This window comes from Triticum aestivum, chromosome 2B, assembly GCF_018294505.1.
Source record: "Triticum aestivum cultivar Chinese Spring chromosome 2B, IWGSC CS RefSeq v2.1, whole genome shotgun sequence".
NCBI classification, from domain to species: Eukaryota; Viridiplantae; Streptophyta; class Magnoliopsida; order Poales; family Poaceae; genus Triticum; species Triticum aestivum.
Genome location: NC_057798.1, coordinates 799508975 through 799581063, shown reverse-complemented (window position 1 = coordinate 799581063; position 72089 = coordinate 799508975). Strand labels below are relative to the sequence as shown.

Genomic DNA, 72089 nt, shown 5'->3' with positions numbered 1-72089 from the left:
GATATAGGCTCTAGGCACTTGTAGGAGTAGTTGCTATCAATCTTGTTTAGTTTCCTTCACTTTTGTTTTGAAGTTACTAAAATTTCAGAAATTTTCAGAAAATGTTAAGGAGGCTCTTTAAAGGCTCTTCTAGCCAAAGCCCTAAGGAAAAACAAGACAAAGAGAAGGAAAAACCCAAGTATAATCTTCCTCGCTTAGCGGAAGTACGGTCGTGTGAATGGCCATGCGAGGATTTCTTGAAAGAAGCCCGAATTCATGAAGATTTTTATGCTTTAATCAAGACTGCAGGCCTCACCGATTTCATCAACGACCGAATCGATCAGTATCTCTTAGTCACCAATACTTTCGTGCAAAACTTTTATTATTATCCTAAGAAATCACCGCCTGCAGTATCATTTCATTTATATGATGAATTCAAAGAAATGTCTTTACGTCATTTTTGCGTGGTATGTAGGATACCTTATGAGGGAGAATTAGATGAACCCCATCGTGAAGATGTGGACGGCTTTGTTAAAACTATTGCTGTAGAAGAACCAAAGAAGGGCTCTGAGGCAAAAGTCTCTAGTATACACTTTCCTGTTTTACTATACTTTCCATATTTGCTAGTAAATGCTTGATTGGTCGTGGAAATAGTGGAAATTTGAGCGTTCCAGATATTATTATTCTTCAACATGCTTTGCTGGGAGACAACACTTTTAGTATGGGTGCCGTCGTCGCTAAACGGCTAGCCCTGAATCATACAAAAGGCCCCATATTTGGAGGTATCTATGCTGCACGTCTTGCTAAACATTTTCAGATACCTATTAGGCATCATGAGGAGGAGGAGACAAAATTACCTCCTCACATTTTAGATTACAAGAGCATGGTAGCACACAAGTTTATTGTTGACAATGAAGAGAAGATGCTCTTGTATAGACTTATATTCAATAAGAAACACTTTGAGTTTATTATTTTGCCTGCACCTTTGTTGTTTGATTTGACTGCAAATAATTTCCTTGTCACACCGCAAGCAGTGAACAATCATCAAGCTCAAGCTTTTACTCCAGAACCTGAACCTGAGCCGGAACCTGAACTGGACCCTTATCGTGCATCATCTGTCCAGTGGGATCCGGAGATGACCAGCCAGTGGTATCCTGATTACACCTCCCACTACACCGGGGAGAGTAGCGGCGGTCCTTGGTACTAGACCAACTTAGGCCAAAAGCCTAAGCTTGGGGGAGTACGTATTTCTCACCGAATTTACATTCATGTTCACACACTAGCCGTCGGTGCTCATACTCTTTCATTGTATTATCCATGCCAGTTTAATTTTCTTTCTCTAGTTTTCTTCTTGTGTGTTTCATAAACCTTAAGAAAAACCAAAAAAAATTAGTTAGTTTAATTTCCATGCTTGTAGTAGAAATTAAAATGAAAATCCAAAAAGATTTCTCGTTCTTCTTTTACTTGTTGGGAGCTTTCCCGTGTAAATAGTTTTTTTTCTTTTTTTTTTCTTTCGGGGGTCGAGAAGACCATATTGAAAATGCTTAGTGGCTCTTATATGCATGATTGTTTATTTAGTTTAGATCCCATATCACTTGTCTTCTCTCTTGAGTTGAATGCTTGCAGATTCCAACTTAGTCTAATGCACGTGCACTCTTACTATTATACACATCATTCGGCCGTGCGAGTGAAAGGCAATAATGACGATATATGATGAACTTATTGGGATGAGAAAAGCTGGTATGAACTCGACCTCTCTTGTTTTTGTAAATATGATGAGTTCATCGTTTGTGAGTCAGCTTATTATGAAGTAAACATATTTGCAATGACATTTAGAGATTATAGTTGCTTGTGCCATGCTTGATTAGCTATGAGTTATAATGGTTTATCTTGCGTGCCAACATGCTATTACAATGATTATGACGTGGTATGATGGGATGGTATCCCCCTTTGAATAAATTGAGTGACTCGACTTGGCACATGTTCACGCATGTAGTTGAATCAAATCAACATAGCCTTCATAATATTTATGTTCATGGTAGATTATATCCTACTCATGCTTGTACTCGGTGTGAATTAATTTTAATGCATGTTTACGACTGTTGTCGCTCTCTCAGTTGGTCGCTTCCCAGTCTTTTGCTAGTCTTCACTTGTACTAAGCGGGAATACTGCTTGTGCATCCAAACTCCTTAAACCCCAAAGTTGTTCCATATGAGTGCACTATACCTTCCTATATGCGGTATTTACCTGCCGTTCCAACTAAATTTGTATGTGCCAAACTCCAAACCTTCAAATGAAATTCTGTTTTGTATGCTCGAGTAGCTCATGTTTCAACTAGGGCTGCCTATATCTTCCATGCTAGGTGGGTTATTCTCAAGAGGAGTGGACTCCGCTCCTCATTCACAAGAAAGGGCCGGTAACCGGGATGCCCAGTCCCATGATCCAAAAAGATCAAAGCAAATCAAAATAATTAAACAAAACTCCCCCAGGGCTGTTGTATGTTGGAGGCACTCGTTGTTTCGAGCAAGCCATGGATTGATGCTTGTTGGTGGTTGGGGGAGTATAAACCTTTACCATTCTGTTTGGGAACTGCCTACAATGCATGTAGTATGGAAGATACAGCCATCTCATAGTTGTTGCGTTGACAACGAAAGTATGCCGCTCAAAATGTTATTCGATCTCTATTTTAAAATCGAGCTCTGGCACATCTACAAATCCCTCCTTCCCTCTGCGAAGGGCCTATCTATTTACTTTTATGTTGAGTCATCATCCCTTCTTATTAAAAAGCACCTGCCGGAGAGCACACTGTCATTTGCATTCATTATTATTGGTTTATATTGGTTTATATTGGGTATGACAATAAATTTCAGCACGTAGTAATAATGTTTCCATACCAATTTTCACTTACCAAGAGCGCGTCACTCCCCGGCAATGGCGCTAGAAAATAGCCTTGATGACTGATACGTCTCCAACGTATCTACTTCTCCAAACACTTTTGCCCTTGTTTTGGACTCTAACTTGCATGATTTGAATGAAACTAACCCGGACTGACGCTGTTTTCAGCAGAACTACCATGATGTTGTTTTATGCGTAGAAAATAAAAGTTCTCGGAATGTCCTGGAAATCCACAGAGGCACTTTTTGGAATTTATAAGAATTATTGGGCGAAAGAAATACACCAGGGGGCCCAGGGCCTGTCCACGAGACAGGGGGGCGCGCCCCCCTATCTCGTGGGCCCCCTGGACCTCCTCCGACCTCAACTCCAACTCCATATATTCCGTCTCGGGGAGAAAAAAATCAGGGAGAAAGTTTCATCACGTTTCACGACACGGAGCCGCCGCCAAGCCCTAATCTCTCTCGGGAGGGCTGATCTGGAGTCCGTTCGGGGCTCCGGAGAGGGGGATTCGTCGCCGTCGTCATCATCAACCATCCTCCATCACCAATTTCATGATGCTCACTGCCGTGCGTGAGTAATTCCATCGTAGGCTTGCTGGACGGTGCTACGTCTTGAGCTTGCGTTGGTTTTCCCCAAAGAGGAGAGGATGATGCAGCACAATAGCGTAAGTATTTCCCTCAGTTTTTGAGAACCAAGGTATCAATCCAGTAGGAGGCCACGCGCAACTCCCTCGTACCTGCACAAAACGATAGCTACTCGCAACCAACACGATTAGGGGTTGTCAATCCCTTCACGGTCACTTACGAGAGTGAGATCTGATAGAGATAATATTTTTGGTATTTTTGGTATAAAGATGCAAATGAAAAGTAAAAGCAAAGTAAAAACAAAGCAAGTAAATAAAGTGATGCAGATTGATATGATGAGAATAGACCCGGGGGCCATAGGTTTCACTAGTGGCTTCTCTCAAGAGCATAGATATTCTACGGTGGGTGAACAAATTACTGTTGAGCAATTGACAGAATTGAGCATAGTTATGAGTATATCTAGGCAATGATCATGTATATAGGCATCACGTCCAAAACAAGTAGATCGAAACGATTCTGCATCTACTACTATTACTCCACTCATCGACCGCTATCCAGCATGCATCTAGAGTATTAAGTTAAAACAGAGTAACGCATTAAGCAAGATGACATGATGTAGAGGGATAAATTCATGCAATATGATAAAAAAACCCATCTTGTTATCCTCGATGGCAACAAGACAATACGTGCCTTGCAACCCTTTCTGTCACCGGGTAAGGACACCACAAGATTGAACCCAAAGCTAAGCACTTCTCCCATTGCAAGAACTACCAATCTAGTTGGCCAAACCAAACGGATAATTCGAAGAGACTTGCGAAGATAACTCAATCATTCATAAAAGGATTCAGAGAAGAATCAAATATTTTCCATAGATAAGCTGGATCATAAACCCACAGTTCATCGGTCTCAACAAACACACCGCAAAAAGAAGATTACATCGAATAGATCTCCACGAGAGAGGGGGAGAACATTGTATTGAGATCCAAAAAAGATAGAAGAAGCCATCTAGCTACTAGCTATGGACCCGAAGGTCTGAAGTAAACTACTCACACTTCATCGGAGGGGCTATGGTGTTGATGTAGAAGCCCTCCGTGGTGGATGCCCCCTCCGGCGGAGCTCCGGAACAGGCCCCAAGATGGGATCTCGTGGATACAGGAAGGTACGGCGGTGGAATTAGGTTTTTGGCTCCGTCCCTGATCTGTTGGGGGTACATAGGTATATATAGGAGGAAGGAGTACGTCGGTGGAGCGTCAGGGGGCCCACGAGGCAGGGGGCGCGCCCAGGGGGGCGCGCCCTCCACCCTCGTGACCGCTTTTGGCACTTCTTGGAGTAGGGTCTAAGTCTCCCGGATCACGTTCGGTGAGAAGATCACGTTCCCGAAGGTTTCATTCTGTTTGGACTCCGTTTGATATTCCGTTTCTTCGAAACACTGAAATAGGCAAAAAACAGCAATTCTGGGCTGGGCCTCCGGTTAATAGGTTAGTCCCAAAAGTAATATAAAAGTGTAAAATAAAGCCCAATATAGTCTAAAACAATAGATAAAGTAGCATGGAGCAATCAAAAATTATAGATACGTTGGAGAGGGCAAGAGAGGGCTGCCGTCGCGTCGCGTCCCCTCCCATGCACCGTACGCGTCACGCTCACTCACTAGACCTTGTGATTGGATATTTCGATTCTTCGTTTCGTTTTCTACTGTCCCTGCACGAGCACTAGTGTCATATGAAACCTTTTTGTAAACTTACATGAACATTGTTTTACATTGTGGTATAAATATGTTATTAAATGTCACAAGCATTTTTTTCAAAACATGTGACCATTTTTTTAAATGAAAGATTTTTTATAAATTAGTGAATATTTTTTATAATGTATTAATATTTTTAAAATGTGACAAAATATTTTTTTTAAATGCACGGACATTTTTGAAATGTAACTAACATTTTCTTTGAATGCTATCAGCATTTTCTAAAGTTGCGCGAGCATTTTTTACAAAGCATGAGCGTTCTTTAACACCCAATGAACATTTGTTAAAAATTAAGTAAAATATTTTTCCATTTCAAAAATATAAATAAAATTAATTCAACAAAAAAAACCCCAGCAAAACAACACGTGGACAGACCCAGGTATTAAGCAGAAGAGGCGAACCTTTGTTTTGTCTACCACATGCAAAACAAAGGACGGGGTTTAGTTCCAGGTGGGTTTCTCGTGCCACTACCGTTGCCGCCATATGAGAAATTTAGGTCCCCTCGCCTCCGGCTGCCATCTTGGCTTTGAGAGGTGGTGGGACCTCATATCTTCAAGACCTCTATGTTCTTCGTCAATGCGTCTAGTGATCATCATAGTTTTGTGAGAATAAATTTCTCTCGTTCTTTTGACGCTGCCATGAGGTTAGAGAGTTTTCTGTCCTTGCAGATCCGATTATTTGGATTTGATGAGTTTATATGACTGTATCAAGCTTTTTTGGTTGGTCTGATTCTTTATGGAGGTGAAATCTCTCATCAATAATGGTGAAGATATAGTGATTCGATGACTTGCACTTCAAGGGAATCATCCACAACCCAAGTACGTTCATCGATCAAGACTTCCCATCTTTATAGATGGATGACTTAAGGCGCTTTCAAAAACCATATTGGTAATGTTCGTGCGGGTGAAAGAGTGACAACATCGTTGCTCTAGTCCAATTGTCGTCTCTTTACTGAAGTCTATAGACTATTTTTTCGAGCAGAGTTTGATACCACGAAGAAGGTGTTTTCAAGGGATTTCACTGTAATTCTTAGTCATAGGACTTACTTCATATTTTCTTGAATCTCAGGTCCAAATCGGTATATCTGTAATTGTTATGAGTATGAATAAAGTTAGAGGTGTCTCTAAAAAAACAGTCGAGACAAAGCACTGCGTAATCTTCTACCCCATCAGGATTTCAGGAGTGTGTGCTTGTCTCGCAACAAACCAGACCAAATGACTATTGCGGTCTTTAAAGTCTGGTATAGTAAGGCCGTTTGCAGAATTCTTTCTTTTACTATTTGTTTCGTGCCCTTTGGATGTCTCTATTTGGTGTATAATCAAAGGAAGAAGAATGCTAATCTAAGATGCCCTTTCGGTGTTTTTATTTAGTTGGGAGGGGGTTGGGGTTCAGGAGTGCAATTAACGGTCCACGATTTGGTTCGTGTTTGGGGCTAGACCAAAAGCTCGTAGCTTGCGAGCTTAGTGAAAGCTTGATAGCTCGTAGCTCGCTTCTTAATGCATAGAGATAATCATAGATTTTCACTAATCAAACTTAGCGAGCTTAACAAATAAGCTAACAAGTTTCATTAGTAACTCGTTAAGTTCATTAGTGCAAGACAATATGTAATCTTCTCATACATGACAACATTTCATAGCAGATTAACCTATCTACCCAACTTAATTGATTCATCCCGGCCCATAAGAAGAAGCAAATTGGTGCACCTTTTGATTTAGTCACCATATTCCTTCATTAAAATTACACCCACACTCTCGTCTCATAGGCCTTAACACATAGTAATTTGTTAACGAACGCTCGCGAGTGCTCACGAACTTCACGAGTTTTAATTGAACAGAGTTGTACATAGTTTTTTGCTTGTTAAGCCTAACGAGCCGAGCCTTAACGAGCACGAGCTTAATGAGCCAAGACTTAACAAGCGGAGCCGCTTGTTAATCCGAACTCGCATGTCCTTTTTCTGTTTAATTGGCACGTATGGAGTCTCACTCTCCTGTGTTGTGCTTTGATTAAGATAGTCATTGTTGTAGCCAAAGCCAAGTCGGGCAGTTCTTCACTTTGTTTTTCCGTCTGTTAGACAGTGGACTTCGTCAAGGCTGCATGCCCACGATCACCGCACGGTCCAGCCCACGTTCTAGTCACAGCCGTGCTCGGCAAACTATATGTACTCCCCTTTGTACCTCTGTAATGCAATGAGAAAACAATTCCAACAGTTTTACATGGTATCAGATACTCGATCCGCTTCCGCACTCCCACGATCGCCATGACGAACCCCGGCGACCAACTACCCTGCAGCGGCGGCCAGCCAACTCCATCTCTCCCCACCTCCGGCGGCCAGCCAACTCCACCTCTCCCACTCCCCGGCGGTCCTCCACCGGCGCCTCCTCCTATCCTTTCCTTTAGTGACACCATTACAGACATTACTCCCTTCATCCCCATCATCCTAGACCTCTAGAGCCATAACTACTATCACTGGCGACATCTCTTTGAGATCCATCTCGGCCGCTGCGCGCTTCTCCACCATATCTCCGGCGACGTCCCGCCGGCCCCTCATGATCCACGCTGGCTCAAGGATGACCTTGCTATCATCCAGTGGCTCTACACCTGCATCTCCACGGAGCTTTTTAACCTCGTGGTCACCGACGGCGCCTCTGCCCGCGACATTTGGATCGAGCTTCGCCGGCTGTTCCAGGACAACCGCGACGCTCGCGTCTCCGCCCTCAACACGGAGCTGCGCACCATCACGCACGGTGATCGCCTTGTTGGTGCCTTCTGTCAGCGCATCAAGGGCATCGGTGACGAGCTGCGCGAGCTTGGCGAGGTCGTTGACGACCGCTCTCTCCTTCACGCGCTGATGGGCAGTCTCGACGATCGCTTCGCCCAACAGGCGACGCTCATCCCGCTTCTCCGCCCTCTGCCAACGCTGGCGGAGGCCCGCTCCATGTTGCAGATGGAGGAGCAAAATCAGCAGTGCAAGGCCAACACACCACGTCTGTTCCATGCGGCGCCTCGTCCCGCACCCACTCCGCCCGCTCCGGCTGCTGCTCCACCGACGCCGCACCCGTCTCAGCCGCCACCGGGGTGGCGTCCTAGTCCAAACTACAAGGGCAAGAACCCGATCTACCGGCCGCCCAAGCACGGCGGTGCGTCTTCCTCATCTGCTCCAGCGCCGGCCTCACCATCGCCGGCTCCTGCACCTCGGGTGGCGCCTCCCACCCCGGATCGTTCTGCATGGCGCCCCTCCCATGATCCATGGACGGGCTTGGTGCAGCCTGGCCCATGCCTTGGTCCGCGCCCTCACCATACGGCGCCCCACCGGCTTACAGCGGCGCATGGGCGCCCGGTCTTCGCCCTGCCGTTGGTGCACCCGGTCTCCTGGGTTCACGCCCTCCACCAGCTGCCTACACCGCCTACACGCCGCTGTATCAAGCTGCCGCTGCTCCCACGGCCTACTCCATGTACCCCTACGGCGCTCCACCACCGGGCTGGGATCACGCTGCATCGTCGGCGTCCACTTCTGCCCCGCCACCATCATCTGCTCCACCTGCAACGACTGCCACCACTCCGGCTTGGGACCAGGCTGCCTTCATCGCCGCCATGAACTCACTCACCACTCAGGACGCAGGTAATGAATGGATTTTCGATTCCGGTGCTTCCTCGCATATGTCTGCATCTGCTAGTACGCTCACCTCTCTCCATCCCTCCATCTTATTTCCATCCATAACTATAGGCGATGGTTCTTCTGTTCCAGTCACTTGTGTAGGCACCACTACTCTTTCTTCTTCACGAAAACCTCTCTTGCTTAGTGAAATTCTTGTTGCACCGGCTCTAATCAAAAACCTCATTTCTGTTCATCGTTTTACCATCGATAATCAAGTTTCTGTTGAATTTGATCCATTTGGGTTATCTGTGAAGGACCTTCAAACCAAGACGGAGATCGCTCGGTTCAATAGTTCTGGTGACTTGTACATGGTCGACGGCGCGTCATCCTCATCATCTCATGCCATGCTTGCTTCTGTCGGCTTGTGGCACCGTCGCCTCGGTCACCCTCATAGCCGCACGACGACCACTCTTCTTCGCGAATTCCAGCTTCCGTATGATCGTGATAGCCATGATCCCTCTTTGTGTCATGCGTGTCAGATGGGCAAACATGTGCGCCTGCCCTTTGGCATGTCTTCTACTCGTAGCTCTTTTCCCTTTGAGTTGTTACATTGTGATTTGTGGACATCACCTACTCCTAGTGTGTCTGGTTTTAAGTACTATCTTGTACTCCTAGATGATTATTCTCACTATATATGGACCTTTCCCATTCGTGCAAAATCTGATGTTCACGCATTATTTGTCAACTTTCAACGCTATGTCTCTACTCATTTCTCCCTTCCTATTCGCTTTTTACAGTGTGATAATGGCCGGGAGTTTGATAACTCTCGCAATCGCGCCTTCTTCCTCACCCACGCTGTTCTTCTTCGCTTTTCTTGCCCTTACACATCACCTCATAATGGCAAGGCCGAGCGCTCCCTACGTACCATCAACTACATCATACGCACCCTCCTCATACAGTCGTCCATGCCCTCCTCCTATTGGGTCGAAGCCCTACGACACGCCACTTTCCTCCTCAACATCCGCCCTACCAAGCTATGCCCTCGCTTCTCTCCCTACGACTCCCTCTACCTAGCTCCGCCCGCATATCATGATCTCAGGGTTTTTGGCTGCCTTTGTTTTCCCAACATGGCTGCTACGTCCGCAAACAAACTGTCACCACGCTCATTGCCATGTGTTTTTCTTGGGTTTTCTGATTCTCATAAGGGATATCGATGCCTACACCTTCCCACCAGTCGTATCATTCTCTCCCGTCATGTCACTTTTGATGAAACATCGTTTCCCTTCGCCAGCCATAACCAGCCAGACCATAGTGCTCCAATTTCCGGTGCCTGCGCTACACCTCCGCGTCTTCCCGCGATCGACGTGCATGGGATGCATGGTCCTGTTCACCGGGACCCCACTCCTCCAACCAATCCCACCGCCCCGCTGCATGCTGGTCATGTTCACCCGGACCCCACTCCTCCACCCAATCCCACTGACTCGCTGCATGCCACTACTCCGGCTGCAAACCGCCCACCCACGCCAGCCAACCACGACGCTGCTGCTGTCTTGGATCGCCCGCCGACCAGCTCCTGTGCTGATTCTCCCGGTCCCACCACTGCTCCTGACGCCACCTTTTCCTCAGATTCGCTGGGGCCCTCCTCTCCACCACTCCGCTCGCCCTCTTCAGATTCCCATGCACCATCACCCGACCGCTCGTCTCTTTCTCCCGCGCCTCCTTCTTCCTCTGCACCACCTCCTCCCTCACGCCATCTGACTCGTACTGCCGTCCCCGTTTCGATCCCACATAATGATCACACCATGCGCACACGTAGCAAATCCGGGTTTCGCCTACCCGTTGATCGTCTCAACCTCACCGCCTCACCAGAGCCTCTCTCTCCCATTCCGCGTTCTTACAAAGCTACTCTCCTCGATCCTCACGGGTTTCGCGCCATGAAAGAAGAATATGACACGCTTCTTCTTAACAACACATGGTCGCTTGTCGCTCGCCCCCCCCCCCCCCCCCCCGTACCAATGTCGTCTCTGGAAAGTGGGTTTTTCGCCACAAGTTTAACTCTGGCGGCACTCTTTCTCGCTACAAGGCCCGTTGGGTGTGTCGTGGCGACTCTCAGCAGCCTGGGGTCGATTTCGATGAAACATTTTCTCCTGTCGTCAAGCCTAGTACCATTCGCGTTGTTTTGAGCCTCGTTGTCTCCTCCTCATGGCCTATTCACCAGCTCGATGTCAAAAACGCTTTTCTCCATGGTTCACTTTCTGAAACTGTGTATTGTCGCCAACCTCTCGGGTTCTCTCACCCCTCTTTCCCCGATCATGTTTGCCATCTGCAGAAGTCTCTGTACGGTCTCAAACAAGCGCCCCGGGCCTGGTTTCAACGCGTTGCCGCCTTCATTCAGCGCATTGGTTTTATTCCATCGCGCTCGGACTCCTCCTTATTTCTTTTTCACTCAGCTGAGCACGTCGCCTATCTTCTTCTTTATGTTGACGACATCGTTCTCACTGCCTCCTCCGACTCCTTTCTCTCCCATATAATCTCCTCCCTCCGCCAAGAATTCTGTATGACAGATCTCGGTCCTCTTCATCATTTTCTGGGCATTGCAGTGTCTCGATCTTCTTCTGGGCTTCTTCTCTCTCAGCGTCAGTACATCCTTGACCTCCTATCCAAGGCTGGCATGCTTGACTGCCACCCTTGTCGCACACCAGCAGAAACAGGACCGAAACTTTCCTTTGACGGCGAACCACTACCCGACCCCACTCTCTATCGTAGCATCACTGGAGCCTTTCAATATCTCACCCTCACACACCCGGAGATCACATACGTTGTCCAGCAAGCTTGCTTGTACATGCATGATCCACGCCTTCCGCATATGAGCCATGTCCGTCGTATTTTGCGCTACCTCAAAGGGACCCTTGATCATGGCCTCTCTATCACTCCTTCCTCTCCAACCACTCTCACCGCGTACTCAGATGCAGACTGGGCAGGTTGTCCGGATACTCGTCGATCCACTTCGGGATACTGCGTGTACTTGGGTGATAACTTGATTTCATGGTCGTCCAAACAGCAGCTTACTGTTTCCAGGTCGTCGGCGGAGGCCGAATACCACTCGGTTGCTCATATTGTCGCTGAAACAGTGTGGCTTCGGCAGCTACTACACGAGCTTCACCGCCCTATTCATCGAGCAACAATTGTCTACTGTGACAATATATCTGCCGTGTACCTCTCATGTAATCCTGTGCAGCACCGTAGGACTAAGCATATCGAGATAGACATCCACTTTGTACGAGAGAAAGTAGCGTTAGGTGATGTTCGTGTTTTGCATGTTCCTACCAGCGCTCAATTTGCTGACATCTTCACCAAAGGCCTGCCGGCGGCACCCTTCATCGAGATTCGTGCCAGTCTCAACGTCGTCGAGCCCGCCGCTGACACTGCCGGGGGGTGTTAAACAGTGGACTTCGTCAAGGCTGCATGCCCACGATCACCGCACGGTCCAGCCCACGTTCTAGTCACAGCCGTGCTCGGCAAACTATATGTACTCCCCTTTGTACCTCTGTAATGCAATGAGAAAACGATTCCGACAGTTTTACACCGTCGAAGCAAAAGAGAAAAAGTACTCTACTACTCCAGCAGCATGAGCGTGGTGCTGGATTCCATTGGGTGACGCCAGCCAGCATTTCTCGTGCATTGGTGCGGACCGAGTCGCCATGGGAGGGGCCTCGAGATCGGAGAAGATTAGCTCCAAGCCTGGCAGTTTGTCTTGTAGGACTGTTGATTAAGATTGTCTCGCCATAATCTACGTGCGATGTGCCCTTAAGCCGGGAGGAAGGTAGTAAGAAACAAGCAGGCACATGGCGAATCAGTCAAACATGCAGCATTGACTGGTTGATAGAACTATGCTTGATTCATTGGTTTGGGCCGACATATACTCCCAGAGACAGAGTGAGAGAGCGAGATACTGACCGGGACGATGATAACGATGGGGGTATAATATTCTGGCTCATTTGCAGAGAGAGAGGCTACCTTTACGTCAATTTGCATGCATGATTGCATCAATCGTTTTCCTTTCTCATCTCACCGATGATAATGATAATGCCGGCCGGGACCGGAAAGGAATATGAATGCAACACTTGATGGATGGGTGGACGCAGCCAGGTGCCTCGATCCGTTTATGTGTCACCAAATATGTGCTGATGTGCAGTGCAGAGTCATCTTGTTTCTCTTGTGTACGCAAAAGTTAACTCGACAGCAAGTTTGAGATAATTATCTTGTTCTATTGTTGTATAGTAGGCTAGCATCGTGAGAATACATGCATGCATGAAGTATGCTGGAGGTCAGTATTTTGGCACGTACTCCGTCCGTAGCCGTAGGTGCACCCAATCCATACTCTGATCTGCTACTAGTCTAGTGTCGTACACCTCCGGCCATGCATGCATCTGACCGTCTTCATCGCAAGACGACATGGACTTACAGTAAGTACTCCCTCCATTCCATAATACAAGGTATATAGGTTTTCGTGCAAGTCAAACTTATGTAGTATGTTTGACCAAGATTACAAAATAAAATATCAACATCTACAATACAAAATAAATATAATATGAAAACAGTTTTCATGATGGATCTAACGATAATAATTTGGTACTATGTATGTTAATACTTTTTTTTCTAAAAACTTGATCAAACAAGCACATATTTGACTTTTGTAAAAACTAATACAAATTATATTTTAGAATGGAGGGAGTATATTATACTCTCCATGGCAAAATAAATGTCTTAACTTTATACTAAGTTTTTTTTGAAATAACCACATATATTCCATTAGTAGAAAAACTTATTACCGAGAGTACATATGCGGTCAGTACATGAGACATACATAGGTGTCTTACATTTTTGCACTAAAGATCCTCCTACCGGTAAAACTAGAATTTCACAAGTGGAGAACCTTGTGCCTCGTTGAATCGTTGCCCACCATTGTCCTCCACCATCACCAAGGCAATACCGGAGAAAAAGAAGAACAACCACCATACCAAGATCTAAGGGAGCACCTTTGCATATATATAAGGATGCTTTTCGAGCGATGAACCGGACCGCCGCAAACAACGAGACGGAGGCTTTGTGGCATGTCGGCCGGGGTTCTTCCCCGTGTCCATTAGATCCCGGCGCCATCAACTTCATCCAACACGGTTGAAGAAGCGGAACGTTGCCGTCTGCCGCCATCCATGTATCCCACTGCAAGACACCAAACACAACTACAACAACCGATGCCGATGCCACCCAGAAGAGTGCCAAGCACCGACCACTAGACACAAATCTCACCAGATCCAAAGTCCGGCAAGAACACCAAGCCATCTGCTCCCCGACAACGCTGGTTAGAGCATCACCGAGATGGAGGAAAAACATAGGCAAATTATTCGGATGATGTGTCATCCCCTCCATTGATGCAACGCCTCTGAAAGAATCTAGCATACCCTATCTTCTTGCCGGAGAGAATCGCCGGGGTCCCCGTCCAATCCAACCACCGGAGTGGCAGACAGGAGGGACGAGAACCCCCAACAACGACAGCGGAGGGAGGCAGGCAAAAAATTGCCTTGGAGCGGTTCCTGATGGCAGTTAGCGAGACGTACGCTGTTAGTTGTGATAAAACATGTGTAACTCTAAGTTAGTGTAAAGTTGAGTTACTTATTTTGAGGCGGAGGGAGTACTAACTTATTAGTGGTGGTCGGTTGGTCACTGCAATAAACTTCTATGCATTTGCACGCGCCTGATGGTGCATTGCGCGCACGGGACCGGCCGGAGACATGGAGCCGTGCCAGACACATCTGTCTTTGCATTTGGTTAACCACAGAGAAAATACAGCACCTCTCCATGATCTTGTTGTTGTTTTTCGACATTCTCTTTGTGATCATGCTTTGTTACGAGGACTGGCATGGCATGCCATCCGCGGCCCCGGGTGCATATACGACGTGTTGTACGACCACTTGTCACGGTCAACGCTGGGTGCCATGCACGTCGTAAGGTGTCGGTGCTGCTCTGAGACTAGCCACAATGATGAGTAACATACATTAGTAATATAAATATATCCTTATACTATGTTACTACCTTAATAATATAAGTGCGGTACTTTATTTATTAGGTTATAGACCCATATTGCATTGGGACATGTGATGTTACAGTAACTAGCTAAGTTACTATAATTATCTCTTTCCTTATTAACTTATTGTCACATAAACAAATTTACTGAGTTGGACTCGATGTTACTGCTGAAATTACTCCTATTGTGCTAGTCTGACCGGCAGCGCTTGACTTTGACCTACACGGCCGTGCATCAGACGCACCTGCATTTGCACCGGGAAAAGACAACCAACCAACACCACCCCGCGAATTGTAGAAGGCTGTGGTCGCGTCGCGTCCAGTGCATGCATGTGCATCACCGCCGTGGATGCTTCCTCCGGCCACCTAGCCAGTCTATTCTTCCTTTCTTTCTACTGCACGTGTTCAACAGTGTGCAACACTTCGATACCCTCAGATGGACCGAGCAAGCTGAACTTCGTACTCCCTCCATTTTTATTTACTATGCATATAAGATTTTACCGAATCCAAACTTCATAAAGTTTGACCAATTTATTGAAAACAATATATGCATTTACTCAAGATGGGAATGGGCCGGCCTGGACCTAGCCCCATGGCCTCAAGGCCAATTTCAGGGGCCACGGGTCGACCCATTCTGACAAAATCATGTGGCCTTGCTGGCCCATTGGGTACCCGACGGCCGACCCGAAATTCAGCTAGAATTCTACAGTTTTCTGGCTATGTATACACAGAGAACAGAACATTTTCTAAATGATATTGTAACAAGAAAACAAATAATTACCTGAGAGACAATCAGAAGTTAAGATACACGCCATGATGCAACCATCGCGGATACATAACGCAGGATCAGAGCATCATGAAGATGTCACATTTACGCCCTGTTCGGAATCGCGTCGCTCCACAACTATGCTCCTGGAGCAGGCAGAGATACAGTTGAAAATCATGGAGTTGCAGTTTCCTCGCTCCGTGGATTCCGGGGTGGGTGGGTTGCCGAACAAGGCCTTAGTAGTAGAAATGCATTATTGCAAATTCAGATCGACTTCTATATGTTCAAAAAAACTCGGATCAACTTATTTTACAATACGGTTCTTCCATGCAGCAAAGTTAGCACTCTAAATTAAAAGGCCTGGCCATCCCATTTCGTTTAATTTTACAAGTAGAATGTGAAAAGGGGACACTGAGGTCAGTGACGAGGATGATGAGTGCTCTACTAATTCCAGAGATTATGAAACTAATAGAGTGGTGTACTATATGAACAGAAATTGAGTTTTTAGGTCGGGATCATTAGAGATGGACGGGGTGTCGGGGGCGGCGATTGCCTTGGGTCGACCCTGCCGATTCAATGGGTCAACTAGTGTCGGCTCTACTGGACCTATTCCTATACGCGGCCGACCCGACAGACCCAATGGCCTTGATTTTTTGGGTCGGGCCAATGGCCCGATGGGTTGATCCAGCCTGTTCCCATCTTGAACATTTACCATAACAAATTTACATGATGTGAAAATACATTCAATAATAAATCTAATGGTATTGATTAATTATTGTAGTCCCTCCGACCAAAAAAGTTTGTCCCTCAAATGGATGTGTCTAGCATCAAGTTAGTGCTAGATACATCCATTTGAGAAACAAGCTAGGGAGAAGTTTTCACGGACAGAGGGAGTATATGTTAATATTTTAGTTTATAAAATCTCTCAAAGTTTACAAAGCCCAACTTTGACCAAAGCTAATATGCAGACTAAATAAAAATAGAGGGAGTAGCACTACCAGGCAGTTGATCTCTGAACTAAGCATGCGGCTTGGCCTATGGTCACACGTGGTCGTGGAGGGGGAACCAGAGAACCGAGAAAGCGAGATAAACTAGTGTAGTATCAAAAATGCTCTTATATTTAGATATGATGGGAGTACTATTTAAAGAAGACTAGTGTCACGCTGGAAATCATCATGATTCATCTCACCGTACGTACGTACCACCGGCGCCGGACAAATTGAAAGAAAAGGTGTGACCACTCCTTGATATATGCGCGTGTGCGAGGCGATGCGACGCAAACAAACGTACTACTTGTTGATTATGTACTCCCTTCATTTAGAAATACTTGTTACTAAAATAAATAAAAAAAGATGTATCTAGATGTATTTTAGTTCTAGATACATTCATTTTTGTTCATTTTAATGACAAGTATTTTCGAACGGAATAAGTACTATTTTGAGTACGCCAACGAACATAGTTAAGCAAAGTTACAGCTAGTACAATTGTACAAACACGCTTGATGGGTCTGCACTAGCTAGCTGATTGCCTATCTTCAGCCTAACAAAATGGTGTCTCGTCATCATGCGCGCACGTAGCTAAGCTAGCTACAAACGACGCGCGCACGCACGAGAAAATCGAAGCATTCTAGTTTCCCACTACTTGACCCCAAGTCCAATAGGTTATAGACGGTGGCGTAACCGATTGTACCCTACAACCAGAGATAGTTGCGGACCGCCGGTATGTAATGGGGTGGCTTAGCGCATCTACAGCCGCAACCTGTAAATCTGGACCCGCAAACGTCCGTGGACGCGTCCGGATGCACTAACTGGGCACTTCTCAAATCTTATCGTCCACGCCCGTATATCTTATATCCGGTACCCCATATCCATATTAAACATATAGCGTGGATAAAAACAACGTAGATTATAACACAAACATAGAATTGGACATAGAAATGCAGATTCCGATCACCAAAAGATCAACGACGGATGTCCAAAATATCGCCAAAGTTCACAAAAACGACGGACAAGTTTAAACTAGATTACTAACAACTTGAAATTGAAAACGAAAACGACGGAGATTCACCAATTCCTCCCCGGCCCTTTGCCCTTCCGGTCGTCGGCGCAGCTGTAGGCAGCGGCGGCTGGTGACTCGGACGAGGAGCCGTGGTCGTCGTCGTTGTCGGAGGTGTCGCAGAGGATGTTGAGCCCTTTCAACTGCCAGACCTCCCTGTCCTGCTACCGGTTGAGCTTCGCGAGCCGAGCCGCTGCCTCCGTCGCCTCGCGCTTGGACTACTCAATGACAATCCGGTGCGCCTTGGCGTTCTTTCCATCGAGCCGCCGCGCGTCCATCTCCTGGTCGTAACCGACCGGCGGTAGACCCATTCGAGTAGCCGTGCGTCCTCATTGGGCTCCACCTGCATCCCGTGGCGGCGGCACCCGGACCGCTCCGCCTCCTTCCTCTCCCTTTCGCGCTGCATCTCGCGGGGCGCGCGGCGCGCGCCTCTGAATCCGGTGTGCACGTCTGGGACGGCGGGCGGGGTACAAGCACCCACCACTGCCCACATGGGGGAGCAGCAGTCACTGTGGGCAGGGGACGGCATAGGGGCTGCACGGATTGCGTAGGCCACCTGTCGGAACAACGCCGACGGGGAAGCTGTGTCTGCGGCGAGGCTGCAAATCCGGAGCTCCCCTGATCTCCGCCTTGGACCGCTCCGAGGCGATGCGGAGGGCAAGCTCATAGTCCGGATCCAGCTCGGGGTCGGAGCGGCTGCCGGAGGTCAGCATTGCGCCGGATTCGTTCGTAGTCGGTGCAGGGAGAGGAGAGGCGAGAGAAGAGAGTGTGAGTGAGTTAGGGTTTCGGAGCGATGAGCTGGATGGAGTTTTTTATGGGACAACTGTGGGGTCGGTAGTGGGCTAGACTTGTTAGGTGGACGCGACCGAGCGTGTCCGGGCCACCTCATATCCGCCCTATATTTGAGTTGGATATGAGGGATGCCCAGCCCAGACGTTTGAGGGCCGTTTGAGGCGTCCGTTTGGGTTAAAAAATCGTGATCCCATCTTCTACGGAAGCAATTCCTTTTTCGAATGTATAAAAATTTTGGGAGTTCAGCATGTCTGAAAGCACAGGAGAACGTTCTTTTGCTGATATTATTATCAGTATTTGATACTGGGTTATTCATAGCATTACTCTACCTTTCCTATTCATTGCGGGTTGGTTATTTGTCAGTACGGGTATAACTTATGACGTGTTTTGAAGTCTTAAGCCAAACGAGTATTTCACGGAAAGCCGACAAGGAATTCCGGACATGTAACCAGGGCATTTGAGGCATGTTTGGGATGCCCGGCCGTAGACGCACTTATGATCCAGTCAGTGTGAGAACGAAGTCTACGCCCCCTATCCCGTACACAAGCAGCATGCACAACGTGCTCCAAGAACAGATGCCACGTGCGCAAGCAGCATGCAGGTAGGTATGGGCACCGCCCGGACGTGGCCGACACTGCGCGTCGTCGTCGTGTGCTTTGGAAGGGTCGCACCGGTGAAAGACACGACGACAGCACCAGAAACACGTACGTGTGTAACGTGCTCCAAAGAGGACTGCCGTCGCGTCGCGTCGCGTCCCTTGCACGCGAATCACCGCTGCCGTGTCATGTCACGCTCACTCACCAGTCACCACGCCGTGCGAATTCGATTCTTTGTTCGTTTCGTTTCGTTTCGTTTCCTAGTGTCAGTGCTACCAGTAGATTCTCTTTTTTTTTAAAAAAAAGCCAGAAGAAAAAGGAAACAAAGAGCCAGCAGTAGATTAGATTCTCTCCCCCTATAAGCTGATGACGAAGTGTACTCCGATATGTCCTCTAAACCAGTGGCGGAGGTTGATAGAGATGGTTGAGGGGGCAAAACAGAGATATGAGAGGCCAAAAGGGCATATTTTGTTTAAACTATGATAATTTTTAATATTTTAGCTTACCAATTAATGATATTTCATATACTGGCCCCCCTTTGACCCTAGTGAAGCTCCGCCATTGCTCTAAACTATAAACATGCATCATGCATGCGTGGACAAAATGTAGAGTGGACGCCACATTAACCTGGGCCGGATCTCCATTGTCTTCCCCATGTACGTAGCCCGCTCATTGGACCGTGTGAGCCTCGGAGGTATATTCTTCATTGCGAAGGACAACTCGCTTCTCCATGTCTAGCAGCGCCGCTCATCAGAGTGGCACCGCCGGGATGGCACAGTACATCAGGATCATGCGGTCCTTATGGTTGCTAGTGAGTTGAGGGTCGACCTTGTAGATGCCCTAGCTTCCAAACAATACAAATATTTATTATATTAAAATGTTATTACGGATACAAAGTTTTCAGGGAGGAAAATCAGCCACAAGCGGCGTCCCACTGAAAGTGAAGTCGCAATCTTGGCTAGCCTATGCGGCTCCCCATTTGGCGACCCTTTTTGCCTTGAGCCTGGGCCTAGTGTTAGGTAGTTTTTATGAAACTCTTCAAAGCGGATTGAGAAGATTTCTTTGATTGCAAGAAGTTTATAGAACTTTGTTATTGAGCTCTACGCTCTGCGAGCTAGTACATCTCATTGCAACAAGAAATGACAGAAAGTGCAAGCAAGCTGCATAATATGGAGGGACAGGCAGAGCAAGCAAGCCATATAAAAGAACCGAGACTGGAGCCACCAGCAACATCTGGTGGAGCCTTCGCTGGCAACCTCATGTAGAGCCTTCATCGCCGTCATCGTGGAAGTCGTAGAGAGGAGCCATCGCCAGCGAAGGCAACATGTTCTTCATGCTGAACCATTCAGCTTGGCGCTGGTGGATGGCCTTGAACAGCCAGATGGCCTTGAGCAGGCGGCTGGCATGCTGAGTACGTCCCCGCTGATCGACTCAATTCATCGAGTGTATGTACGTGCCGCATTTGCATTCCGGTTGTCCATCGAAGCCCACCAAACTCTCCCAACTTCACACTATTTTCAGGGTTGGGGGCAATGCACCCCCCCCCCCCCCCCCCCCACAACCCAAGTGCATGTACGTGTCGACGAGGTTAAATATATGTCCCATTTTTTCACTTGTTTTTATCTTGTGATGGTGCATCAAATGGTGAATGCCTGTTTTCAACGGAATTCGGCCATAGAACCAGCCCCGAAGAACCTACGCTCGCGTACGTACTTGGTTCCACACGTGCAATTCCTCTTGACCAAAATTGCCAGTTTTGGCAGTTGGTCCTATACACGCGTTGCATTTGTCATTTCAGCTGATCGACTCGTCCACCAACTTGATCCAAATTACATGGCTTAATTTGTTTAACCATGTCTCCTCTTAGGCTGGAGCGCCCATCCAAATATTTGCTAGGTGAATTAGGGCATCTTCAACGCTGACCCGCAAATTTACTCCGGTATTCGTCCGTGGACGGAGGGGAGCAGTCCGCTGACACGGATGCAAGTTTTGGCATCCAATTCTGCCCGCATACATTTCAAACCACTATTTGAACTAAACAAACAAAATTCATGCAAACACGGCGGATTGCATATAAACCAAACAAAATCCATTACCTTTTTGGACAATTTTTAACTAAAAACTACACCGGACTAAGGTAAAACTAGTGTAAAACCGGCGCTGGCAGATATCCATTCCCACGACACGGATACCCTTGCCTAGTCTACATATCGAAGCTTTAGGTTATCCTTTAATTTGGACATGCCCTTGGAGGCTGTATCTAAATTTCATAATTTGGACTCATGCATACATGTGATTGGGCTGGTGTTTTTTAGTTTTTTGCCTGCGACCGGCCGGATAGAGGTACGCAGGTCGGCAGGGTGACCGGCCGGCTCTACGTCCGACATTTGACCAGGATACATGCGTGCATGGCTGGCCGTCTGACGTTGGGGCATTCGCTTGCACGCACAGATGCCGCCGTCAAACATGAAACGTACTCTTTTTGTTTCGATTTACTCGTCGTGGTTTTAATACAAATTTGACCTAAAATCACGACAAGTAAACCGGTTTACTCGTGGTGGTTTTAGGTCAAATTTGTACTAAAACCAGGACGAGTCAAGCGCGACCACTCATTTTCGCATGCGCGCGCGCGGGCGTACGAGGTGACGTGACACCAAACCAAAGCACGAAGCCATCCAAAAGGGTTGGTGAACATGCGTACAGTACGTGCCCAAAAATGGGTTGACGACAAGCTTATGTACGCGGCGTAGCAGGGCGGGGGTTGGGTGGGGCGGGAGGCAGGGATTCCTCCATACGCACGCGGAGCATGTTCCTTTTATCAACAATTTGCGTGGGGAACCGAGCGAGCGAGCGCTGGGCGATCCGTCGACAGCGGACAGGGATGTCAGTCGTGGCGCGGCAGTATCTCATCTAGCATCCTGTGACCACGGGCACGGATGCAAAAATGACAGCGATACAATTGCAGACGAGCGAGCGAGCATGCGCGTATGTATGCACGTTTGGGCTACCTTTGGATTTTCCTTTCTTTTTCCATATAAAGGATCCACGCGACCAACCAGTTCCCCCTGACTGACGAAAGCTGCCGCTAGTAGGAGTATTTGTATGTAGGCTTGCGACGGTGGAGGCCGGGGTGACGACGACGTGACGACGGTGGCCTCCCCTCCCGGCAACAGTAGCAGTAGGGTACATGCGCAGGTGCATGCGATGCGAGGGGCCAAACCAAAAGCCAAACCCTGCATTGCACTGCACTGCATAGTGTACAGAAAGAAAGAAAGAAATTCCTTTCCCTTCCCCAGCACCGGACATAGCCGGCCAAAACCAAACGGGAGCAAAGATCAAACGGGAGCTCCATCGTCCTCCTCTCTCTGCCCGCCGGGCTTTTCCCTTTCCTCCACGCGCGTGCTCTGCCTCTAGTCCGCGAGAGATCACAAAACCCACCCGCTTCATAAAACACTGGAATGCTGGGGCCTTGCTGATCAACTCAATCCACACTAGTTAGCTGTAATTCGCATAACATAATCCTTAAAAGCTAAAATTAAAAAACAAATGAAAATGGTATCTGGTGAACGGTCGGCACCAACTTTTTTTTTCCAAGCAAACCATTTCCCTGCATTCGATCCCATGGCACGGATCTCGGCCCAAGTCGGATTTTTTAAGTCGTTCGCTCTGACCAGCTTCCTGGCAAATGGCCCCTTTTCATTCTCTACACAAAAGATATGACGGGTTGCACAGGGACATGGATCGTCTGACGTACTGCAGCGTGCGGTTCGGTCACTGACATGTGGGCCCGTCTGCCGGATGGCCCACATGTCGGTGACCCAACTGCACCCTGCAGCACGTCAGGGGAGTTGAGTCCGGTGCACAGGGGAGGAGCCAAACTCGTGACCTCCGATAGGATGGCACGCACGCTTACCACTTGGACCGGTACGTAACCGGGTCCGAACACGTGTGCTTAAACTTTTTATATTTTTTTGAAGCTAGGATGTTTCGAAGTTGATTTTCTTCACATTGAAATTTTGGCCGGAAAAAGAAAGAATAAAAATCCCTAGTTTTTCAGCCTTGTCCCAATACAAATCCGAAAAGTTGCCATGTGTTTTAGAGAATGCATTTTTTAAACTTGCCATGTTTTTAAAGGAGATTTTTTCTACACTAGCCATATTATAGGTACCATGGAAATTTCATTTAGTTAGATCAATACATGTTTTCAATTAGTCCTTGGCATTTTTTTATTAATTACACCATGGTAGTTCTTTTGTTGGTTCCATGGAAATTTAACCATTTTAGACCATGGTAGTTTTTTTTAAAAAAATTACCATGTTTTTTAGAGGAGAATTTCTTTTAAACTTGCCTTGTGCAATTTTATTATAGGTAGCATGGCAATCTTATTTTTTAGACCATGGCATTTTGTCAACTGGTCCTTGAAATTTTATTAGTAGTTACAATATGGTAGTTCTTTTGTAGTACCATGGAAATTTTATTACTTTTATGCCATGGTAGGTTTTTTTGTAGGTAGCACGTCAATTTCATTATTTTGACCTTGGCATTTTCATTATTTATACCATGGCAATTTTATTAATTAGACCATGAAAATTTTATTCAGCTAGTCCATGTGTTTTATTACTTACACCATGACAATTTTCTTAACTAGACCATGAAATTTTTTAGTTAGACCATGACAAATTACTTATTTACACCATGATAGTTCTCGTTACTTCATTACCGGTGATTTTATTGAGCTTACCTAGATAACCCATTATTTTGCATGCATTTTACATGGAAAATTATATGCGCTAGCCCGGGCCCGCGGAAGCGGCTACCCAAGTCGGAGGCTCGAGGCTTGAGGCAGCTAGCTCGGGCTGGATCTAGCCGCTCCATTTGCAGCTCGGCCTTGAGGAGTCCGAGAAAAGAACAAATACAAAATCATGCTCCCTCCATTCTTTTAGACCGATGCATCTGCCAACCCACCAGAGTTCAAGTTCTAGACTTGCCATTGTTGCTCCCATTTTTTTGGATTTATTCCATGCCTTTTCGCGGTGTGTGTTTAGTGATAGGAGATGTTTCCGTCGACTATGAAGACGTCTGTGGCGACTTCGTCAATCTCAAGATGATATGCCGGCTCACGAAGATGCTCATAGAGGTATATTGTGCGGGCGTGCGTTCATAAGGTGAGTATATGTGCGTCTGTATGAGCGTGTACGTCTGTACTGTGTTTAGGAAAAAAACAATGCATATGTACCACATTCCAATTCAAAGCACACATTTAGAAGAATAGGTATATGCCCGTGCGTTGCACCGGGAGTTGAAATTCTTTTTTTGACGCGACAGGGGAGCATACGGGCACACATCATGATGTCAATAAAATAACAAAAAGGAGTAGTTATGAAGCATAGAACTTCTGACAACTTTGTCCTGAGATATACTAAAGCCAAAGAATATCACAGAGGGAAATCAAATTATCTGAACGACATGATGTTATTTCCCAAAAGAAGTTAGCTTTACATTTAAAATTTATAATTTCCAATTGGTCCTCTTTATATGTAAATAAAAAGGTGGGAGTCAATATTACAATACACTTACCAAACATGTTTCTCTACGAAGAATTATCACCAAGAATCACCTGCCAATAATAAAGCTGAGAGCAAATATGCAAAATAACAAATTGTTAACAATACCTTCAATAATATAAATCTCACTGTTCTTGCACACCCTTGAGAGCATACCATTTTTTCCCTTCAGACTATACTCTCGTCTATGAACAGAAAAAGGAAAACCATAGAAACTAAATTCAAGTCTACAGAATAACACAAATCATCATTAACAGTTTAGTAATATATAATTACCATTTTTTTGCACACCATGTGAATGGAGACACACCATACCATCCTTGTTACCTTCTGACTGCACTTCTATTTGTGAGAATTCCAGTAAGTAGATGGCAATTTAGAAAAGGAGCTCTCACTTAACACTTTGTAAAGCGCATGTAGAAGCTGATCCGCCTGTTGCTAATGCGTGAATGCAAGGAGCTCACCTCGGCGGGTGCGACGGACATGGCGAACGGAGCGCGGAGGCAACGGCGGCCGTGGCGCAACGTCACCAGGAGGACGGCCTTGAGGTGCTTTACACCAGTGAGCCCGTCCCGGCTGCCGGCGTTTCACCGACGTATACATGTTCTCTTCCACAACTGATGAACGTGCCCACAAAGGATCGGCCAGAGAGAGAAGAAAGAGATATATGCACACAAATGATTGGCCAGAAATAGAAGAAAGAGATATATGCAGGATCGGTCAGAGATAGAAGAAAGAGATATATGCAGCGGCCTAGAGATTCATTTTCACTGGCGCCGGGTAAAACATGGTGATAGAAGAAAGGAAGTGATTGAAAGAAGGAAGGAGATTGATCACCGTTTGATTGAAAGAAGGGAGGAGATTGATCACGTCATGAATGAATTGATTGCCATGCATGAATTGACTGCGTTTGGGTCGATTGCGCTTGGGTACCATATGTGATTATTTGTTTACCAAAGATAGAAGAGGGAGAAAAGAAAATCGGTAGGAAGAAAACCGGTGGGGAGAAAACCGGTGGAGGGAGAAAAGAAAATCGCTGGAGGGGAGGGGGACTCGTACGACAGAGTTGGACGAAGAGGGAAACGCAAGAGGGAAAACAAAACACTCCGTTTCTTCTAGGTAAGTAGTAGAGATTAGACGTACTTGGGGCGGCAATAAAATGGCCGTGCACGTTGCTAGTACGACTTGGTACTTCCTTCGGACTCTTTACTCCGCGTACTCGATCTGCGTCAAATCTAATTTGACCAATTTTATATTAAAAAGAATATCAACCATTTACAATACCAAATGTCTATAACATGAAACTACATTTCATAATGAATATCAATACTGATTTGGTATCGTGACTGTCGGTTGTTTTTTCTATGAATTCGGTATAATCAAAGATACTCTGACTTCGGACAAAACTTATACGCAGACCGGAAAGACGAGAGGGAGTACGTAGGTGTGTCTTGATGATTGTGCAATCAATCAAGCCAATCACTGTCCTGCCGCCGCCGGTTTCCTTGGGTTTTTACCTTTGTTTCCCCCTCTTTCGCTTTGGTGAAAAGTCTCAAATCATCCCCCCCACCTCCCCCCTTTCACCCGGCCCCCAGTCCAGTCGTCTCCGCTCCGGTAACTCCACCACCCTCCCCGTCCCCGGTCCTCTCCCCGGTTGCCATTGGCGAGGCCGAGGTGGCTTGGCTTGGCTGGCGTCAAAGCCCATTTCTTTAAGCAGCCGGGCTCCCTTCCCTCCTCGCACGACGGACCCCCCACCACACCACTCCTCCTCCACCACCACCGCCAGCACCTCCCCCTCCCCCCTGCCGTCGCCGCCGCCACCTACCCTCCGCCGGCGGGAACCGACCGAGGAGAGGAGGACCCCATGAGAGCCCGACGCGGAGCCGGAGAAGCCCCATGACGCCCGTCCCCGCCGAATGGCAGATCCCGTCGTCGACATCGACAAGGTCCGTCCGTCCGTCCGCCGCCCTCCCCTCCCCCCACTTCTCTCCCTTTTATGTGCTGCGCTTCCGCTTGCCTGCAAAGTTACTGCCAACGTCGGTCGGAGGGTGGGGAGGAGCGAGCTCCATTGCTGGGATTTTGTTGGTGGAAATGCCAGCCCCCACCGGAACAGCAGTACTAGTTCCATACCAACGATGACGCCGTGGGTGGGGGAGTATGGGCAGCCATGCCTTTGCTTGCATCTGGATTCAGTCAATAGGGGCTGGGGATCCCAGCCGAGCGAGTTTTATCATTTCAGGTCGGGCGCCAGAGCAGGGGAGTGCGTGTGATTCCGTCCTGCTCTGTAAATTCTTCTCTGCCATTGCATTTTCAGGCAGCAGTCCGGGGGTGCCCTCTTCTAATAATCCCGTCTCTGAACATGAACACCGCCCTAGTTCTTCAGGCAGGGTTAAAAATCTTCTGAAAGCATATGGAAGTAGTTGAACATCCATTGCTGAAAAACTTATAATAATTAATACTAGTATGTCAATGTTGCTCTCTGTTTCTGTTAGTAGTAGTAGTACTCCCAATGTTAGGAGCAGAGCAGTTCTGCTATCTGGTCTGTTAACACCTCCCAATGTGGCAATGTTACCTTACCACTGTTAATAGTAGGCTGCTTGTGTTCTACACCTCTGTTGGTCACGAAAACATTCTTGCTATTTTTACCTCCCCTTCTGCACATACATATATTCTCAGTAACTGGTTCATGAGGGTGGCAAAGCATGCTATACATTGTCTTCATCTGTAGCAGTGCTTCCCCATGTGACAGCATAGGTATAACAATACAGTGAATAAAACAGAGCTACAGACAAGCATTTCCCATTTGTTAGTTTTGTTTTGAGGGAAATGGACAAAAGAACACATGGAACTTTCCCATTGCATTGGTCTTATCAAACTTTGGACTGCGAAGTGCGAATTATTCATCCCTAGGAATTTTTCTGAAGCCCCATGGATCTTTTTCTTTTTTAAAGTTTTACCTATGCTATGCTATTGCTATGCACCAATTACTGTACCTAACAGTTCTGTTGTTCATCCTTGTCGGTCGATCTGGCAGGCGCTTATCGCTTTGAAGAAAGGCACCCAGCTGCTTAAGTATGGGCGCAAAGGGAAGCCAAAGTTTACTCCCTTCAGGCTGTCAACTGTAAGTTCATTTCTGCAGATGCTGCAGAAGTTCTGTTTCTCTTTCTCTGTTTGAATTTTATGGCTTGAACTAGATTTGTCATGGTCTCGGATGGCCTTCCTTTCACGTTTGGTTCATGGAACTGGAGCACAAATGCCTTAAAAACGCCAACCATTGGAAAATTTGCGTCACAAGAACTGAGAACAACATAAATTCAGTTTGCAGTTATTATATGTACCTGATTGATTTGTTCTCTATGCTGCACAGGATGAATCGACTCTTATTTGGGTCTCAAGCAACCAAGAGAAAAGTTTAAAACTAGCTTCTGTGTCCAGAGTTCTCTCAGGACAAAGAACTGTAAGACATTCTGAACAGTATGGTCATATTATACTTTCAAAGTCTTTTTGCTGTCCCAACACCTGTTGTTCTTTTCAGCTGGTTTTTCAACGTTTTCTGCTCCCCGAGAAGGACCATTTATCCTTCTCTCTCGTATATAAAGATGGCAAGCGATCACTCGATCTGGTATTGTGATGAAAACCAGTCTGACCTACTCTTTCTCTTCCATTTCTGAATAAATGTCACCTAACTAATTTTGATCTTGTTTCCTAGATCTGCAAGGATAAGGTTGAAACACAGGTGTGGTTTACATGCCTCAGTGCATTGGTATCTCCAGGCAAGCACAGATCCCAACCCCAACACACGGACGAAATGCGCAGTAGTGCCCTTTCTTTTGATGTAAGTTCTCTGCTTCGACATAGCTCATTTTTACGCATGTTCTCTTATTTCATTACTAAGCACTGTTTATATTAATTAACATTGCTTGAGTGATGATTTCATATCATTCGAGGTGCTGCTATCTTTTCAAGCAAAAGTATCAGATTTTGTTTTGCATCTGATTCAGTTCTATTATAACTAGTTCCTTCTCCATGATTGACTATTGGTCTGGTATCAACCTTTTATGTCTAGTATATTTATGTTGACTATTGTCCACAATTTCCCACACGCAGTTCATATACTAACATGTAGTTTGACATGGGAGAATTAGCATAACGTCTAAAAGTACCTCATAACAGCAACAGCACAATTCTGATGATTCTGCCAATGTTGCTTGCTTGCTCTATTGCCACTTTTTGTTTGATGCTATTTTGGCTGCGAGTAGCATAATTGTACCTATGCTAGTCCATTATCAAAATTGCTCTTGTGTGATATGCGAAACCATGAACTCGTTCTTTATCTGCTTTCAAGTGCATTGTCCAGCTGCCAGTCCTGTACAAAATAGATGAACCAGACCTTTACAATATGATATGCTGGCCTTCTGTTTCAGTGTGGCAGAGAAAGTAGCCTAAGCAGTAGCTCCACATTTACCACTGATTCCCTCGAGAACAAGTTGAGCTCAGCAAATTCCAAGGACCGTTCTTCTGGAGAATATGCATATTCAGAAAGAACAGATGTGTCAGATATGCAAGTGAAAAGTGTGTCTTCATCAGACATTCGAGTCAGTGTCTCCAGTGCTCTCAGCACATCCAGCCATGGTTCTGGCGGCGAGGATTCTGAATCGTTTGGGGATGTTTATGTCTGGGGAGAAGTCATGTGCGACACTGCTTCAGTATCAGGGTCTGATGGAAACACACTCTCCCCTGGTGCAACCACTGATATCCTTGTACCGAAGCCCCTGGAGTCAAATGTAATGCTTGATGTCAGTTATGTGGCTTGTGGTGTGAAGCATGCTGCACTAATTACAAGACAGGCAGAGGTATTTACATGGGGAGAAGAGTGCAGTGGGCGGCTTGGTCATGGGACTGGTACAAGCATTTTCCAGCCACGTCTACTCGAGTCACTGTCAACCTGCAACGTCGAAATAATGGCTTGTGGCGAGTTCCATACTTGTGCTGTTACAGCAACAGGTGATCTTTACACCTGGGGTGATGGTACCCACAATGCAGGACTCCTTGGCCATGGTAGTACCGTGAGTCACTGGATACCCAAAAGGGTTTCAGGTCCTTTGGAAGGCCTTCAGGTGTCGACTGTCTCTTGCGGAACATGGCATACAGCTTTGATAACCACTTCTGGACTGCTGTACACATTTGGCGATGGCACATTTGGAGCCCTAGGTCATGGGAATCGGGAAACTATCTCGTATCCAAAGGAAGTGGAGTCTTTGAAGGGTTTGCGGACGATTTCTGTTTCATGCGGGGTGTGGCATAGTGCTGCTGTTGTTGAGGTTATCATGACACAGTCAAATGCTTCATCTGGAAAGCTATTTACATGGGGAGATGGAGACAAATATCGGTTAGGGCATGGTGACAGGGCTTCAAAACTCAAACCAACTTGTGTGTCTTCACTGATAGACTACAACTTCCATAAGTCGGCATGTGGCCATACTCTTACGATTGGGTTGACAACTTCAGGGCACATGTTTACCGTCGGGAGCTCTGTGTATGGACAGCTTGGCAATCCCAATAATGATGGAAGGTATGCACGCCTAGTTGAAGATAAGGTCGGCGGCGGTGGTGTTGTGGAGGTTGCTTGTGGATCTTATCATGTTGCAGTTTTGACAAATGCTGGTGAAGTTTACACATGGGGTAAGGGTGCAAATGGAAGACTGGGCCACGGCGATATTGCAGATCGCAAGGTACCTACACTTGTGGAGGCTTTAAGGGATAGGTCCGTAAAGCGCATTGCTTGTGGATCAGGCTTCACAGCTGCAATTTGTCAGCATAAATGGGTGTCAGGGATGGAGCAGTCTCAGTGCTCAGCATGCAGACAGCCATTCGGTTTCACTCGAAAGCGACACAACTGTTACCATTGTGGCCTGGTACACTGTCATTCATGCAGTTCAAAGAAGGCCCTAAGAGCGGCGTTGTCTCCTAATCCTGGAAAGCCATACCGTGTGTGCGATTCATGTCATATGAAGCTAAGTAAAGTCATGGATTCTGGTGTCAGCTATAGCAGGAACAATATACCTCGCGTACCAGGTGATACCAAGGCTGAGAGAATGGACACAAAGGCAAGCAGAGTTGCATCATCTACCAGTTCGGATATGATCAAGAGCTTGGACGTGAAGGCAGCAAAGCAGGCAAAAAGGTCTGATCATTCGCCGCAGTTCCCTGCAATTTTGCAGATGAATGACGTCCCGTTCATCGGATCAGGTGACCTGCACAATGCAGGTTTTACAGTAACAAACGGATACCCGAATGACCCCAGATATACGTCACAATTTTTAAGAATGCCGTACTTGAGTTCTCCGAGCTCGTTGTCTTCAGGAAGCCTTGAGAGTTTCAGAGATGCGAACGAACTTTTGAAGCAAGAGGTTCAAAAACTAAAAGAAGAGGTATGCCTGGTTCTATTCTTTTATTTATTTTTGGTAATAACTACAGAGAACAGGGGAAAAAGAGTCATTTTGCTTGCCTATGGTACAGGTTAATAGCTTGAGACAGCAACGTGAACTGCAAGACGCCGAGTTGAAGAAGTCGGAGGCAAAAGCCAGTGAGGCCGCGGCCCTTGCTGCTGAAGAGGCGTCCAAATCGAAGGCCGCAAAAGAGGTTATAAAATCACTAACGGCGCAGGTGATAATTCGAGGCTGCATGTTCTAGTGCCACTTTTGTCTCTTGTTTTCCTTGCACCATTTCACATTAGTGACCTGTGAAAACCATACAATGTAATAATCAACAGGTAAAAGAAATGGCTGAGAGGCTTCCTGCAGGAGACTCTGACGCGAAGCCGCCACGGGTCCCGTATCTACCTGCTGGTGGTGTAGTTTCTCCTGAAATTGGGAGAGAAGGCCAGAAGAGATACGAGCCAGTAGCCATTCATTATTCTCAGACACCGACTTCTGTCACGTCTGCTTGGTCTAATGGGCTCCCTCCCCAAGCCCATCAAATAGGTAAACCCGGTGATAACACGGTGCCTCCACACGAGAACATGTTCGAAAACTTCAACAAAAGCAGAGATTTTCCAGCCACACACCAGAGGACGAACAGTGGGATGGTGGGGTATCGTCCGAGATCAGAGGATTTTGACCGGCGGGAAGCAGAAAGGTTCCAGATAAACCTGCAAGACTGGAACACCAGAGGCTCCGGTTCACCCAGTAACCAGGTTGAGTCTGAGTGGATAGAGCAGTTTGAACCTGGGGTGTACCTGACACTGGTTACTCTTCATGATGGAACTAAAGAGCTGAAAAGGGTGCGGTTCAGGTAGGCGTTTCCATGATTAGAACCGATCCTTTGCATCACTGAATGAATAAGCCCATGTTCTGATATGCCATCGTTTGGAAGCTGTCTTTGAGTAACTTAACCTGTGACTGTTTTCTTCTGGCAGCCGGAGAAGGTTCGCGGAGCATCAAGCGGAGTCGTGGTGGAGCGACAACCACGAAAAGGTGTACGACAAGTACAACTTGCGGAAAACCGACCGGATCTCTTCAGTATTGACATCATAGTGTGTGCACCCATGTTTTGCTAGATGTTGAGACCGGCGGCGAACATAAGCCAGTGCAGCAAGCATGCTGAGTTCTTGCGTCGTGTCTGGGCGATCGGTCATACGTGCACGGCTCCTTGAGGCCATTCGTTGGCACGGCGCGCGTTGTACCTGTCTGGACTCTGCACTGGTGTTGTATAGAAGGAGCATGATCCATGCTGCGGTTGGCACATGGCATGGCAGGAGCAATGGTGTGTGTGGCGCCTTTGCTCTTGTGAGTAGCGAGTTATGACTATGATACTGCTATCTAGCCTGTATGTATATTCCTTGAGATTAAAGGGATGAGCCAAAGCTCTCCCAACCTGGTGTTGTCAACCGAATGTGAGCCCTGTAACCGCGCATCGTCGTGGAATTCGTTGCGGAGTAAGAGCCGCATGGACAAATGTATGTGATGCTGATGTACTAATAGTCAGTCTAGATATGATCTGCTAAGTTTGGAGAATCAACTTTTCCTTGTTTGAGTACGTGTTGTGTTGCATCTAAGATACAAATGAAGCAGCTTATATTTGCAGAGGCTTTGGTGACAGCAAGGTATTTTTTGTTGTGTAACTGGATGCGGATGACTGACTCTTTGCTTGCTGCTTTATTCATCTGTTCATTCCTTTCATGGTCTGGTCTTCAAGTTCTTTGTCCCCATAAAGCTTTGAGAATTTCAGTGACGGACGCGAATGGACTTTGGAAGCAAGAGGTTCAGAGTCCAAAAGAGCAGGCATGCTTGGTTCTATTTTGCTTTTGTAGTAACTAGATAGGACAGGGAAAATGGAGTCCTTGTGCTAGCCTATGGCTCAGGCAACACAAAAACTTGAGGAAAATGGAGTCCTAACCTAGGCGCTGCTGCTCTTCTTCCTTGGCGCTGTTGCTGCTCGCTCACCTGAGTCGCGCCGCTCATCCGCCACCTTCGCCGTTGTGCAGCACCAGCTCATTGCCAGCGTCTTCGTCATCTAACCCGATCACTTAATCTACTTCGACAACCGCGGTCAACATCGGCACCTTCTACCCCACGTCGACGACTCTCGCGGCAACAGTCGTTGAGTCCTCTGCTAACCCCCCTCGACATGGTGTGCAGCTCATGCAGGTTCCCGTCTACATATGCCTGGTGCTGACAACACCGACGCATGCCTTCGCCGGGTTCTTAGGACTGGTAAACCTGGAGCAGCGCATCATCAACATCGACTTTGTCTGTCTATGTATGCCCGGTGCTAGCAACACCGACGCATGCCTTCATCCACGATGTGTTCCCAGGCCTGGCAAACCTGGAGTGACGCATCGTGAACATCGACTTCGTCCGTCTACGCATGCCCAGCGCTGACAACACCAACGTGTGCCTTCGATCACGACGTGTCTGCGGGCTTGGCAAATTCGGTGCGATGCCTCGTCAACACCGTCTTCTTCCCGGCACACCACTACCCCGACACCACTGCTAAGCTAGTGATAAGCTAGATACTGATGAAGTGTGCGTGTGATCTGCTATGCTCGGATCAGAATTTACCTTTTCCTCCCGTGCACTAGAAGTCTGAAACCATGGGATCCAAGATTTCATAGATGGACAAATGACTCGTACACATGACATCACCAAGAGATTCTAAGAAGTTTGAATTTTTAGGAAGTTCTATCTCTCCAATCGTTAACCCAATCAACGATCCTCTTTCACCGTTAGCTTCCTCGAGGTGAGATCTTCGAAACTAGATCCTAAGTCAGCATGCTTCAATAACTTTTTTTCATCGATGGTTGAACACATTACATAGCTCTATCCAAATGTAGCCCGGGAAGCCTAGCAAAGAGTTGAATCTTTCTATCCTAGCTAAAGGTTTTGTGTTGTTGAGCGTGTCTAAGCATGAAAGCCCTGCCAAGCATCTCTCTCTCCCTGAAGAATTTCCTTCTGTGCCTCTTCTTTCCACATGTAAACTCCGCGCAGCTTGGGTGGAAAATCTGAAATTTGTCCGGGCAAAACGCACAGCTGCTTTTGAAACGACAGAGCGGCTTTTCTGTCAAACACAAAAATATACAGACAGAAAAAGGAGTTAGTATGCATGCATCCATGAGTGACGTTAATAATTTATAGAAATTTAACTAGGTTAGATTAGAATACCCAAGAGAGCGCATGTTTCAACGACTAGACGTCTGGTGCGGCGCTCAAAGCGTAGTTCGGCAAAGAAGTATTGTTGCTCCTCGTCGGTGGCGGCGTCCCTCCGGCGAGCCCAAAAGCCGACATGGTACCAGAAATCTTGCCTGAAACCGACGCATGCGGCCTTGGGTTCTTCCACGGGCTCCGCGGCAGGCTCGAACATAGCATCCTGCGGATATGCATCTCAAACATCAGACACACACATACTCCATATGTAAAATTTTATTGAGCCCAGCCTCCGGATTTTCACTGCACAATCGCAACGGAGATCCAAAAGGAAATCCGGACACACCCCCTCTGCCACTCTCAGTTTTTGTAACTACCATGCTAAAAGAGTAACTAAATAACCAAACCCATCGCCGTGATGATCTAAGAACAAGACAGTTGGATTGATTTGATGTCTTGTTGTGCTTACGAAATACTCAGCGAGCAAGGTGCATGTATATGGGACATGTACCACGTACCTTGTTCCTGGAGTTGTAATGGCCGAGGGCGAAGAGGGTGTATATGCGAGCATGGCTGGCGTCGCGACGCCTGTCACCATAAATAAACATCGATTGACCGACATGCATCAGCGCATGCACATTCAGTTGATCAGTTCGATCATACTGTACGTAGGATCCAGATTAACCGGAAGGAGGAGTGAGTAAACTACTCACTGTTTTGCCTGGCGGGCATGGGAACGGAAGCCGACAGCGGCGGCGTCAGCCTCGGCGTCGGCGGCCGGGGAAGAGAGCCAGGACCCCATCGTCGTTCGTCGTCCTCGATCGTCGATCAATCTCCCAACTGTCGGTCGATCACGGTCAGGCCAATCTCTATAGGATCTAGTGATGACGATATATATAGGCCGGATCGAATCGCTAGGGTATCCTCCTACTCCGAATCGAGCCGGAACATCGTAGTCCGTCTGTTCGCTGGCTTCTCGTGAAAACTACGGCCCAGCAAACTTTTTCGTCCGCTCGTTGGGGTTAATGTGTCACATAATTGGACTCCAAGCAAGTTAAATAAATAAATAAGAGTAAGTTATAAATGACATAGGCAAGTGCAGTAGAGGGGGATATGGAGCGATCATCACCGAGATAAAGCATAGATCATTCCAGTTTAATCGCAATTTTATTTTTGAAGGTAGAGAAGCAAATAGAGATGCATGTAGTTTAGCCAAGTTTTCACGTTACATCTGGCTTGGCGTTCCCCATGATTCTTTTTTATCCCACAACATGTGGTCTTTGAACAATAACGCTTGGTCTAACGCCTGAAGAAGAAAAGAAAAAACATAATCAACAATGAGTTATTGCCCGTGCGTTGCAACAGGAGAAAAAAAAACCACATACCCATGCTCTGTGCTTCACAATTGACTAAAAATATCGTACACGTGATGCTTATTTTGAGTTACCGACACCATACAATAAAAATGTGGTATGCTTCGTCCGACGACCAGGCATGCATACTTTTGTCGTGTGTGCTAACTGTGAAGTACTTGTCATGTAGATGTTCTAACTTTCTGTTCTATTGTGTACATCTTTTTTGCAACTGGGTTGAATCTTTAGTTCTTTTGTTTTGTTGATTGGCTTCACGTTGCTCTTTTAGTTTTTCCGGTTTTTCTTCATGGCCATCCATGCCTAACGCTCTCTATCTCGTTTACTTCTTTGTTCCCTAGCATTCATGACTGGAGATTGCAACCCAAATTGCTTGCCTTCATGAGAGTTTTCTATGATTTACTCCCTCCATTCCAAAATATAAGTATTTGTAGAGATTCCACTATAGACAACATACAGAGCAAAATGAGTGAATGTATACTCTAAAAGGCGTCTATATACATGTGAATGTAGTCTCTATAGTGGAATTTTTAAAAAGACTTATATTTAGGAACGGAGGGAGTAGAAATCTATTGTCGATTAAACAAAGAAATAGATTAGATTCTGCATCATAAATAGAGCATACATAGCTACTCATAAATTAATCTCATGAGCCTGCAGATAAGCATCAAATATGTGTTGTTTGTACAGTAATGTTTTACTTCTTCCCGGCAACCCCTTCTTAAATTGTGCAACTATTTTGGCTGCCAGTTTAAGTTTATATTAGCCAACTATGATATTCTATCTAAATCCTTTTAGGTGATTATCACTACGTAAAGTTATTGTTATCCTATATAGAATTATTAATGTCTTCAAATCATGATAGTAGGGTATAACAACTTCTGTAATTACCTTTGTTTAATAAAGTAAGCTAGCTCACCAAAGTAGGTTACTTTTGTTTACTATATTTTTTTGTTTAAATAATAATATTTTTGTACTATGGTATCCCTAAATATGGTTTCCGATAAGCATGGGTGAGTTAATTAATGATGACGTCTGTATTGCTAGCGTCCTACAATTTAGGAACCAAAAAAATGTTAGGATGTTGTAGATCAAATCATCGTTGCCTAGTGAAAAAAGCATACCACATCGGCAGATTAATTATTGTACTACCATCAAACAATATTTTTTTATGCATGTAACACTTTCAAAGTAATTTTACCTTGATACAATTGTTGGTTTTCCTCCATAGCATTAATGTTTGGGCCCGAAGTATGTATAAGGTGGTTGCCAAGTCCCTCCATACCAACATGTCCATCTTTAAGGATGTCAGGCATGGATTCCTTTTTCTGATCCCGAACGATAGCTTCATTGAGATCAACTAAAGCCTATATTGGCATGACACGTCAATGTCGTTTTGACGTCAATGGCTTATTATGCACTTGTATGAACCGGGATCAACTGGAGAAAATTTATTTTATATTTACTTTACTGAATGTGTAAGCACATATGTTTTCGTCGTGTGTGCCTTAACCTCTGTATATATGTTAGTCCAATATATTGTCTGATCCTTATTCATGTATGTATGGTGTTTGTTTATTTTCAGTTTTTGCGCCCTAGCAGCTAGTCAGAGTGAGGGACATACACATAGTCTAATTCATTTTTTTTGATATGAGTCAAATTCAACCTTAAAACAGAAAGGCAATGTGTGCGTGGTTCAGAGAACAAAGACGCACACACTAACACGCCCAAGTGATGGACTCGAAGATTTTTATCGGTGCATGAAGGATTCAAAGTCTTAATCTCGTAAAAAAAGTCCAAACTATTAAAAACAGAAACTGTGAACCTGCATGCACGCTAGTATAAAAAAAAACTGTCTAAAAAAAGATAGCCACACACGTCGGCTGGTCTAGAAGAAACCAGCAGCCGCATCGCTAGCGCTCCTCCACAGAATCTTATCTCCTCAGTTTTTCTTCGCTGCGCCAGTTATTCACATGCCGACCTCCCCTGGGACACGCCGCCGCTGCCGCTTGCACCCACCGCCGTGGCGCACGCCACCGAATCTCGCCGCTCCCCCGGATCCCTTCACCACCCCGGCCATGGGCGCTGGCTCCCCCGCCTAGAATCCCCGCTCCCCCGGCCATGGCGCGCGCTACACACCCGCGCAACCACCGGGAATCCCACGATGGGCTCCTCTGCAGAGGAGCTAGCTCCGCGCCGTGCGCTCCAGCACCGACGCTCGTGCCGTTCAATGGCGACGGCGGCCATGGCCATGCTCACTCATGCTCCAACGCCGGCCGTCCTCGCGCAAGTCCCTTTTCCTCTGTATCTTCAGATCCCATCCCACCACCCGAGCGCCTCCTCCTCGCGCCCTCGTCGACGATCTGCAGACTGCAGTAGCAGCAGCAGGACCCCCGCCGGTGAGCTACCTCCTCCCTCCTTCCTCCTCCCTCATCCCCTTCTACCACCGGTGTACTGCCTCTCCTCACACTCTCTCTTACCTCTCGAACAGGAAGCAGCAGCTCCACCGCACAACAACGGCGCTGCGGGTGTCACTCTCGAGCGCCAGTTCACGGTCCCAGCGCCCATCTACCTGTGCAGCGCGGCCGCTAACTTGGGCAGCTCGATGAGGAACGCCGGCGGCGCCCGGGTGCCCTCGTGGATGGCCAGGCTCAGCCGGCAGCGGCGGTGCCTGAAGAGCGTCACTTCCGGTGCGTGGTCCGCGAGGAGGGCCCTGCTGCCGCTGTGCTGCCCGAGCAGCGCGCCCATCATGAGCGCCAAGACGGCTCGCCCCATTCCTGGGCTCGGGCGGCGCGGACGCCCGCCGCGACGCATCACCCCTTCCTTGGCTCCTGCGGCGTGGACGCCGGCGGCAAGCGGCGACGCGTGCCCGGCGGTGGAGGGCGCAAATGGATAAGCGGAATCAGTTTAATTAAGTATCGCGGGGTAGATTTCTAACTAATTGAGGGTTTTGTTGCAAAAACGAAGCGCCGTCCATCATCGCCCCCGTTTGGCGCATCGATGGGAAATGGGTGCGGGCGCGGCTGCGGTGCGCGGCGCGTCGGCGGCGGGCGGCGGGCGGTGCGCAGTGAGGCTGGGCGGGGCGGGGCGGGGCAGGAGGTGGCGGCGGGATGGAGGTCGAGATGGGATCGGGGAGCAAGGGTCGTGCGGGCTGGGCTATTTTTTTTTCTCTTTTCTCCTCCATGTACCGGTTCGGGGCTGACTTATGTTGAGGACTGCGGGTTGAATTCTCCAAAACGGAGGGACTTTTCTGCAAAAAAGCACGACGTACGACCAGAAGCGATAGCTGGTTTATTAGTAGGTAAAGATAAAGATATCACTTCAGGTGAGATAGAGGTTCTCTCGAGCAACTAATCAACAAGTACTCCTTTGTGGGAGTCCCGCAAGGATCATTCTTGTTGACTATTTGGCTAAGAGTCCGTCACTTGGCATGCTCTCAGTCCTCGCCACGTGACGTATGCTAGGCGCTCCCTTGGGACTTTGTTTTTTACTATTTATTTGCCCGCGTTTTAGATGTTTTATCGGCTTTTCAGTTTTTGCCCAACTTTTTCTAGGTTTTGGAGAAAAAACTTGAAAAAAAAACTTTGCGCGAAAAATGTGTTTTTTTCCGTGAGAATTACATATTTGATTCGCGGAAAGGAAAAAAAAGTGTTTTTTTGCTTTCGCGGGAGCCACAGATTTGCTTCTCGTGGAGGTGCAGATTTTCTTTCGCGAGAGGTAAAAAGGAAAAAAAATACGTGCTTCCGGCGCGGTTTTTTTTTCTTTGTTTCCGTTTTTTTTTCATGAGAAAACTTTCTTTGAAATGTATTAACATGCGATTTAGTTTCCAAAATCTCGACACTAGAAATCCAATGGTAAAAATGGTTCAGGGTTTGAACACACGATTTAAGAGATAAAACATTTGTAATAAATAAATCCTAAAAAAAACTCATCTTGAGACAAAAGGCACACGTGCAGTGCACTGCTTCTTGCAACATGGAGAGGTGGGTGTGACATTTGAAAGAAGTACTTCCTAATTAGTGATTTCGGAGGTTCTCTCGCCTGAAGCTTTTTCCTGTTCCCTACAGTAACATGTCAGCCCATTTTTCATGTGTTGATCGCTTGCTCGATGTCACTCAGTTCGCTCTTTTGTGGCGGTTTTTTCTTTTTCACTTTGTTTTTTTTCTCTCTTCGGCTTTCTTTGTTTTTTCCATTGATTTTCTTCGGTACTTCTTTTTTTCTTTGTTATACTTTGATCTTTTTTGTTTCTTTACCGGTTTTCTTTTGGTTTACTTATTTTCTTCGTTGTACTTCTGTTTTCTCTGTTTGTTCATCGGATTTCTTTTGTATTTCTCTTATTATTTGTTATACTTTAGCTTTATTTTTTCCTTTACCTTTTTCTTTCTTTTCTTTTTTTTCCTTTTTTTTTCTTTCGTCTGTTCTTCTTTTTGTATATCTCTTGTTTTCATTGTTTTTTCTTATTTTTTTCTCATTTTTCCATTCATTTTTTGGTGGTTTTCTTTGGTTTTCCTTTTTTTCCTTGTGATTTCCTTTTCATTTTTCATTGATTTTCTCCGTTTTTTATTCTTTACATGAAAAAAATGTTGATCATGTATTTTCACAAAGTTAAACGTGTATAAAAATATTTCTGATCTATACAAAAAAGTACAACATGCATGAAATAAAAAGTAGACACTAAACGTGTATAAAATTTAATTCTGTATATTTTTTAAACATGTATAGAATTATGTTTGTGAAGGAGATGAAAAATGTTCAACACATGATCAACATTGTTTTGTATATGTTCTATATTTTTTTATACATGTTTAATTATTTTTAAATACACGACCAATATTCTTTTCATACACATTGTATATTTTCTGTATAAATTTTTATATGCATGGAAACTATTTTCCTATACACTTTGAACGTTTTTGAAATGTTTGATTAAAAAATTTCACATACTTGATTAACTTAACATTTTCACATACTTTTTGTGCATGGTAATACGTGTCCCATTCATAAAGTACAAATCACGTAAGGATCGACATGACAAAACTGAAAAGATAGCAGAACATCTCTGAGCTTGACATCAACGTTCATCACCTGCCTTCGGCACCACCACAGTAGCCACCGAAGAAAAGATTGATGGATCACCTCCTCACCTGAGCTCGACGCGGCTCCATCGCTGATATGCAGCTTTGCGGGCCTCGAACGTGGCTCACCAGAAGTGAAGCCATTGCCATTGAACGAATCAGACCGGGGCAACATCCCGGACACGCCGTCGAACTCCAGATCTGGCACCCCACCACGACTAAGACGTCAATGGAGGAAACAACACCTGCCATCCATCGACCACGAACCGAGCACACGTTTCGTCTTATAGATATCGTCGATGCAGACCACAATCTGCATCTGCTCCTGGACTACCTTCCAAGCTCCGTGCCGACATGTGCACCACGAGGATGCCGCCACGGCCACACCATCCTTGCTTGAACAGTCTGGTTTCCAAAACCATAGCCAACCATAGGACCGGTCGCCTTGCCGGAAAAGGATCTGAAGAATCTTTATTTAGCGTTGTCATCGCCGCCGCCGAAGACAAGACGATGATCAGCCTAAAAACAAAGCTACTTTAGCCCAAAACTATCCACACACGTGGATCCGGCAAACCCCCTCACCATTGACGACTGAGGTCGTCGGCGGAGGGGAGCCGCCGTAGGAACGCGGTGGAAGAAACTCACTGGCGGCGGCTAGGTTTTCTAGTCGCCTCTCGAGAGGAAAAACAACTCGTGCTGTTTGGAAAGGTCATTTTTTTATTAACATTCTTCAAATGCTTGATCAATGTTTCTCACCCACATTGTATATTCTCTTGTTTAGCTTTTTCCTATACATGAGAAACATTTTTTATACATATTTAACATTTTTGAAATGCTTTATTAATATTTTTAAAATTCTTGAATAAAAAAACTGCTTGATTAACATTTTTTAAATACATGATCAACTTGTTTCATACACATTGTATAAATTTCTATACATTTTTTTATACATAAGAAACATTTTTCGATACACATCGCACATTTTAACATTTTTCAAATATTTTATGTGTGTGTATATATAATATTTAGAAGTTTAGATAAAAGTAATATTGAAAGCAAAAAACAAAAACATAAAAGGAAGTTATGGCATGTGGCCTGTGGTCTCCTTCAGGCGAGGTGCCCCACATCTCGCAGCAAGCGAGAAATAGGCGTGCTATATAATCCAGTGATCCCTACAGATGAATCGCGCTAGCTTGTCGGGTGAGCTTGCCCATTTTTTTTCTTTCTCGGCTTTTATTGTTTTTTGCTTTCCTTTTTCTATTTTCTTTGCTTATCTTTGTTTCTTCCTTGCTTTTCATCGGGTTTCTTTGTTTTTTCCGGCTTTCTCTATTCCTATTCTTTTGCATTGGTTTCTTAGTTATTCATTTTCCATTTTAGGTTTCTTTGTTTTCCCTTTTGGTTTTATTGGTCTTTTTTCTTAGTTTCCTTGTTGATTTTTGTCGGTTTATATTTTGCTCAACACAAGTCAACTTTTTTTAGTACACAATCAATATTTTTCATATACATCAGAAACCTTTTTATATACATGTCAAACATTTGCACACATGGTTAATATTTTTTGAATACTTTTATTTTTGGGTGTCATCTTTTTCCATACACAACTTACACTTTTGTTTTAATGAAATAAAATTTTGTATTATATGTTTAATATTTTCAAATAGAAGAATAACAGTTTTGGGATACATGGTCCACTTTTTCTCCATTCACATTTAACATTCAAATGCTTGACAAACATTTTTCAAGTACAAGATAAACATTTTTTTATCCATGGTCAATATTTTTTCCATACACATTTGATATTTTTTCAAATGCTTGATTAACATTTTTAAAATACACGATCAAATTTTTTCAAACACATTGTATATCTTTTGTATACATGAGAAACATTTTACCTATACAAATTATTATTTTCAAATGCTTGCTCAACAGTTTTTCAAGTATTTTTTATCTAAACTGGTCTCTGTAATATATTTATTTAGATATTTTGAAGCATAAATAAATAAATAAAAACCCAAAGAAACGAGGTTGTGGCCTTTCACGTGTTTGGGCTGACCCATCTCCCACTCGCCGCGCGAGGCTTCCCTATATGTGACGCTTGGATAATTAAGCTACAGTGAACCTAATGATGCCACGTCAATTAAGCTACTGTTGATAAACTCGTGTTGATTCGACACCGATTCAAATTCAAATTCAAAATCAAAATCAAGTCAAACGGTAAAGTTTTTAAAATATTAAAAATAAAATGTTCAGGTTGTGCGAAATAATGCATAGCTAACTATGGTAATGAAACCACACTTTTATAAAAAAAATTTGAATGCTCTAACATGATTTAAGAAGTAGTTAAAACAATTAAATAAATGCATGTTGTATTTTATAACATCCTAAACTATGTTATTTGGGGGTTAAACCTTTTTATGACCGAGGTATAATTAATGATACTAATTTAGTTACAACTTTTATGTTATTTGAGTGTTAAACCTTCGCATGGATCTAGTTCTCGTTGGGTGTATATTACATGATGGGGAGGTCGCTGGCCTACACGGACAATGAATCCTACACAACGTCCAATTGGAGACATGTACGTACGTTTTCTTCATCTTCTTTCAAACACGGTACAGACCCAAGCGCTCATACATACGCGCATACACTCACCTTTATGAATGTACACACGCACACCCTATCTTTATGAGCATCTCCGAGAACGTCATTGCGGGCGCCTCATTATCGACGGGAACGTCTTCTTCCACTGAAAGCGCATCGTCGAAACTTCTGAAATAAATTGAGGAATAACGCGAGCATCAAGATTTGAACCCTGGTGGGCCGGGGATACCGGTGAGGGATAGACTCGTACGTATGTTGGGTTGTTTGTTTGGGCCTCGCCCTTGCTATTTTCCTCGCCCTAAGCGAACATTTCTTTCTGGTAGCTAAAAAAGCCGAACATTTTTTTGGATTCAGGAACAATTTTTGAAAGCGGGAACATTTTTTGAATTTGTGATTTTCTTCTGAAAACATGGAAAAAAAATTGGATAACGCAATATTTTTGCAATTACCAAACATTTCTGAAAAACCAAACCTGTTTAAATTTGTGAACATAATTTTGAAAATGCTTTTTTATTTGTTTTGAACAATTTATGATTATTTTTCTGAAAAACTAAAAATATAAAGAAAAATATAAAAATTTGGGAATCAGATAGACTCTCGACTACGTACTTATTTTCCCTTTTTGTTTATTCGTTTCTATCTCTGTTTCTTTTTTTACATGTTTCTTGTTTTCCTTTTCTTTCCGAATTTGTATTTTACTTTGACCGCAAAAAAAAGAGAGATAGAAACGAAGAAACAAAAAAAGAAAAAGAAAATGGGCCGCCCCAGTCAGGGGCACCGCTGTGCGACGCGCCCGCAATTCGCCCCAATGGAGTTTGCCAACAGAATATTGTACGTCTTTTTTTTTTGAGGGAAGAATATTGTACGTCTTTGTAGGCAGCAAAATACGTACGTAATCGAGAGTCTGTCTGATTCCCAAATTCTGAAGGTGGGCCTTACTTGAGTTTCTATTTGTAGGCGACTAGGAGGAGGCGTTCCGACTTGATTTGCCTCGCGGCCAACCCGAGATATATAATATAGGGGATCACACAATCAATTCCCCACCTCTCGAAAAATAAAAAGATAACCACGGACGACGATGGGATCCTTCTTCTCTTCCCCCGGTGCTGACCCCGACGCCGTCGACTTCCCTTCCTTTGATCGCCAGAGAAAACAGTGAGAATTCCGTCTTAATTTATTTATTATACTTCCATACGTTCCTTTCTCTCTCTCTCTCTCTCGATTTAGTTTAGTTACGAATGAATTGAATCTACATATCGTAGTACTTTTGTTCGTGTGTCCATGCATGTTAACGTATATATTTGGTGACAGTGAGCGTGATGCCCTCGCTGCCAACATGTACACCATCTTTGCCCTCGGCCATTACAACTCCAGGAACCCGGTACGTATTTTATGTCATGGAATCCCCCATTTGGATATACTCCTCCATATATGGCCTAATGCGTAATTTAAGATTTACTTTGACCATCAGTAAGATCACTAACTATATGTTTGTGTGTGCGCGCGCAGGATGCTATGTTCTATCCTGCTGCGGAGCCCATGGAAGTGCCCAGGGCCGCCTGCGTCGGCTTCAGGCAGGACTTCTGGTACCATGTCGGCTTCTGGGCCCGACGGAGGGATGCCACTGACGACAATGAACAAAAGTACTTCTTCGCCGAGCTGCGGTTCGAGCACCGGTCTAGACGGCTGGTGGTCGAGACATGCACTCTCTTAGGTAACTTACATAATCTATCTAGTTCCTCCAGATTAACTAGTTGTATGCATGCATGTTAATTCCATTTATGTATGTGTGACATGTGACAGAAAAGCCGATGTGCCGCTTCAAGAGTAGGTGCGCGTTCTGCCCGGATAGATTCTAGATCCTGCACCCGAGTGATGCTGAAGAGTTTACTTATGGGAACAAGAGGCACAAAAAGAAGTTCTTCAGGGAGAGAAATATGCTCGGAAGGCCTTTCATGCTTAGATAAACACGCTAAACTTAGCTAAGCACTATTTTGTCACCTTGTATTGTATATTGCTTGTTCAGTTTATTGTTTATGAGAGTTGAAAAAACGTAAGATAGCGTTGACGTTACTACCGGATTACTTTTTGGTTGTTGTATACTTCACCAATGCTCAAGACTGATCCCGCTATTAGTATTGATGGGTTGGGCCAACATGTGTCTGATTTTTTATATGATTTCATGTGAAATAACCATTCCACGCCCCCAGCTTGCAGTCCCACTGCCTCTCCCGCGCCTTCTCCTCACCCACCGGCGGCGAAATCGACATTTAAGCCGCTGATGATTAGCCCCGTCCTGTCACCGCCAAGGTCCATTTGCTTCCCAATGAATGCGCAAGCTCTGCCGGAACTGCTTTTCTTGCGAGATGAAGATTTTGATAAAGACTTTGAGGATTCCTTCTTCTTGTCATCAGAGTCATCATCTCTGCTAGACTTCTTCTTCTTTGACCCCTTTTTCGAGAGAGGGTAGTTAGTGATGTAATGGCCTGGCTTTTTGCATTTGTGGCATGTTCTCTTGTCGTAGTCTCAAGCAGAAGCTTCTCCAGTGTTCTTCGAGTCATACTTTGAAGACTTTCCAGGGTGATTTCTCCTGGAAAGCTTCTGGAATTCTCTCACAAGCATTAGCCAGCTCTCTGCCAGTTTACTCAGCACCATTAGTAGTGCAGTCAGATGCTTCTTCCTCAGATGAAGAGATTGCCTTGGCCTTTGCCTTCAGAGCGCGAGGTCGTCCATAGCTAGGACCATACATATCTCTCTTCTTAGCTTGCTGAAATTCATGAGTATTGAGCCTCTCAAGAATATCTGCCAGATCAAGTGCTTTGTAATCAGGACACTCTTGAATCATCAGGGCTTAGGTGTCAAAGGAACTATCCAGTGACCTCACCAATTTCTTCACAACCTCATGATCAGTGATGTCAGCAGCACCGAAAGCTTGAAGCTCATTGGAGATATCGGTGAGGCGATCGAAAGTCTGTTGAATATTTTCATTGCCGAGTCTTCTAAAGCGGTTGAAGAGATTGCGGAGCACATCAACACATGAGTCATGCTATGTGGAAGTGCCTTCATTGACCTTGGAAAGCCTGTCCCAGATAAGCTTTGTAGTTTCTAGAGCACTCACATAGCCATACTGTCCTTTGTTGAGATGTCCACATATGATGTTCTTCGCTTGAGAGTCGAGTTGCTTGAATCTCTTCACATCAGCAGTGTTGATACTAGGAGCAATATCAGGAACGCCGTTCTCAACGACGAACCAGAGGTCGTTGTCAGTTGCCTCAAGGTGCATGCGCATCTTGTTCTTCCAGTAAGGATAGTCTATGCCATCAAAGATGGGGCACACAACGGAAACCTTGATCATACATGCGGTCGACATAACTAAAACTCCAAGTGGTTAAACCAAAAGCACACAGAACAAGAGAGTACCTTGCTCTGAAACCAATTGAAAGCGCGGATTAACTCCCAGAGGGGGTGAATGGGAGATTTCTTAAATTCGTCAAACTCCGAGGAATTTGACAAAAATCGGAGTGAAGAAATAGATGCTCAATCACTATGTCTCTGGGTTTTTCCTCACTTAGAATTCTCTCAAAGTCGACAGAGGACGGGTTGCTCTCCTATGACAAGTGTCAAGTTCTCTCGGAGCAGCCAACCAACATGTGGTTGTGAGGGGCGGCCATTTATAGCGAGGGGTCAACCCGACATGAATTGTCACAAATGTCCTTCTGTTATTCGACCGTTGTCAGGATAAGGATCCACTCGACAGCTGGCCCGTGGCACAGCAATGGTCAGAATTTGAACTCTCAAATTCGCCGAGGCACCCAATTTCCTCACTTTTAGGCAGATCACACTGGCGAAATCCAAACTCCTCAGTGTGACCAAATTCGTCAGTGACCAGATGAACTTCGTCACTGTCGCTAGCAATTTCGTCAGCTGTATTGGAGATTTCCAACGGCTTCACTCGAAGCGGCTAGGGTAGTATAGGTTTGTGCATAACTTTGGAAATGTGAAATATGTTTCACCTAGACCCCCTTTAATAGTACGGTTTTTCGTATGACTCAAATAAGATGAAAGAAACTACGAAAACAAAAGTCTTCAAGGTTCAAAGTCTGCACATCAATTTCTTCAAAGTCCGTACCAGTTTGATCACCAATTTCTTCACTTGAAAATATATATTTTTAGGGGTCCTCTTCCATGTGTTAAACCAAATCTTCCGGGACTATAACTCATGTGGACACTCACAAACACATTAGTCCCTCAACCTATTTGTCTTCAATACTCCAAAACCACTAAGGGGGAACTTGATGCACTTACAGTCGTGCGCTTGCCTAAACATAAGAAGACCATTCATTGCGAATGGATCTTCGAAAGAAAGGAGGGTTTGTCTCCTAGTGAGCCTGCAAGGTTTAAGGCAAGGTTAGTGGCTAAGGGCTTCAGTTAGATACCAGGTGATGACCCACAAGTATAGGGTATCAATCGTAGTCCTTTCAATAAGTAAGAGTGTCAAACCCAATGAGGAGCAGAAGGAAATGACAAGCAGTTCTCAGCAAGGTATTTTCTGCAAACACTGAAATTATCGGTAACAGATAGTTTGGTGGCAAGGTAATTCGTAACGGGTAACAAGTAACAAGTGTTACAAAGGTGCAACAAGATGGTCCAATCCTTTTTATGGCAAAGGACAAGCCTGGACAAACTCTTATATGATGTAAAGCGCCCCCGAGGACACATGGGAATTATCGTCAAGTTAGAATTCATTATGCTCATATGATTCGCGTTCGCTACTTTGATAATTTGATATGTGAGTGGACCGGTGCTTGGGTGTTGTCCTTACTTGGACAAGCCTCCCACTTATGATTAACCCCTCTTGCAAGCATCCGCAACTACGAAAGAAGAATTAAGATAAATCTAACCATAGCATAAAACATGTGGATCCAAATCAGCCCCTTACGAAGCAACGCATAAACTAGGGTTTAAGCTTCTGTCACTAGCAACCCATCATCTACTTACTACTTCCCAATGCCTTCCCCTAGGCCCAAATCATGGCGAAGGGTCATGTAGTCGACATTCACATTACAACACTAGAGGAAAGACAACATGCATCTCATGAAAATATCGAACGAATAGCAAATTCACATGATTACTTATAACAAGACTTCTCCCATGTCCTCAGGAACAAAAGTAACTACTCACAAAGCATGTTCATGTTCAAGATTAGAGGGGTAATAAATATCATTAAGGATCTGAACATATGATCTTCCACCAAGTAAACCAACTAGCATCAACTACAAAGAGTAATCAACACTACTAGCAACCTACAGGTACCAATTTGAGGTTTTGAAGCAAAGATTGAATAGAAGTGATGAACTAGGGTTTCAGATGAGATGGTGCTATTGAAGATATTGATGAAGATTGATCCTCTCATGATGAGAGGATCGATTGGTGCTGATGATGGCTTCGATTAGCCCCTCCGAGAAGGAAGTTTCTCCAGCAGAATCGCTCCGTCAAAGCCCTAGATTGCTTCTACCCAGGTTCCGCCTCAAGACGGAAGCTCTTCCTCCCGAAAGCCTTCTCGTGATTTTTCTAGGCCAAAATGCTTCATATAGCAGAAGATGGGCATCGGAGCCTGGCCAGGGGGCCCACAAGCTCAGGGGGGCGCCCCCAGGCTTCTGCCCACCTGGTGGCCCCCCTTCCGGTACTTATTCACCCAATATTTTTATATACTCCAAAGCAATTCTCCGTAAAGTTTGAGGACATTTGGAGTTGTGCAGAATAGGTATCTTAGATTTGCTCCTTTTCAGTCCGGAATTCCAGCTGCCGGCATTCTCCCTCTTGATGTAAATCTTGTAAAATAAGAGAGAAAAGGCATAAGAATTTTATCCTAAAGTGTAATAGCAACCCATAATGCAAAAAATATCAACATAAAAACATGATGCAAAATGGACGTATCACCAGGTATTGATTATAATGATGTGTTCTCTCCAATTGTCAAGCATCGTTCCATTCTTGCATTTTTGGTATTATTGCTATGCATGATCTTGAGCCTGATTAGTTAGATGTCTAGACTGCTTTTCTGCATGGTGAATTGGACGAGGAGATTTACATGGACCAACCGGAAGGTTTCATAGTGCCTGGTAAGGGGAAATTTGTTTGCAAGTTCAAGAGGTCCCTCTATGGTTTGCAACAGTCTCCGAGACAGCGTTATAAAAGGTTTGATTCATTCATGATAGCACATGGATTTAAGAGGTATGCATTTGATAGTTGTGTTTAGATTAAATTTGTTGATGGATCACCTATATACTTGTTGTTAATGTAGATGGTATGTTGATTGCTTCCAAGGGCAAGAAATAGATCAATATATACTTTAAAGGCATAGTTAAGTAGTGAGTTTGAGATGAAGGATCTTGGTGCTTCTAAGAAAATTCTAGGTATGGAGATTACAAGGGGACAAAAATTCTGGTTTGTTATTTCTTAGTCAGCAGAGTTACATTAAGAAAGTTCTTCATCGTTTTAACATGCATGATGCTAAGTCAGTAAGCACTCCCATTGCTCCTCATTCCAAATTATCATCCTCTCATTGTCCTAGTAATGATGAAGAGTTTGAGTATATGTCAAGAGTTCCACATTCCAGTGTTTTTGGTTCTTTAATGTATGTCATGGTGTGTTCTAGGCCTGGTTTGTCTTTTGCAATGAGTTTGATCAGTCGATACCTTCATGGTACTTTTCCAGGTACATTGGAACATTGGAAGGCTATTCAGTGGATTTTCAGGTACCTTCGTGGCACTTCCAATGCTTGTTTGAAATTCGTCAGGACTGGTGAGGGACTAGCTGGCTATATGGATTCAGATTCTGCTTTCAGCGATTTGGACAAGAGGAGGTCCCTTACAGGTTATGTGCTCATAGTTGGTGGTTGTGCCGTGAGTTGGAGGGCAACATTGCAGCCAGTAGTTGCCCAGTCTACCACTGTAGCAGAATACGTTGCTATTGCAGAAGCACGTAAAGAATCAGTTTGGCTGAAAGGTTTGTATGCTGAGCTTTGTGGAGATAATTCTTGCATTAACTTGTTTTGTGACAGTCAGAGTGCCATATACCTCACTAAGGATCAGATGTTCCATGAGAGAACAAAGCACATTGTTGTCAAATATCATTATGTCAGAGACATTGATCAGATGTTCCATGAGAGAACAAAGCACATTGTTGTCAAATATCATTATGTCAGAGACATTGTTGAGCAAGGTAAACTAAAGGTATGCAAGATTAGTTGGTATAACTCATTATAATCAAAGCTAGTTCCTGTTGCTAAGTTTGAGCTTTGCTCAGACTTAGTTGGTATAACTCATTAGCCCTAGTGGCTGTTTGGCACCGAAAGTGTTTTATTTGTTGTTCAGGGAGGAGGTTCTCATTCATGCTACAAGATGGAATTTGTCTCAAGGTGGAGTTTGTTATGTTATGCTTCAAATTCAAGTATAAAGAGAAAGGCTAACTTATGACGAGCAAGCGGAGCGAGGCCCGTCGTCTATAGGCTTGGGCCGATCAGTATTGACCTAGGTCACCTGTGTTATATATACCTCTTTTAAGCCGCCGCATGAGATAAGTTGATCAGTTGTAAATCCTCGACGTTTGTAACCTTCCCTGATATAGTGAAGTTTGGCTGGCTGGCGCCCATGCTTTTTTCCCCTTTGTGTTGGAGGGGTTTTCCACATTAAATCTTGTGCCCCTTGCTTGTTTTCGTTTTTCATCGTATTTGATTGCATGTCGTATCTCTAACCATGTTGCAGATAGGTTGATTGTTTCACTAGTAGAAAAAGGGTCATTAGTCCCGGTTCATAAGGGCCTTTAGTCCCGGTTCTTGATTCTTACACGAACCGGGACTAAAGGCCCTCCACGTGGCCGCTGGCTAGAGCTCCACCAACTCCACCTTTAGTCCCAGTTAGTAACACCAACCGAGACTAAAGGTAATTGTTTTTGAAACTTTTTTGAATTTTTTTTGAATTTTTTTTCTCAATTTTCAAATTTCTGAATTATTTTATAATTTAATCTCTAATCACCCACCCCTCATCACTGATCAATTTAACCTCTAATCTCTAATCACCCCTCATCATTCCAAATCATCTAACTTCCCGACAGGTCACCCATCCCTCTCACTACTCCAGCCCGAGCATGCTTAACTTTCGGGTTCTATTCTCCTTCGTTTCCAAGTCTGCACTTGTTGTTTTTCTGACAATAGTAAGATGTCAATCCTATTAACCCACAGGAGTTTAGCTTGAGCATAAAGTTACACATTTCACTGTTTGAGTTTGAAACTACTATTGTACAAAACAATAATTGTTTAGTAACACTAATATTTCTTGAATAAATAGTTTGACCATAGTTTGACCACAGTTTGACCAGATTTGACCAAAATTCAAAAAAACCAAAATAATTATTTAGTAACACTAATATTTCTTGAATAAATAGTTTGACCATAGTTTGACCATTGTTAGACCACAATTTCACCAGATATGAAAAAAATTCAAAAAAACTGAAATAATTATTTAGTAACACTAATACTTCTTGAATAAGTAGTTTGACCATAGTTTGACTAGATTTAACAAAAATCAGAAAAAACTGAAATTTGAGCATAACTTTTGTTCCTTTTAGAATTTGAGGATTCTAAAAATTTGCAAACAGGCCGTAGGCCGTCAAAATCGGAAGCGGATTTTCGCTCTGAACATTTTGATATATTATACGTTTTTTCCAACATCGTATGCAAAAGTTATAGCCGTTTTACATTTTCCCTACACTTTTTGCAAAACATGTCCAAATTTAAGTTTTTAAATTTTCCTAACTAGTAGACGTAGTAATATAACTACCTCTCGAAGGATTTTATTTTTTTGAAGTTTTTATCATTTTCTTTTGATTTTTTCAAAACTAAAAAGGCGATCGGGGGGGGGGGTAAGAGTTTGAAAATGGGACCTTTAGTCCCGGTTTGAGACACAAACCGGGACTAAAGGGCATCTCACCCTTTAGTCCCGGTTCGTGTCTCAAACCGGGACTAAAGGTCTAATCTTTAGTCCCGGTCTGAGACACAAACCGGGACTAAAGGGCGTTGCACCCTTTAGTCCCGGTTCGTGTCTCAAACCGGGACTAAAGGGCTCATTTGAACCGGGATTAATGCATTTAGCCGCACGAACCGGGACCAATGCTCACATTAGTCCCGGTTCGTGACTGAACCGGGACTAATGTGAATATTGCCCTGTGACCAAAGCCCTGTTTTCTACTAGTGTTTCATGGGGTAGAAAATAGAAGGGCAACGAGATTGTGTTCCAGGTGGATCCCTTGCCCACTCAGCCAGCAGAAAAGGGCTAGCAACTTGTTAGTCGAGTGTGACGTTATTGTTTGTTGGAAGTGGGAGAATGTGGGATCGTCAATCCTTTATTAGTAACAACACACTATGTTGTTTGCTCCATGGATTATTATTTGTTGTTGAATAGAAATGGCTTGCTGCATTGTATGTCGCTTTGTTCTGCTCGCTGCTGCATTACTTTTGAGTGTTAGAAAATTATTGACCCTTTGCCGGATATTGAGCGCTCTATTATTTCGATGACCCTTTGGTGTCCTTGGCATATTTGAAACGAGGTGGTTCATCACAAACCCCCACCTCTATGGAAGCATCCAGAAGGCTCCTCGTGAGCTATCTTGATTCTCTGGTCGGCATAAAGATGGATCTTTCCATTGATCATCGCAAATGAAAATCAGTTGTTGCTTATGATAACTCGGTTTTCCACCCACATGTGATAATGGTCGATGAAGTGGCAAGTGGTGTCTGCCTGAAGTTGGTTGGGTGAAATTAAGCACTGACAGAGCCTATACTAAGGATGGTAAAGCAGGTGCTTGTATGTTACTAAGAGATGACGAAGGCAGTATTATCTTCTCGTCCTACAGGGAGCTCTTCTCTTGCCGTTTTTCGATAAAGGGCTATTTTATTATCTCAAAATATAGTATCAAGCAGATACAAAACATTATGAGTAACACCCGGGCTCTGCATAACTAAGATGCACACAGTCTAATTCAAAAGTTTGACAAAAATCATGAAATAAAAACTGACATATCGGCAACAGTAGAGTCCTATATACCGACAGTATGCCTATGTCGAAGGTGGTGGTGGATCAATCTGGAGGTTATGCTATCACCCATGTTGGAAAAAACCTCCATAGTCACCTGCTCCAGCCGCGTACGCACAACCTTGAACAACGGTTGGTGTTCGAGTCGTTGTAGCAAAGACCACGTATGAAGCGAGTGCGTACAACGGAACTGCAGAGGAGAAGCATTTTTTCATTAGAAACTAAATCGTTTCTACATAGACAAAGCGACCAAATTAAGGCATATCCTCCCACCCTTATAAGTGCTTTCAACTTATTTGGAATACCGTCCAACCACTGACCGAATACATTGTTAACACTTGTGGGCGGATATAAATTTGACGCTATTTGGACAATTGACCACGTAGAACATGCAAATTTGCATTGGAAAATGAGGTGTTTCATTGTCTCGTCATGACTACCCTTCGCTCGGTGAGGTGGGACTAAACTTTGTGCACCTCGGGATGGGAGCGCACCACCTTTAGTACCGGGTCATGGCTCCAACCGTTACTAAATGGGGGGGGGGGTCTTTAGCAACACTTAAAAAAATTCAGTTTCATCTCCCACTTCTCCAATCTCTTTCGACATCGCCGGCCCGTACGCCGCCCCGGTCCCGCGTCGTCGCCCGTCGCTGTCCCCGTCGCCGCCCCGCCGCCCCGTCCCCGTCGACGCCCGACACGTCGTCGCCGTCCCTGTCGTCACCGTACACCTCGCGCCGCCGCCGTCGCCGCGCCGGTCGATCCCCGTACGTCTCGCGCCGCCGCCCTGTACGCCGCCGCCCCCGTCGTCGCTGTATGTCTCCCGCCGCCGCGCCGCCGCTGCGCAGGTCGAGCCCGGTCGTACACACACAGAGAGAGAGATACACACACACACACATACACGTACACTTGCGCGCGCGCACACAACACACACACACTTTTTTACTTATTTTTTGTTTTTCTGTTTTTTAGATTAATGTCAAAGTTTTAGCTAGCTAGATGAATTAGATTAATGCATGTCAAATTGTTAATTAGATGATCAAAATTAGATGAATTAGCAAGTTAAAAATGTTAGATTAATGTCAAATGTTAGATGAATTAGATAGAACTAGTTTATTTTTAATAGAACTAGTTTATTTTTAGTAAGTGCTTAGTTGAATTAGTTCAAATATTTGAATTAATAGAACTAGTTGAATTAGTTCAATTAATAGATGAATTAGATATATTGATGTTAGATGAATTAGATATACATTAAATTTAGGTATATGAGATTTGATCATCTAATTAAAATTTTACTATATAGAACTAGCTACTTATTTATAGGTATATGAGATTTGATCATCTAGTTGAATTAGTTGAACTAGTTGAATTAATTAATAGAACTAGTTGAATTAGTTGGATTAATAGAACTAATAAGTACTTAATGTTTCACCTATAAACATAGGAAATGTCGTCTGACGACGAAAACAATTTCATTATGTGCGAATACTGCGAAGACCAGGCGGCCTGTGCGACAGAAATTTCCTAGTTGATGATAGGCGCTTCAGCATCAAGCTGGATGAGACCTTCGAAGTGGATATAGTAAGTCACAACGACAAGTCTTTTTTCGTAATTAAGCATGACTTATGCTTCATTTGCTTCAACTAGTAACTTTAAATTTTCACTATTCTACTAGCGTATCCCCTGCCATGCAAGAATTTGTGTCTTGGATAAGATAGGTTTCAGTCCTAACAAAACTATGGAGATAAAGAGAGTTTATATACTTGAAGACCGAGCATGGTTATACCTTCAACGTCAAATTATACAATGCAGACTCCTACACCTATTTTAAATGCAAAACTTGGCAAGCACTATGCAAGGTTTATGCATTTGAGCCTGATATGTTTATCACCTTTGATATTCGTCCCGAAGATGATATTGAAGGTAATAGAGACATTTGGGTCGGTGTGCAGACGCATCCAGGTCTACCATTATGTGAGTTTTCTCAACCATATTTATGTCTTCGATATTGTTTATTCAAAAATAGTTGACAACTAATTTCTATTGACAGCTTATTTCCATTCAAGCAAACATGTCCGGTGCTTGGTAGACAGGACCGTCCACTGTCCCGGGGCTGAACTAAACTGCGAGGAGATAAGTCATTATGTTTCATGGCTTGAGGATCTTGATGCTGTCAAGACAAATTATTTTCCTGAATTTGAAAATCTTAGTACTCAAAACGTGCGACCTATAGTGATCGTATTGAACTACGGTCACATCTATTTAGAAAAGATGGTAAGATTTTTACTATTTGTCCTCAGTACATCTTTTGCATACATTATTTTTCAAGCTAAACTTCATTGCTAAGTAATGTTACTATACGATGTTCTTCAACAGGGACTCCCGATGACAGTTGTGCCTGAGTGGATCGGTACTAAAGGTCGCATGTCAATGGTTAGCTTACGGCCAAGACATCCTACAATGCACATGAGTGCATTCAAGATTTCTAAAAGCGAGGAATGCTTAATAGTGAAAGATTGGAGCAAAATTGTTAAAGATCGCAGAGAAGTACTAGGGGGCAGCAATCAGAAGCGCATCCCATGATTAGGAGACGGGTTCATCTGCATGCTCCAATATAATGAATCAGGAGAGCTATACATGTTCTATGCTATTTTATCTCAGAGAGAGCAGCAGGAGTGATTAGCTAGTTCATGCTCTTAGTACTTGTCCTCTCATGTCCGTGTTCTCCGTCCTAAACTTAATCTCAAAGAGTGATTTGCTTTTGTGGTCTTATGAACGCTTATAATCTCATGACCATGTTAAACTTGATGATATCTTTGCTTCTGGTACAAGTAAATGTTTCTTCTTTAAGCTAGTGTTGGTGGTGATTAGATAGCGGTAATGACTATGATGATTAAGTAGGTAATGACGACTATATATGATGATTTTCAGCTAGCTAGTATACTGTTGTTGGTGATGATATGATGCAAGAGTTTTTATATTAATATGATGATGATGATGATGAGTTATTATATCATTTATGAAAGAAACCGCATATTAGTTTCAACTGGATGGATCCTAGCTAAGTGATCAAGTATATGCCATATCCATATTATTTGAAGTAATATGGATATGGCATATACTTGATCACTTAGCTAGGATCCATGCATCCAGTCGAAACTAATCAACAAGTACTCCTTTGTGGGAGTCCCGCAAGGATCATTTTTGTTGGCTAAGAGTCCGTCACTTGGCATGCTCTCAGTCCTCGCCACGTGACGTATGGTAGGCGCTCCCTTGGGACTTTGTTTTTTTCTATTTATTTGTCCGCGTTTTAGATGTTTTATCAGCTTTTCAGTTTTTGCCCAACTTTTTCTAGATTTTGGAGAAAAAACTTCAAAAAAAAACTTTGCGCGAAAAATGTGTTTTTTTTCGTGAGAATTACATATTTGATTCGCGGAAAGGAAAAAAAGTGTTTTTTTGCTTTCGTGGAAATGAAAAAAAGTGTTTTTTTTGCTTTCGCGGGAGCCACAGATTTGTTTCTCGTGGAGGTTCAGATTTTCTTTCGCGAGAGGCAAAAAGAAAAAAAAATACGTGCTTCCGGCGCGGTTTTTTTTCTTTGTTTCCGTTTTTTTTTCATGAGAAAACTTTCTTTTAAACGTATTAACATGGGATTTAGTTTCAAAAATCTCGACATGAGAAATCCAATGGTAAAAACGGTTCAGGGTTTGAACACACGATTAAGAGATAAAACATTTGTAATAAATAAATCCTCAAAAAAAACTCATCTTGAGACAAAAGGCACACGTGCAGTGCACTGCTTCTTGCAACGTGGAGAGGTGGTGTGACCTTTGAAAGAAGTACTCCCTAATTAGTGATTTCGGAGGTTCTCTCGTCGGAAGCTTTTTCTTGTTCCCTACAGTAACATGTCAGCCCATTTTTCATGTGTTGATCGCTTGCTCGATGTCACTCAGTTCGCTCTTTTGTGGCGGTTTTTTCTTTTTCACTTTGTTTTTTCTCTTCGGCTTTCTTTGTTTTTTCCATCGATTTTCTTCGGTACTTCCTTTTTTCTTTGTTATACTTTGATCTTTTTTGTTTCTTTACCGGTTTTCTTTCGGTTTACTTATTTTCTTCGTTGTACTTCTGTTTTCTCTGTTTGTTCATCGGATTTCTTTTGTATTTCTCTTATTATTTGTTATACTTTAGCTTTATTTTTTTCTTTACCTTTTTCTTTCTTTTCTTCTTGTTTTTTTCTTTTTTTTTCTTTCGTCTGTTCTTCTTTTTGTATATTTCTTGTTTTCATTTTTTCTTATTTTTTTCTCATTTTTCCATTCATTTTTGGTGGTTTTATTTGGTTTTCCTTTTTTTCCTTGTGATTTCCTTTTCATTTTTCATTGATTTTCCCCTTTTTTTATTCTTTACATGAAAAAATGTTGATCATGTATTTTCACAAAGTTAAACGTGTATAAAAATGTTTCTGATCTATACAAAAAAGTACAACATGCATGAAATAAAAAGTAGACACTAAACGTGTATAAAATTTAATTCTGTATATTTTTTAAACATGTATAGAAATATGTTTGTGAAGGAGATGAAAAATGTTCAACACATGATCAACATTGTTTTGTATACTTTCTATATTTTTTTATACATGTTTAATTATTTTTAAATACATGACCAATATTCTTTTCATACACATTGTATATTTTCTGTATAAATTTTTATATGCATGGAAACTATTTTCCTATACACTTTGAACGTTTTTGAAATGTTTGATTAAAAAATTTCACATACTTGATTAACTTAACATTTTTCACATACTTTTTTTTGCATGGTAATACGTGTCTCATTCATATCAAAATAATTAAAGTACAAATCACGTAAGGACCGACATGACAAAACTGAAAAGATAGCAGAACATCTCTGAGCTTGACATCAACGTTCGTCACCTGCCTTCGGCACCACCACAGTAGCCACCGAAGAAAAGATTGATGGATCACCTCCTCACCTGAGCTCGACGCGGCTCCATCGCTGATATGCAGCTTTGCGGACCTCGAACGTGGCTCACCAGAAGTGAAGCCATTGCCGTTGAACGAATCAGACGGGGCAACATCCCGGACACGCCGTCGAACTCTAGATCTGGCACCCCACCACGACTAAGACGTCATTGGAGAAAACCACACCTGCCATCCATCGACCACGAACCGAGCACACGTTTCGTCTTCCAGATATCGTCGATGTAGACCACAATCTGCATCTGCTCCTGGACTACCTTCCAAGCTCCGTGCCGACATGTGCACCACGAGGATGCCGCCACGGCCACACCATCCTTGCTTGAACAGTCTGGTTTCCAAAACCATAGCCAGCCATAGGACTGGTCGCCTTGCCGGAAAAGGATCTGAAGAATCTTTATTTAGCGTTGTCATCGCCGCCGCCGAAGACAAGACGATGATCAGCCTAAAACAAAGCTACTTTAGCCCAAAACTATCCACACACGTGGATCCGGCAACCCCCCTCACCACCGACGACTGAGGTCGTCGGCGGAGGGGAGCCGCCGTAGTAACGCGGTGGAAGAAACTCGCTGGCGTCGGCTAGGTTTTCTAGTCGCCTCTCGAGAGGAAAAACGACTCGCGCTGTTTGGAAAGGTCATTTTTTATTAACATTCTTCAAATGCTTGATCAATGTTTCTCATCCACATTGTATATTCTCTTGTATAGCTTTTTCGTATACATGAGAAACATTTTTTATACATATTTAACATTTTTGAAATGCTTTATTAATATTTTTAAAATTCTTGAATAAAAAACTGCTTGATTAACATTTTTTAAATACATGATCAACTTGTTTCATACACATTGTATAAATTTCTATACATTTTTTGTATACATAAGAAACATTTTTCGATACACATCGTAACATTTTTCAAATATTTTATGTGTGTGTATATATATAATATTTGGAAGTTTAGATAAAATAATAATGAAAGCAAAAAACAAAAACATAAAATGAGGTTATGGCATGTGGCCTGTGGTCTCCTTCAGGCGAGGTGCCCCACATCTCGCACCAAGCGGGAAATAGGCGTGCTATATAATCGAGTGATCCCTACAGATGAATCACGCTAGCTTGTCGGGTGAGCTTGCCCATTTTTTTCTTTCTCGGCTTTTATTGTTTTTTGCTTTCCTTTTTCTATTTTCTTTGCTTATCTTTGTTTCTTCCTTGCTTTTCATCGGGTTTCTTTGTTTTTTCCGGCTTTCTCTATTCCTATTCTTTTGCATTGGTTTCTTAGTTATTCATTTTTCCATTTTAGGTTTCTTGTTTTCCCTTTTGGTTTTATTGGTCTTTTTTCTTAGTTTCCTTGTTGATTTTTGTCGGTTTATATTTTGCTCAACACAAGTCAACTTTTTTAGTACACAATCAATATTTTTCATATACATCAGAAACCTTTTCATATACATGTCAAACATTTGCACACATGGTTAATATTTTTTGAATACTTTTATTTTTGGGTGTCATCTTTTTCCATACACAACTTACACTTTTGTTTTAATGAAATACAAATTTGTATTATATGTTTAATATTTTCAAATAGAAGAATAACAGTTTTGGGATACATGGTCCACTTTTTCTCCATTCACATTTACCATTCAAATGCTTGACAAACATTTTTCAAGTACAAGATAAACATTTTTTTATTCATGGTCAATATTTTTTCCATACACATTTGATATTTTTTAAATGCTTGATTAACATTTTAAAATAGACCATCAAAATTTTTCAAACACACTGTATATCTTTTGTATACATGAGAAACATTTTACCTATACAAATTATTTTTTTCAAATGCTTGCTCAACATTTTTTCAAGTATTTTTATCTAAAGTGGTCTCTGTAATATACTCCCTCCATTCCTCAATATAGGGTGTATAGTTTTTGGCACGGAAATTAAAGAACGCACGTGGAGAGGAAATTTCACAAGTTTTGGGCGATATTACACCTGACTAATTGGCATGAGAAAATAGAGGAGATTGCCTAATATAAGGAAATGTAATCAAATCCCTGAAAAAATCTATACACCTTATATTTCGGGTTTTTTCTCAAAAATCTATACACCTTATATCAAGGAACGAAGGGAGTATTTATTTAGATATTTTGAAGCATAAAAAAACTAAATAAAAACCCAAGAAAGGAGGTTGTGGCCTTTCACGTGTTTGGGCTGACCCATCTCCCACTCGCCTTCGCGCGAGGCTTCCCTATATGTGATGCCTGGATAATTAAGCTACAGTGAACCTAATGATGCCACGTCAATTAAGCTACTGTTGATAAACTCGTGTTGATTCGACACCGATTCAAATTCAAATTCAAATTCAAATCAAGTCAAACGGTAAAGTTTTTAAAATATTAAAAATAAAATGTTCAGGTTGTGCGAAATAATGCATAGCTAATTATGGTAATGAAACCACACTTTTATAAAAAAATTAATGCTCTAAAATGATTTAAGAAGTAGTTAAAACAATTAAATAAATGCATGTTGTATTTTATAACATCCTAAACTATGTTATTTGGGGGTTAAACCTTTTTGTGACCGAGGTATAATTAATGATACTAATTTAGTTACAACTTTTATGTTATTTGAGTGTTAAACCTTCGCATGGATCTAGTTCTCGTTGTGTGTATATTACATGATGGGGAGGTCGCTGGCCTACACGGACAATGAATCCTACACAACGTCCAATTGGAGACATGTACGTACGTTTTCTTCATCTTGTTTCAAACACGGTACAGACCCAAGCGCTCATACATACGCGCATACACTCACCTTTATAAATGTACACACGCACACCCTATCTCTATGAGCATCTCCGAGAGACTGAGCCGGCATATCATCTTGAAAATTATGAAGTCACTGCGGGCGCCTCATTATCGACGGGAACGTCTCCTCCCACCGAAAGCGCATCGTCGAAACTTCTACAATAAATTGAGGAATAACGCGAGCATCAGGACTTGAACCCTGGTGGGCCGGGGATACCGGTGAGGGATAGACTCGTACGTATGTTGGTTTGTTTGTTTGGGCCTCGCCCTTGCTATTTTCCTCGCCCTAAGCGAACATTTCTTTCTGGTAGCTAAAAAAGCGAACATTTTTTTGGATCCGGGAACAATTTTTGAAAGCGGGAACATTTTTTGAATTTGTGATTTTCTTTTGAAAACATGGAAAAAAATTGGATAACGCAATATTTTTGCAATTACCGAACATTTCTGAAAAACCAAACCTGTTTAAATTTGTGAACATAATTTTGAAAACGGTTTTTTTTTGAACAATTTATGATTTTTTTTCTGAAAAACTAAAAATATAAAGAAAAATATAAAAAATTGGGAATCAGATAGACTCTCGACTACGTACTTATTTTCCCTTTTTGTTTATTCGTTTCTATCTCTGTTTCTTCTTTTACATGTTTCTTGTTTTCCTTTTCTTTCCGAATTTGTATTTTACTTTGACCGCAAAAAAAAGAGAGATAGAAACGAAGAAACAAAAAAAGAAAAAGAAAATGGGCCGTCCCAGTCAGGGGCACCGCTGTGCGACGCGCCCGCAATTCGCCCCAATGGACTTTGCCAACAGAATATTGTACGTCTTTTTTTTGAGGGAAGAATATTGTACGTCTTTGTAGGCAGCAAAATACGTACGTAATCGAGAGTCTGTCTGATTCCCAAATTCTGAAGGTGGGCCTTACTTGAGTTTCTATTTGTAGGCGACTAGGAGGAGGCGTTCCGACTTGATTTGCCTCGCGGCCAACCCGAGATATATAATATAGGGGATCACACAATCAATTCCCCACCTCTCGAAAAATAAAAAGATAACCACGGACGACGATGGGATCCTTCTTCTCTTCCCCCGGTGCTGACCCGACGCGACGCCGACGCCGTCGACTTCCCTTCCTTTGATCGCCAGAGAAAACAGTGAGAATTCCGTCTTAATTTATTTATTATACTTCCATACGTTCCTCTCTCTCTCTCTCTATCAATTTAGTTTAGTTACGACTGAATTGAATCTACATATCGTAGTACTTTTGTTCGTGTGTCCATGCATGTTAACGTATATATTTGGTGACAGTGAGCGTGATGCCCTCGCTGCCAACATGTACACCATCTTTGCCCTCGGCCATTACAACTCCAGGAACCCGGTACGTATTTTATGTCATGGAATCCCCCATTTGGATATACTCCTCCATATATGGCCTAATGCGTAATTTAAGATTTACTTTGACCATCAGTAAGATCACTAACTATATGTTTGTGTGTGCGCGCGCAGGATGCTATGTTCTATCCTGCTGCGGAGCCCATGGAAGTGCCCAGGGCCGCCTGCGTCGGCTTCAGGCAGGACTTCTGGTACCATGTCGGCTTCTGGGCCCGACGGAGGGATGCCACTGACGACAATGAACAAAAGTACTTCTTCGCCGAGCTGCGGTTCGAGCGCCGGCCTAGACGGCTGGTGGTCGAGACATGCACTCTCTTAGGTAACTTACATAATCTATCTAGTTCCTCCAGATTAACTAGTTGTATGCATGCATGTTAATTCCATTTATGTATGTGTGACATGTGACAGAAAAGCCGATGTGCCGCTTCAAGAGTAGGTGCGCGTTCTGCCCGGATAGATTCCAGATCCTGCACCCGAGTGATGCTGAAGAGTTTACTTGTGGGAAGAAGAGGCACAAAAAGAAGTTCTTCAGGGAGAGAAATATGCTCGGAAGGCCTTTCATGCTTAGATAAACACGCTAAACTTAGCTAAGCACTGTTTTGTCACCCTGTACTGTATATTGCTTGTTCAGTTTATTGTTTATGAGAGTTGAAAAAACGTAAGATAGCGTTGACGTTACTACCGGATTACTTTTTGGTTGTTGTATACTTCACCAATGCTCAAGACTGATCCCGCTATTAGTATTGATGGGTTGGGCCAATATGTGTCTGATTTTTTTATATGATTTCATGTGAAATAACCATTCCACGCCCCCAGCTTGCAGTCCCACTGCCTCTCCCGCGCCTTCTCCTCACCCACCGGCGACGAAATCGACATTTAAGCCGCTGGTGATTAGCCCCGTCCTGTCACCGCCAAGGTCCATTTGCTTCCCAATGAATGCGCAAGCTCTGCCGGAACTGCTTTTCTTGCGAGATGAAGATTTTGATAAAGACTTTGAGGATTCCTTCTTCTTGTCATCAGAGTCATCATCTCTGCTAGACTTCTTCTTCTTTGACCCCTTTTTCGAGAGAGGGTAGTTAGTGATGTAATGGCCTGGCTTTTTGCATTTGTGGCATGTTCTCTTGTCGTAGTCTCAAGCAGAAGCTTCTCCAGTGTTCTTCGAGTCATACTTTGAAGACTTTCCAGGGTGATTTCTCCTGGAAAGCTTCTGGAATTCTCTCACAAGCATTAGCCAGCTCTCTGCCAGTTTACTCAGCACCATTAGTAGTGCAGTCAGATGCTTCTTCCTCAGATGAAGAGATTGCCTTGGCCTTTGCCTTCAGAGCGCGAGGTCGTCCATAGCTAGGACCATACATATCTCTCTTCTTAGCTTGCTGAAATTCATGAGTATTGAGCCTCTCAAGAATATCTGCCAGATCAAGTGCTTTGTAATCAGGACACTCTTGAATCATCAGGGCTAAGGTGTCAAAGGAACTATCCAGTGACCTCAGCAATTTCTTCACAACCTCATGATCAGTGATGTCAGCAGCACCGAAAGCTTGAAGCTCATTGGAGATATCGGTGAGGCGATCGAAAGTCTGTTGAATATTTTCATTGCCGAGTCTTCTAAAGCGGTTGAAGAGATTGCGGAGCACATCAACACATGAGTCATGCTATGTGGAAGTGCCTTCATTGACCTTGGAAAGCCTGTCCCAGATAAGCTTTGCAGTTTCTAGAGCACTCACATAGCCATACTGTCCTTTGTTGAGATGTCCACATATGATGTTCTTCGCTTGAGAGTCGAGTTGCTTGAATCTCTTCACATCAGCAGTGTTGATACTAGGAGCAATATCGGGAACGCCGTTCTCAACGACGAACCAGAGGTCGTTGTCAGTTGCCTCAAGGTGCATGCGCATCTTGTTCTTCCAGTAAGGATAGTCTATGCCATCAAAGATGGGGCACACAGCGGATACCTTGATCATACATGCGGTCGACATAACTAAAACTCCAAGTGGTTAAACCAAAAGCACACAGAACAAGAGAGTACCTTGCTCTGAAACCAATTGAAAGCGCGGATTAACTCCTAGAGGGGGTGAATGGGAGATTTCTTAAATTCGTCAAACTCCGAGGAATTTGACAAAAATCGGAGTGAAGAAATAGATGCTCAATCACTATGTCTCTGGGTTTTTCCTCACTTAGAATTCTCTCAAAGTCGACAGAGGACGGGTTGCTCTCCTATGACAAGTGTCAAGTTCTCTCGGAGCAGCCAACCAACATGTGGTTGTGAGGGGCGGCCATTTATAGCGAGGGGTCAACCCGACATGAATTCTCACAAATGTCCTTCTGTTATTCGACCGTTGTCAGGATAAGGATCCACTCGACAGCTAGCCCGTGGCACAGCAATGGTCAGAATTTGAACTCTCAAATTCGCCGAGGCACTCAATTTCCTCACTTTTAGGCAGATCACACTGGCAAAATCCAAACTCCTCAGTGTGACCAAATTCTTCAGTGACCAGATGAACTTCGTCACTGTCGCTAGCAATTTCGTCAGCTGTATTGGAGATTTCCAAAGGCTTCACTCGAAGCGGCTAGGGTAGTATAGGTTTGAGCATCACTTTGGAAATGTGAAATATGTTTCACCTAGACCCCCTTTAATAGTACGGTTTTTCCTATGACTCAAATAAGATGAAAGAAACTACGAAAACAAAAGTCTTCAAGGTTCAAAGTCTGCACATCAATTTCTTCAAAGTCCGTACCAGTTTGATCACCAATTTCTTCACTTGAAAAATATATTTTTAGGGGTCCTCTTCCATGTGTTAAACCAAATCTTCCGGGACTATAACTCATGTGGACACTCACAAACACATTAGTCCCTCAACCTATTTGTCTTCAATACTCCAAAACCACTAAGGGGGAACTTGATGCACTTACAGTCGCGCGCTTGCCTAAACATAAGAAGACCATTCATTGCGAATGGATCTTCGAAAGAAAGGAGGGTTTGTCTCCTAGTGAGCCTGCGAGGTTTAAGGCAAGGTTAGTGGCTAAGGGCTTCAGTTAGATACCAGGTGATGACCCACAAGTATAGGGTATCAATCGTAGTCCTTTCAATAAGTAAGAGTGTCAAACCCAATGAGGAGCAGAAGGAAATGACAAGCAGTTTCAGCAAGGTATTTTCTGCAAACACTGAAATTATCGGTAACAGATAGTTTGGTGGCAAGGTAATTCGTAACGGGTAACAAGTAACAAGTGTTACAAAGGTGCAACAAGATGGTCCAATCCTTTTTATGGCAAAGGACAAGCCTGGACAAACTCTTATATGATGTAAAGCGCCCCCGAGGACACATGGGAATTATCGTCAAGTTAGAATTCATTATGCTCATATGATTCGCGTTCGCTACTTTGATAATTTGATATGTGAGTGGACCGGTGCTTGGGTGCTGTCCTTACTTGGACAAGCCTCCCACTTATGATTAACCCCTCTTGCAAGCATCCGCAACTACGAAAGAAGAATTAAGATAAATCTAACCATAGCATAAAACATGTGGATCCAAATCAGCCCCTTACGAAGCAACGCATAAACTAGGGTTTAAGCTTCTGTCACTAGCAACCCATCATCTACTTACTACTTCCCAATGCCTTCCCCTAGGCCCAAATCATGGCGAAGGGTCATGTAGTCGACATTCACATTACAACACTAGAGGAAAGACAACATGCATCTCATGAAAATATCGAACGAATAGCAAATTCACATGATTACTTATAACAAGACTTCTCCCATGTCCTCAGGAACAAAAGTAACTACTCACAAAGCATGTTCATGTTCAAGATTAGAGGGGTAATAAATATCATTAAGGATCTGAACATATGATCTTCCACCAAGTAAACCAACTAGCATCAACTACAAAGAGTAATCAACACTACTAGCAACCTACAGGTACCAATTTGAGGTTTTGAAGCAAAGATTAAATAGAAGTGATGAACTAGGGTTTCAGATGAGATGGTGCTACTGAAGATGTTGATGAAGATTGATCCTCTCATGATGAGAGGATTGATTGGTGCTGATGATGGCTTCGATTAGCCCCTCCTGGAAGGAAGTTTCTCCAGCAGAATCGCTCCGTCAAAGCCCTAGATTGCTTCTACCCAGGTTCCGCCTCGAGACGGAAGCTCTTCGTCCCGAAAGCCTTCTCATGATTTTTTCTAGGTCAAAATGCTTCATATAGCAGAAGATGGGCATCGGAGCCTGGCCAGGGGGCCCACAAGCTCAGGGGGGCGCCCCCCAGGCTTCTGCCCACCTGGTGGCCCCCCTTCCGGTACTTATTCACCCAATATTTTTTATATACTCCAAAGCAATTCTCCGTAAAGTTTGAGGACATTTGGAGTTGTGCAGAATAGGTATCTTAGATTTGCTCCTTTTCAGTCCAGAATTCCAGCTGCCGGCATTCTCCCTCTTGATGTAAATCTTGTAAAATAAGAGAGAAAAGGCATAAGAATTTTATCCTAAAGTGTAATAGCAACCCATAATGCAAAAAATATCAACATAAAAACATGATGCAAAATGGACGTATCACCAGGTATTGATTATAATGATGTGTTCTCTCCAATTGTCAAGCATCGTTCCATTCTTGCATTTTTGGTATTATTGCTATGCATGATCTTGAGCTTGATTAGTTAGATGTCTAGACTGCTTTTCTGCATGGTGAATTGGACGAGGAGATTTACATGGACCAACCGGAAGGTTTCATAGTGCCTGGTAAGGGGAAATTTGTTTGCAAGTTAAAGAGGTCCCTATATGGTTTGCAACAGTCTCCGAGACAGCGTTATAAAAGGTTTGATTCATTTATGATAGCACATGGATTTAAGAGGTATGCATTTGATAGTTGTGTTTAGATTAAATTTGTTGATGGATCACCTATATACTTGTTGTTAATGTAGATGGTATGTTGATTGCTTCCAAGGGCAAGAAATAGATCAATATATACTTTAAAGGCATAGTTAAGTAGTGAGTTTGAGATGAAGGATCTTGGTGCTTCTAAGAAAATTCTAGGTATGGAGATTACAAGGGGACAAAAATTCTGGTTTGTTATTTCTTAGTCAGCAGAGTTACATTAAGAAAGTTCTTCATCGTTTTAACATGCATGATGCTAAGTCAGTAAGCACTCCCATTGCTCCTCATTCCAAATTATCATCCTCTCATTGTCCTAGTAATGATGAAGAGTTTGAGTATATGTCAAGAGTTCCACATTCCAGTGTTTTTGGTTCTTTAATGTATGTCATGGTGTGTTCTAGGCCTGGTTTGTCTTTTGCAATGAGTTTGATCAGTCGATACCTTCATGGTACTTTTCCAGGTACATTGGAACATTGGAAGGCTATTCAGTGGATTTTCAGGTACCTTCGTGGCACTTCCAATGCTTGTTTGAAATTCGTCAGGACTGGTGAGGGACTAGCTGGCTATATGGATTCAGATTCTGCTTTCAGCGATTTGGACAAGAGGAGGTCCCTTACAGGTTATGTGCTCATAGTTGGTGGTTGTGCCGTGAGTTGGAGGGCAACATTGCAGCCAGTAGTTGCCCAGTCTACCACTGTAGCAGAATACGTTGCTATTGCAGAAGCACGTAAAGAATCAGTTTGGCTGAAAGGTTTGTATGCTGAGCTTTGTGGAGATAATTCTTGCATTAACTTGTTTTGTGACAGTCAGAGTGCCATATACCTCACTAAGGATCAGATGTTCCATGAGAGAACAAAGCACATTGTTGTCAAATATCATTATGTCAGAGACATTGATCAGATGTTCCATGAGAGAACAAAGCACATTGTTGTCAAATATCATTATGTCAGAGACATTGTTGAGCAAGGTAAACTAAAGGTATGCAAGATTAGTTGGTATAACTCATTATAATCAAAGCTAGTTCCTGTTGCTAAGTTTGAGCTTTGCTCAGACTTAGTTGGTATAACTCATTAGCCCTAGTGGCTGTTTGGCACCGAAAGTGTTTTATTTGTTGTTCAGGGAGGAGGTTCTCATTCATGCTACAAGATGGAATTTGTCTCAAGGTGGAGTTTGTTATGTTATGCTTCAAATTCAAGTATAAAGAGAAAGGCTAACTTATGACGAGCGAGCGGAGCGAGGCCCGTCGTCTATAGGCTTGGGCCGATCAGTATTGACCTAGGTCACCTGTGTTATATATACCTCTTTTAAGCCGCCGCATGAGATAAGTTGATCAGTTGTAAATCCTCGACGTTTGTAACCTTCCCTGATATAGTGAAGTTTGGCTGGTGTCGTGGTTCTAAGTCTGACAGTAGAATGGGGGGTAGGTATGGAGAGGCAAGATCCTAGCTATGGAGCAGTTGTGAAGACACAGGATATACGAGTTCAGGCCCTTCTCAGAGGAAGTAATAGCCCTACGTCTCGGAGCCCGGAGGCGGTCGACTGGATTATGTCTGTATAGGTTACCAGAGTGCGAACCCTTTACACTGAGGAGGGGGGTGGCTTATATAGTGTCCGCCAGACCCCTCCGGCCCTCAGTAATGTAGGGTTTAAAGTACATTAAGTCTAGGCGTTACTGGTAACGTCTTACATAAAGTGTTCTAAATGCCATAAAGACTACTTAATTACAGACCGTTTGGATGCAGAGTGGCTCTTGATCTCCTGGTGGTCGAGTGTGTCTTCATGGTCGAGTCCTTCGACTTGGTCGAATGAAGTCTCTCTTGGTCGACTGGAAGGCAGTTTCTTCTGAGGATGTCCTTGGGTAGGGTACTTAGATCAGGTCTATGACCCTACCCTAGGTACATGGCTTCATCATTAGCCCCCGAATGGATCGAGGTTTGAGTGAGGAAGGAGTTGATATTATTTCCGACCTGTCTTTGTGTTCTGGGTATGTATCGTCTTGGACCAATAATCTCTTGTTGATGGCAGCAACTCTTATTTCAGTCGCCTTGATCCATTCCTTTCTTAAGTCGAGTGAACTTTTGCACTTGATAAACTTCCGAGCGACGGATCGCAGGAAATCCATCGTCTGACAGATTGATCTGCTGTTCAGCGGATTTCGTGGGATCCGAATTTTGGGGAGCGCGCGAAGCGGGGCGGACCGCGGCGCTCGGATGGGATAGAACATAGACGCCTCGATTTGCACGCCATCTTTTTCGCCACGTATCACGCGTGCGCAACTGTTTCGGGATGTGATAGGATTACCCGGGCCCATTTGTCATCCACTCGGAAATGGCTCTATAAATGTGCCCGGCGAGGGTTTTTGAACAGTACTTCTCCAATCCTCCTTCCATCCTCTCCACCTCCGCCCGCATCGCCTGCTCCCGCCTCTGCCTAACCACCCCTTGTGCGCTTCGACGGCAGCAATGGTGAAGGAGAAGACGGCAGCTCTGGAGCGCGCGAAGAAGGCGACGGTGACGGGGAAGGCGAAAGGGAGAGCGACTAGCCGGGGAGGATCCTCGTCCAGGTCCCGCCTGCCGCAAGGCTGGGTCCAAGGGGATTGGATCCGGTCGACCATCACCGAGACGGATCTCGCTGAGATGACCAACGAGGGTTTGATCCCCCACGGAGCAGCGAGGCTCCCGGGGAACGAGTGGCATCCGCAGCCGCAGGAGGGTGAGTGCGTCCTTTTAGCTACTCACGTCGACCGTGGATTTTCTCTGCCTCCGAGTGCTTTCTTCCGTGGTTTCTTGAATTTCTTTGGGGCGCAACTCCACCACTTCAATCCGAACTCCATCGCCTACCTTGCTGCCTTCGTGTCCATGTGCGAGAACTTCCTGGGCTGCCGACCGCACTGGGGTCTGTTCAAGCACATATTCACTTGTCGTTCTCAGACAGTGAAAAAGACGAGTCCAGACGACGATAAGACCAAGGTCATTCAGATGTGTGGCGGTCTGGGGATTCAGATGAGGAACAAGAGCACCTTTCCGACCATGACCCTCCCGGAGTCGGTCAGAGGCTGGCAGTCGACTTGGTTTTACTGCCAAGACGAGTCGACGCCGGGGCAGTCGAGTGGTCTTCCTCCGTTTTCTATGGACCGAGTGAACAAGCCCTCATCTCTGAAAGTGCTCCCTGAGGAGAAAGCCCAAGTGAAAATGTTGATGGAACGTGTAATTCAGCTAGTTCGGGAAGGAGTGACGGGAGATGGACCTTCTGGAGGTCTTCCTTAGGCGGCGCATCCAGCCACTTCAGTACCGGGGCCACCCAATGTGGCTGTACTGTGGAACCAAGGACGAAACTCGGGGTCATCCAGAGGTAGTCGATGATGCCACACTGGAGAGGTGGATGGCCGCAATCACAGGGAATAAGGACAACCCTCGGGGGGCCAAAAGGATCCCGCCACTCGACAATACATATACTCCAGACTCGGTACCTCCACTTTATCTTCATTCGTAGTCTTGTTGTACTCATTCTGCCTTTGCTGTAAATTGGTCGATTGATATTCATTTTGTTGACTGTCAGGCCATCACTGAATTATACTCGATGCCGAATGGAGCTCAGGCGCCGACTGAAGAGGGGGAAGGAAGTGGAGGCGAAAGCCAGGAGGAGTGGGATTCTGATGCTGCTGATGACGATGACGGTGATGATGCTGATGAGGAGGAAGAAGAGGAGGAGGAGGAGGAAGTTGTACCGCCTCGTGCGGAAAGGCGATCGAAGCTCATCCATGACCCTGCGGCTGAACGTGGTAAGGGGGTCGCGACTGTCGCGCAGTCGACCAAGCGCCCTCGGACCACTTCTCCGGCGCCGACTGAGAAGGCCCCGAAGCAATCTCGAATGGCGCCATCGAAACCGGCGAAGGTCTTGCCGAAGATGAAGGTGTCAATCCCCACCATATCAGGGTAAAAATTCTATCCGAGTCTTCTTGCTCTTCGTGAGTTTATTTTTTGTCGACTCATGAGTTAACCGACTGATGTTTGGAGTTGCAGTGCTGCTACTTCTGATACCTCGGCCAGGGCTGACGATCATGAGATGGAAGATGCTGCTACCTCAAAACCTGGTATGACTCTCGTAATTCCTTCTTTTAGTCGATTGGATCTTGGTATCTAATTCCGATTCTTTTCTGTAGCTCCATCCGATGTTGTTATCACCCTTCCTGACGACGACGATGATGAGGAACCACTGAAGCAAAGGAGGAGTAGGAGAGCGTCTGCTGGCAGGTTGACTCAGGACGTGTCAACACCCGAGACACTGGTCGCGGCGGGAGAGAACACCACTCGGCCCACCGTATCTTTCGCGGTGCCGTTGACGAGTGCTCACCCTGCATCGTCGAGTGCAGCACAGCCTTCGCTCTTCTCGACCCACTACGTCCCAGAGGACCAAGCCAGCGCTGCAAAAGAAGCGATACGCCAGGCGGGAGTCATGATGGAGCAGGTGAAAGCCATCCGAGAGGCTAGCCAGGCAGCTTATGACGCCAGTTCTGCTCTCCAGAGCAACGTTCAGGTCAGTCGGTCATCGCCTGTTCTGTTAGGATATGATGTCTGAAGATTCTTCTTTTCCGAAATTCTTAGTGATTGTCTTACACCCACTGGGTGTGTC

At 44.3% G+C, this 72089-nt stretch overlaps 3 protein-coding genes across 4 annotated transcripts; 2 read left to right on the top strand and 1 right to left on the bottom strand.

Annotated features, from left to right (window-relative positions):
* Positions 1 to 26246: 26246 nt before the first annotated feature.
* On the top strand, positions 26247 to 32666 carry LOC123047517 (PH, RCC1 and FYVE domains-containing protein 1). Its single transcript, XM_044471091.1, has 9 exons — positions 26247 to 26597; positions 27686 to 27772; positions 28019 to 28108; positions 28187 to 28273; positions 28361 to 28486; positions 29076 to 31082; positions 31171 to 31317; positions 31424 to 31944; positions 32069 to 32666. Exons 1-9 carry the CDS (start codon positions 26568 to 26570, stop codon positions 32184 to 32186), a joined length of 3213 nt encoding a protein of 1070 aa, XP_044327026.1. The 5' UTR covers positions 26247 to 26567; the 3' UTR covers positions 32187 to 32666.
* A 1252-nt stretch (positions 32667 to 33918) lies between these two features.
* Positions 33919 to 35200, bottom strand: LOC123042865 (uncharacterized). 2 transcript variants are annotated; one of them, XM_044465237.1, is made up of 4 exons: positions 35009 to 35200; positions 34814 to 34868; positions 34314 to 34518; positions 33919 to 34209 (listed from the first exon to the last, which is right to left on the bottom strand). In XM_044465237.1, the coding sequence occupies exons 1-4, from the start codon at positions 35095 to 35097 to the stop codon at positions 34022 to 34024; spliced, it is 537 nt and encodes a 178-aa protein (XP_044321172.1). In that variant the 5' UTR covers positions 35098 to 35200; the 3' UTR covers positions 33919 to 34021. The 2 variants fall into 2 exon arrangements, with proteins under 2 accessions (XP_044321172.1, XP_044321171.1); XM_044465236.1 differs by having other exon boundaries at positions 34814 to 34883; positions 35009 to 35195.
* Positions 35201 to 37527: 2327 nt separating this feature from the next.
* Positions 37528 to 38610, top strand: LOC123042864 (uncharacterized). Its single transcript, XM_044465235.1, has 2 exons — positions 37528 to 38064; positions 38157 to 38610. Exons 1-2 carry the CDS (start codon positions 37927 to 37929, stop codon positions 38559 to 38561), a joined length of 543 nt encoding a protein of 180 aa, XP_044321170.1. The 5' UTR covers positions 37528 to 37926; the 3' UTR covers positions 38562 to 38610.
* Positions 38611 to 72089: the final 33479 nt, after the last annotated feature.

Coding starts and splice junctions, on each gene's coding strand:
- LOC123047517 (XM_044471091.1), top strand. CDS start 26,568: ATGGCAGATCCCGTCGTCGACATCGACAAG. Junction 26,598..27,685: donor CCGTCGTCGACATCGACAAG/GTCCGTCCGTCC, acceptor TCGATCTGGCAG/GCGCTTATCGCTTTGAAGAA. Junction 31,945..32,068: donor CTGAAAAGGGTGCGGTTCAG/GTAGGCGTTTCC, acceptor TTCTTCTGGCAG/CCGGAGAAGGTTCGCGGAGC.
- LOC123042865 (XM_044465236.1), bottom strand. CDS start 35,097: ATGGGGTCCTGGCTCTCTTCCCCGGCCGCCGACGCCGAGGCTGACGCC. Junction 34,884..35,008: donor CATGCCCGCCAGGCAAAACA/GTGAGTAGTTTA, acceptor TTATGGTGACAG/GCGTCGCGACGCCAGCCATG. Junction 34,210..34,313: donor TGAAACATGCGCTCTCTTGG/GTATTCTAATCT, acceptor TGTGTTTGACAG/AAAAGCCGCTCTGTCGTTTC.
- LOC123042864 (XM_044465235.1), top strand. CDS start 37,927: ATGCTCCAACGCCGGCCGTCCTCGCGCAAGTCCCTTTTCCTCTGTATC. Junction 38,065..38,156: donor CAGCAGCAGGACCCCCGCCG/GTGAGCTACCTC, acceptor CCTCTCGAACAG/GAAGCAGCAGCTCCACCGCA.